We start from the raw sequence: 72089 nt of genomic DNA, 5'->3' as shown, positions 1-72089 counted from the left end.
TGATGTGGTGGCACACGGCCGGATTGACTGATTCCGCAAAGCAAGGGCTATTATTGATTTTCCAAAATAATGTTGAATCACTCAATTAGCTTGCTTTGGTTAAGTCCTCCCAAGCCTGCTTTTGGAGTTGGAGCCTGCGCTGTTTCAAATTCTCTTTATAAAGACGTTGGCATGAGAACACTCTATCTTTCTCCCTCAGCACCTGTTTCATGGCTGCTTTTAGCCTCCTTAAGGCCTGCGAACACTTGTGATCAAACCATGAGGGGGAAGCCGGGACACGCCCTGCTACCTGTGTGGTTAAAAGGCCAGAAGCTATCTGGGCTATGGAAGAGAACGAGCTTAATATTTCCTCGCTCGGTGTGTGAAGACCCACACATACGCCTATCTCTTTCTAGCATGAAGAAAAAAGGCTATGGTTAATGTCTATGCTCACCCATCGAAGACGTCTACCCTGATCAATGGGGGTTAAAGATGCCTGAAACTTTCGGTGACCTGTTGGATAGTGGCCCAGCCCAGTCAGCACAAGTGTCAGTGGATTGTGATTGCTAAAAGCACTGTGATCTGTGATAAATGAACCGGGAACCACTCCCAAAGGTGCTGTCACGAATATAAAGTCTATGATAGTTGCAGAACCACTTCCTTTAAACGTTGGGGGCAATAGAGAAGTAGGCCCCGGGTACCAGTGGTCTAGGGTGTATACCAGGTTATGAGAAAGTAAAAGATTGTTTAACACCTTCCCTTCTGTGGTGTGTTCCATGTGGAGGTTGTCTAAAAGCTGGCAAGGCTGAGCAGTCGACTGACTCTTCACAAATGATGGGCACAAATGACAATTAAAATCACCCACTTAAATAAGATTCATGTGCTCACAACCCTCCTCCTTAATGGAGTCTAGGGTACGATTTAAAGCATTGAGATTGGAAGACCTGCCCTCCCCCTCTTGGCATTATACAAATTGATTATAGCAAGTGTAGGTGCTCTCCCCATATGCAATTCTATACCATGGAATACCTGAGAATCCCACTTTAAAATCTTTAAATCTTTGCATAATTTTAAATCCACAAATATAATGAGGTCCCCACTAGCTCATCCCATGATTGAGTTTGACGATGGGCAGAAGATAGTCTTATACCAGTCCATAAAAAATTATTCTTAGTCTCCCAGGTTTCCTGTAAGCATATGACTTTATATGACCTAACATACACTCGCCATCTGTCCTCTGTAAACTTGGAAGACAGACCTGCCACCTTCCAGTAGATAAGACTGAATTCTGTACCAGGAATGTGGTTGATGTTACCAAGAGGGGGTGATGGAGAAAGAGGCGTGTGAGGCCTCACCTGGGGCCTGTGGTTAATCACGGGAAGCACATAAGTGAGTGGGGCTGATAAAATCTTATTTGGACTCGATATTGATAGGGGGCAAGCTTCCTCTACACTCTGTCTCAAAGAGCCATGTTGTTGGAGTGAATAGATGTGTGTCTCCTCAACCTCCTGAAGTCAATCCAACTCATTCAGATTTGCAAGGGGGACATAAGAGTTTGAAAGTGGCAACAGCTGCCCCATGCCTTCTTCATTAAGCCTACCCCTTGTGGGCGGTCCCTCCCCTGGGTTGCCTAGTGGAGATCTGTAGAAAAAGCCCAGCGGGAGAAGTTTAATGCATGAGTTTGGTGGAAATGATTTGGATACTCCAGAGAGAAATTTCTGTGCTAACTCTGGGTATCGTACCGAGATAATGATGCAGTCTCCCCGAAAGGATTTCCTTGATGGGTCTATCCATACCACCCTCCACGCCATCAAGATATCATTATGATCCCTGACAGAATACCCAGAGTGCAGGGCCAACCAACGGGAGGCTTAATTAATCAGTTGGAACGTAGATTCCTCTGTATAAGCTAGTAGGCCAGGTACCCATGACAGGACCACAGAGTAGGGCGCACATGCTAGGAGAAGATCAATCACTGGGAGCTGAAAATCCTTGGATAGTTGCACCCCTGAATAAGGGCAGCCTGCAGGGCCTAGGGCCAAGTTAGATCGAACAGCGCTGGGTGCACCGTCTCCCACAGTGCAAGATCCACCAGTCCCTAGCACTGTATGCTAGACCATAACTCCCTTGGGCTTTAGGGGAGCATTAGCGTGCGGAGCACCACTGCTACTCAGGGGATTAGCGAGGGGCATGGTATCAGCTAATGATGGGCACTCTGGCAGTTGATGAGGTGGATGTTTGACCACTGAGGTCAAAAGAATATCCATTTTGCTAGCCAAATCCATGGAAGCTAGCTCCAGTGTATCCAATCTATTCAGAAGCGGATATAAAAGGTCCGTAAGAGTCACTGTGATATTATGTAGAGACGGTGCCAGGTGGGTCAACAATTCCCCCGCGAACATCCCAGTTGCAGCATTCGCCTATCCCTGATGTGTGGTCACAGGAGCTTCCATGGTCTTCTTTGCCTTCCGTTTCCGTTTAGGAACAGGGGAGGTTGCTGGGTCGGTGGGTGGAGTGGGCGGGGGAAGGGAAGGCTCAAGCCTCAGGGCTGAATGCTTGGAAAGGGATGACTCAGCAGGTGCTAAATTTGAGGACAATAGAGTTGGAGCTGGGGAAGGGGTGTGCAGGACCTGGGCCTTGGGGATCGTTGGCAAAGTCAGTGAAAGACGTAGGGCCAGATGTAGGTATCCAAATACCGGTCAGTAATGGCCGAAAATACCGATTTTCGGCTGTTACCGACCGGTATTTGGATACTGAGATGTAGGAGCATAAGAAAATGCAGATTCTGCAATTTTACCGAATCGGTATTTTACCGAATCGGTAATTTTACCGACCGGTAAATTTACCGATTCGGTAAAATTACCGATTCGGTAAAATTACCGAATCTGCATTTTGATATGTAGGTAGCACGGTAAACAGTGCTACAGTGCTTTAAGGATTCGTTATTTACCACCAACTATTAGTTGGTGGAAAATAACGAATTCCTATGTAAATGCACATATGTGCATTTACACCTGTGCCATGTGGCACACATACATGCCCTTAGGGCATGTATGTGTGCCACTTGGCACACAAGCACTAATATGGGGTGCAACAGGGTGTCAAAGTGACACCCTGCCACACTTGACTATTCGGTAAATTTACCGAATCGGTAAATACCGATTCTGTAATTACCGAATCTTAACGATTCGGTAATTTTTACTGAATATTTACCTACATAGCATTTACCGATTTGTAAATACCGAATCGGTAAATTTCGGTATTTACGCATCGGTAAATACCATTTACCTACATCTAGCCCTTAGTCCCAAACATCCTATGTCTACTGAAAGCCGCCTCTCTGCCCGATCTATCTCCTTATTAATAGCACCCACAGCCTGTGCTAGAAATGTATCAATGGTATGGCACGGCTGTCCCATAGGGGTCACTGGCTGAGCTTTCCTTCTTCCCATAACGCTGAGTCAAACAGAGCCTGGTGACAAAGAGTCCAATTACCCAGTAGACCCAAGAGGGGCCGCGAAAGGGGATAACAATGGTTTGTTCCATTTTGCTCAAATTCCACACTGGTATCCAGGATAACAAGCCAAGCAAAAAGGGTACTCGTGAGTAGTCCTGTGTCCTGGAGTCCTGGAGCAACCCCTCCGATCGGCAGATGTTGGTGAAGGCTTTCACACAGACCAAGCTGTGACCAGGAGTTGCCGACCAAGAGAGTAAGCCCAGCCCAACCTCGACCAGACACTGACGGGCGCCGATGGGCCCACCCTTGGCCCTGGCTTTGCCCAAGTGCAGCCCGGGCATGCCTGCGCATGTCCCATGCTGTAGGGCCCGAGCGTACATTATACGTGCCTCCGGGTGCAGAGTGAAAGTGGCTACGGCCACAGGGACTGCTGGCACTTGATGTCCTAGCTGCCCCCTCCTTCTGTAAACATTGATGGGCTCCCACTCTGCGGGGCCAAGTGTAGAATATATGCGCCTCCGGGCGCAGAGTGGAAGCGACAATGGCTTCAGAGACTGCTGGGGCTTAGTGTCCTGGCTGCCTCCTCCCTCAAACAATGACGGGCTCCCCGTGTGGGAATAGTGTTTGCTCACTTCTTCAATGTATGCCATTTCATCTTATGTCCCCAACCAGTGTCCAATTCGTGTAATTGAAGTTCCTGTGCCTTTTTTTGCAGTTCCTGTCAGTTGTAATACCCCAAGAGTGGATAGAACCTCTCATTGACATTTTTCTAGAGTTTAATTGATCTTGTGACAACTTGCACGTTGTTTGAGACAAATGCTATTCCGGACATGGCTGGTTAGCGGTTATGTAAAATACATCTCACAGCTCCATGTATTCTGTCAAACATTGAGCATGTGTGAGGGGAGTTACTACGGTACAAGATCACTTTTTGTCAGTCTACCAGTGCTAACGCTGTCGCACAGGACTTTGTCAAGATTGTCAGCATTTGCGCTGGTAGACTGGTGACAACATTATGAGGGTCAGCATTTTGGACTGATCTAATCATGCTTTTGATTGGACTGAACATGTGTGGAGAGTGGGAGGCCAACAATTTTTTTTTTTTTAACTTGAGTATTCAGGATCGTATGCATGTCTTGCTGATTTGTCCTGCACTTCGCCCATTGCGGTTTGAATGGTTAAAACCAATATGTCTCCAACTAGGTATTTCTGATGTGAATATTTTTTTACAATTTTTATACTGTCCTCCAAATGAAATGTTTTGCTTCTACATTTTTTACTTTTTTAAAGGTTTTTTAGCTATTTATTAAGGAGTTTGCAGAGGTCTGACATTGTTTTCTCTTGTCTATTTCAATGGATGCAATTAGTTTTGTATGTGTGATTGAATTTTCTTTTTTTCTGTCTGTAATTTGTATTGTGAATTTTATGTGGCCCTTATCAAGAGCCAAAACATAATAAAATAAATTGATAGTGATACGGGAGGCCAACAATGGACAGGGCTTTTATAAGTCAACACCACTCAAGATGGCTGCCAAGACTAGCAAAGTCCAGTGGGAAGCATCAAAAACTCAAACGAGCAAAGCCGCTATCTATTGTCACTGCTGTCTATTTGAGCATAGGTTTTGGTTGTAGTGTTTTGGGTGGTGGACTGGGGTATAGTTTGCTTTGAGGTTCTATGAAGTCTCGCTCATTTAGGGTTTGACTGGTCTTCTCTATGGCTGTAGAGAGGGTTTGAGCCTTTAAAGGTGTCTGCCAACCAGGCCCGGCTCCAGGAATTTTTATTTGGGTGGGCCGAGGGGGCATTTGGGTGGGCCACTGCGGGCTAAATTTGTCGCATATATGTCTGGGCAGGCCTGCTTCAGGGCCCTCCTTTATCTCTTCTTAGTCTTACAAGGCCGAGTAAAACGCACTCTTTTCCAAATCTCTTTCTACATATTATCACTCTCAAAAAGTTTTTTTTCCATGTAAAGTTCCTTTGATGGGAAGAGGAGGTTTCTGAGGTGGGACTATCAGGAAAGTGACACATCTTGGGCTCCCTCTGTGCGAGCCTTCAGTGAGAATCCCTCTTCATTACTACCTCCACCTGACCCCGGACTCTGCAATGCACTCCCTATAGACTTGATTATCCACAACTCCTCTTCAGTGCACCTTATCTCAAAGCTAACCTTGGGCCCCAGCCCCATATCAGGCACCATTGGGCTCCACTTTCATTTTTCCCGATAAAAACATTAGTAAAATCACCTTCAAACTTAGAAACATTGAATATAGCAGAAAATATAATTAGTACGCACTTTAAAGTATGTCCACGGTAGCCCTTATGACCCAACTTGTAAATAAACAAAAACAGGAAGGCCATGACAGGGTCGGATTTAGCGCTGATGCAAAAGTCTTTTTTGGTGCCACACCAATAACCTCTTTCTCCGTAAATACCTTTACTATCACCTTCTAACATTGCTCGTCTTCCCTCCATAGCCCCCCCTTTTGACCTCCTCCTCGGATTCCCTCACTTTTACACGCCAGAAGTGCCCCTCATCTCCCCATAGCCCCTCCCCCTCATGACCTTCTCCTCGGATTCCCTCACTGCTACCCTCCACCAGTGCCCCTCATCTCTCTCAAGTACCTCCCCCAATGACCTCCTTCCTGGATTCCCTCACTGCTACCGTCCACCAGTGCCCCTCATCTCTCCAAAGCACCCCCCCCCACCCTTTGACCTCCTCCTTGGACTCCCTCACTGCCACCCTCCACTAGTGCCCCTCATCTCTCTGTAGTTTTTAGTTATTTATTTTTCCCCTCCACCCTATGACCTCTTCCTCTGATTCCCTCACTGCCACCCTCCCCCAGCACCTATCATCTCTCTGTAGTTACCCCCACCCCGTGACCTCCCCCTCACACTCCCTCACTGCCACCCTCCACCCGTGCCCCTCATCTCCCTATAGCCCCCCATTGAACTCCTCCTCGGATTCCCTCACTGCCACCCTTCACCAGTGCCCCTCATCTCTCCGTAGCTCCACCCCCACCGGTGACCTCCTTCCCGGATTCCCTCACTGCCACCCTCCACTAGTGCCCCTCATCTCTCTGTAGTTTTTATTTATTTATTTTTCCCCTCCACCCTATGACCTCTTCCTCTGATTCCCTCACTGCCACCCTCCCCCAGCACCCCTCATCTCTCTGTAGTTACCCCCACCCCGTGACCTCCCCCTCACACTCCCTCACTGCCACCCTCCACCCGTGCCCCTCATCTCCCTATAGCCCCCCATTGAACTCCTCCTCGGATTCCCTCACTGCCACCCTTCACCAGTGCCCCTCATCTCTTCGTAGCTCCACCCCCACCGGTGACCTCCTCCTCGAATTCCCTCACTGCCACCCTCCACAGCGCCCCTCATTTCTCTGAAGCCCGCCCACCCTTTGACCTCCTCCTCAGACTCCCTCACTACCACCCTCCACAAGTGCCCCTCATCTCTCCCTAGCTCCCCCTCCATCCCATGACCTCTTCCACCCCACCAGCGTTATCTGGGCATTCTGTATTGTCTTATTGTTGTCCTGCATCTGCCACGATAATGATAAAAACTGTTTAAATGAAACACACGAAGTATGTGCCCTGCTGGGCCTATGCTGATAAAAAAAAATAGTAACCCATTCTCCTACCTACTACTCCATTAGTCAAACTTTGTGTCACAGCCTCATGGGATAAGCAGCTGCAGGGGTCAGTAAATGTGACTAGGAATAAACAAACTTATTTTCTCCTGAGCTGCATAGAAAAAGAAATATCCACGCAGCAGAACAGGAGGCAAAGATTATCTTTGTCAAAGAAAGGATTTGTTGCCTTTCGCCATGTGGAGATGAAGGGGTGAAAAAATAAACAAAGCCTTCTTAACATGTAAATGGTCTCTGAAAGACCAGTGAAGTACTCAGGTGCGGCTGCGATAATCTCAAAAACTGTGTGTGTGCATGGCCAATGAAGCTGTCTCTGCCCGGATACACACACACAGACAGCCCTTTGAAGATTACTGCAGCCGCACCCGAGTATTTCACAGGTCTTTAAAAGACAATTTACATGTTAAGAAGGCTTTGTTTATTTTTTTACCCGCTCATCTCCATATGGCGCCTGCCTTCAAGCCCTCACTGCGAGGGCCAAGGAATCTGTTTGGGTGGGCCAGGCTCATGTTGGGTGGGCCTGGACCACCTGGCCCACTCGGCCTACCCGCTGGAACCGGGCCTGCTGCCAACCATTGTTAAGGCTAGATATCATGGAAATACTTGTTCAGCCTCCACACTTACCACTCACAATCTTCCCTCTTCAATTCTCTCACCATCCCGCACCAGGACACAGGTAAATTAAACCCACTGTTTTCAGGAGGACATTTCTACATGTGCTTTGCGCCATCAAAAAAGGCTGTGTTGAGCTCTTTTTCTGTTCCAAACGATATTGCACAAAAATACAGAATGTGCCAAAAAACGCAATACAAAAATCAGAATTAAATTCTTGGAAGCGGTACATGGCAGACCTTGGGGGCAGGGATGTAGAGGAGAATATGAAGGCCCAGCATTAGGTCCAGGAATCCAGCAGAGTAAACTTTTCCTATCTCCATCACTGCTCACACAAATACATCTGTTACCTCTTGTAATCAGTGCATCTGTCACACACCCAGTGCACGAATCCAGGGATCACAGATTAATTTTCTCCTTTCTTGATGCCTTTATTCACGCCCACGCTAGGAGGTACAATCCCCAGTTTATTGCCGAATGCATATTATAGCAAGTGGATGACAGAGGGCGAACCGTGAAACAAAGCCACGCAAGGCAGCTCATTCTTAGAACATTTGAACAAATGAAAAAACAGAAATGCCGCGATATCCCACGGGTCGTTAATGAAATCTTTAGCCTCCCCCGCAAGTCATGATTCCAGGAATATTCTATTGTGCGTCTGCCGGGAAATAACTCTTGAAGCATATTTCATTGAAATTGGAAGTTGACTATTCTGTTATTCTCACCTGGGGTCTCTTTAGCTGTGCGGTGGAAATCATGAGGAAAGCACATGCGAGCTGCAAAAATGCCGTGAGGCACGAGGCCTCTCAGAAGGCGGGAACTGTCACGTGACACGTGCTCCAAGAAGTCTGCACGAGGAGGTTGGTATCTGCATGGTCCATCTGTACGAACGCGTAATTTGTGTTGGTGGGTGGCACTCATTTTTGAGGATCGGACCTTGTTTTCCATCGTCAGAATTTGACCCAGAGCAAAAGAGAGAAAGGGGGAAAAGTTGGAGGGGGAGGATGAGAGGAAAACAGTGGCAAAGGGAGAAAGTAGGATTGAAAGGCAGAGAACGTGTTCAAAGTGAGATAAACAGAGGAAGAGCTGTAGACCTAATGTGAGTATTGAAAGTGCTAATTTAAAACAGTTCGAGATCACAAAGCATTTTTGACAGGCACTGTTTCAAATCTTTCATGGTGAGTTAAGGCAGTGTTTGACCCAAACAGCGTTTACCACCATCCTACTAAAGCAGGTTTCTGGAGGTGGAAATGTGTGACAATTTTGTTTGGGACATACATGTTTTGTGGTGTTTTAGTTGTGGTGGTGATGTGCTTCGTTGTTAATTGTGCCTCTGCACTTTTGTGCTGATTTATTACAATGTGATTCTGTTTTGCACTGTAGTGTGTTCTATTTTGACAGGTTGTTTGGTGCCTTATGTTTTAGTTGTGTTCATATGCTATTTTGTATATGTTATTCCAATTCTGTTCTGTTGTTTACTTTCGATATGTGAACAGATGCTCCAGGGGCGGCTCGTAGAGGGAGTGGTGCAGCGGGCGGGTCGGGGAGGGGCTGGGTGGGGGGGTAGAGGAGTCGGACATACCATAGCATGGAGTAAGGTAAGTAAAAAACAAATTGGTCTCGCATTTGTGAGAGTTAGAGGTATTGGCGTACATGAGAATGTCTTTTACTCCTGTGTTTTGGATTGGAGCGGATGTATGTGGAGTAGATTTATGTGCCTTGGAATTGTTAGTTGTGGCATGGTGTGTGGTGGAATTGTGTGGAGTGAATTTGTGTAGTGAAATTATGTGGCAAGGTGGTACTAAGGAGGGACTAGCAAGCCTGATAACGAATCATAAGCCAGCATTTACAAAGGACAATGACATAAGCCAATATGGTCGGAGAGTGGGCAGGGCTTCAAGTACATACTCGAATACAGCATGCCTCACAGTGCTGCCAAGGATCGTTCAAAAAAAGACATTGAAAAATAAACATGAAATGTAAACTGTCAAACACTGAGCTAGTCATTTATGAATTTTCGTTTAAAAGTGCCAAACATGAAAATGAGGCTAAGTAGGTAAAATGTGAGAAAGTAGGGCAAAGATGTATATAACATGGGACCGATAAAAAAAAATGCACCTAATGATTCACCATGATGTTAGCTATTATGTTTGGCTTATATAAAATGTTTGTGCTGTTTCTCAAAAGTAACTAAAATCGAAATTGGAGTAAATCGCTTTTGCAATCCTAAATCTGGATCAGACATGTTTGAAAAAAATGCAGTACAGAAGACTCAATGGAAAACACAGGAGTTGTTGACAACCTAGCATTTCCTTTGAGCAAAAAGATGCACTATAAATATCATTAAAATGCCAAGGGATCAATTAACAAAAATATATGAGTATAGGTTATTCTCTTCAAGGTATTAATTTTTGGGAATTCATGATAAGCATGCCAATATGCAAGCATTTCCAAGCACATCTGTTTTCCTCAACGCTATCCCTCAGAATTTTCGCTGACGGATATCCCTCAAGTTTATTTTCATTAAATAAAAGCATTGGTAAGATGTAGACCGAGCACAGAGAACCTTGCACAGGGACAAGACAATGATATTGAATTAACCCCAGTCTCTTTGCCAATCCCTACTCCAGTCCACCTCTCCGAGAACCGAGAATATTGCCTGCTGTTGGAAGTTGTCACCGTGGCAAGAACACGCGCCAGAAACGTTCTCCATCCTACACCCGAATCAGGGGTGTGTGCCACTCCAGTCCTTTAAGAGTTACCGGGAAGTGATATACATCATCACCTGATGACGGCCCCTTCTTGCAATTACACCTCTATGCTATCAAGTGACTAGTCGTAGAGGGCATGGACAAATATAGCAGGAATTATGGAATGACAACCATCGTGTACTACGGTTTACTCCATATTCTTAAACTGAAAGCAAAACTCTTGTCTATAACAACCTAGCGTAAAAATTTACTAAAATGCGTTCGATGATTCACAGCATAAACACTATGAAGATACTCCAAACTAAAATAAAAATGATTACAAATATTAAAATGTACAATAAATAAATTTTGAAATGCTACCTATTTTCTCAAATGAATTATATATTTTTCTCTTTGTAATTTTAAAATGTAATTTATTTCTTGTCTGTATTTTGGAACTCTGCATTAACAGACATGGAAATCACTGATGCGAAGGTCACATGTTCAAACAGTGCTCTCATAATAAAAAGAGAACAAAGAGGGTGCTGCCTCTTTGACCCAGTGCAAGCATCCAATAAAGGCCGCTATCGCACGTGAGATCAGCTCTTCGTCCTTGAGGGAAATGGCATGAGGGCACGGAGGCTGACACTGGTTTTCGGCCTCTAAAGAGTGTCGCCACACTTGCCCTCTTGTGTTTTGTAACATGTAATTAATGCCAGAAGTCTCTCTTTATACATTCCGCGACTAGCATTTTTGGCAACTTCCAGAGCTCGAGCCTGAATGGCAATAAAGCTTGTCGATGGCTTCAAGGCTTAAAATAATGAATTCTGTTCATGGTTTTCTCACAAATGCGATTGCAGAGTTTTACATTTCAATCTACACCGTCCGGGAACAGTCTCTTCCCTTCTCTGCAGTGGAGAAGGGGACATAATGGAACGGTCGCGTTTTAAGTGCAAACTATTGCTTTTAAAAACAAGCGCAGCAGGCTTGCGGGAGCAGGGGGAGGCACGCGCGGCAGCAGGGGGGAGGAGGGGGGCTGAGAGATTAACTCGCGGGAGCGATAATTGCTGCCATATGGTGGTGCTCACTCCCACAAGTGAATCTCCTGACGTGCACACGTTGCCATTGAAGGCAACGCGTGCTTGGCTGAAAAGCCAAAGCGATCCCAAAAGGTCTTTTTGCCTTTGTAGCGCATGCGCGCTGCATAGGCGAGATCTAATGAATAAAACGACTTATCTTGCGCTCGCTGCATCGCCGAGTTGGCGATGCAGCAAGCGCACAATAAATAGTTTAATTTATTTATTTACTTACCTTGCTCCATGCCGTTGTAAGTCAGACTCCACTACCTCCCCACCCTGCCCCTCCCCCATATGCCATTAACGCACCTCTCATTGCCACACTTTGAGCAGACTAGTGTCTTAAATATTGGAAGATTTGGAGCAGCAGTAGTTTACTATATTAGCCAGTGGAAAATGCTGGTTAGCCACTGGGACTTTAAAGGAAAATGTTACTTTTGGCTGGAAATGTAACATTTTTTGGCATCTTTAAGGTAATAACAGCAAAGTGAAATATACCAGATATGTACAAAAGATCATCCTTATCACTGGTGGCCTCTGGTGCAGCAATTTTTTTTGGCTCCCTCCAATGGCCTCCTATTCCACAGATTCCACCATTACCACCCTCCAGCGGAGCCCCTCCTCTCTTCGTAGCCCCTCTCGCACATGCATGTCATTTCTTTTAACGCTCTACTCATACCAATGTAGTGTGTCAAAGCACTTTACATCACATACATTGTACAGACACAATGAATCATACGCAGTGCTTACATTGTACAACTGCCAGGACCCTCATCAGGAGGCCACTTTAACTTGCACCTCCCACTGCTACAGGTGTGGCAGTTTTGATCATTCCAGGCCCCCAAATCAATAGGAATGGCTTCAGAAGCAGATTATAGTTATTTTTAATTTATATTGAATTAATAAACAACTGTTGTTCTTCTCTTCTCTAAATTAGGCGAACAGTGTCACCATGTGGCAGATTGTCGTAAGTGCCACTTATGACAATTAAGTGCCGGTGCTGAGCCCCGGAAACCACCTGCTCAAATTAAGCACTGTGTGGAAATAAGTGTATATGAAATGTTATAAATGACAATGAGGACTACAAGTTGTAGTAGTCATATCATTCATACTGGTAGGCATTATATGTTAAGAGTGCTTGAGCTGGAGAAGTGCAGGATATTAAAAAGTAACGCAGTGGTTGTGGCTGACTTTACTAATAATAATGTATTTCTACTCAAACAAACCTTTTTTAGCAGTTTTAGTTTAATGAAAGACTGGGGAAGATCATAAGGTTCTAATGTATGACTTGCAATATGCATGGCCTCTTTGATGCCAGTTCATAGCTCACAACTACATACAATATAATTCTGTTATCTGCATGTTACATGCCTTGCAGCAGGCACATTAACACTGTACAGTACTTTATGATGAAGCAAAACTGACTAGAGAAAACTTAATCTCTTTCCAGCATTTACATTACAGAGTTATCGTGACATTTTTATTATTGTTTGAAAATATCTGAGCATACAAAGATCTCTGAAGCAGGTACTTTATAAGCCCCAAAATGCATATCAAATTGTAGCCTCAGCCCCCCACCCCTCATGCTGGCCATGTACACACAAGTATTCTTGGCACTTTACACCTAAAAAGTCTTCTTTTATAATACATGGTTAAGATGTTTGCACTGAGCTCTGCTTTACTTATCACCAAGGGCATATACTGACACCAGTAACAAAACAAATTCCTGGCCGGCCCACGAACAGTACAGTGATGAAGGAAAAGGCATGACTTGCATTCACAACCAAGTCTTCTTGAGATTTGTCAAACCTAGCATTCAGCAGCACTATCACCAGGATCTTAAGAGACAAATTTAAACCCAAGAAAACCCTAAGTATGTTAGTAAGGTTTGGTGGCTGTAAAACTAGGGGCCTAATTCAGAAAGGCAAACTTACTATTGTGTGTAAAGTTACACTTTTCTTTGGTGTTCACAAACTATACATTTAATTTAACTAATAGTAATCTGATGAATGAAGAGAGGCTGCTGTTGGGGCGGAGAACTCCACACATAAAAAGATAGGACAGGACTCCTGGTTATAGGACTCCTGGTGTACAGGGGTTGCGGATGTGGCATAATGGTCAGAGTTGCAGACTTGAGAATTGGCGAAATTAATGTGTCCTTGTGCTCATGTAAAGCATGACAATACCTTTGGGTCATGTCTACACTATATAAACTGGAAAATAAATTGCCAAGTAACTGGTCATAGGGCACAGGTAATATTTCTGTTTGTATGGAAGAAGGTAGCCACATTCCATGCAGCCCTGAAGCAGCGGGAAGGCATGTTCTTCCAAGAAGGAAACAAACTGACAATAACTCAATAGGGCAATCACCAGAGATGCCAACAGCATTACATGCTTTGGGTCTGGTCTGGTCTCCGGCTAGTACAGGGATGGTCCTTAGAAAGTATTCACATTTTGCTGTATTAGCTTCCCTTAAGGAAAGCATTTTTCTACAGCTGCATTGTGCAGGACACCTATGTTTCGGGTACATCTATCTCCCATTTGTGAACAATTACTAACTAAGACCTCAATGATTTAAAGGTCAAATGAAGAACAAATCAACAACAACACAAAAGAATAGAAAACACAACCAGTGAGAAATACTTACTTACAAAATGCATGTATTTTCTTTATCGGGAATACATGAAGATATCTATGTACAGTAGAATTAAGGTTGCTCCAAGTAGTTGGAACATTGTGAGAAAAAGGGCTTGTGCAGAGTTACCATGTGAAGTATGAAGTGACTGTACAGATAAAATGCAAAGAAATGAACTGCTGGAGCAGCCTGCAAGCTGTGTGCCCCCAAAAAGAATGATCAAATCCCCAACACATTGGTCTTCTAGAAATATCCTAAAAGTCCAAGAGAGATTAATGCTTTAGTGCAGACAACAGATATGTTCAACGTTTCAACTCTGGAATAAGTGACAGCTTGAAATCATCATAAAGGGTGTTCATCCTGATGTAGGGGACGAATATACCGCTTTTTTAAGCATCTTTTTTCCCTGCAGGGAATTACAACGCAGTTGTTAAAACGACTGTGTTGTAACCACGCGTACCATTACCCCGCTAGTTGTAACAGCGACTTGCTCTGGGGGGGCGCTGGATGTTGGAATAGTATAAACAACTCTGTCATTGTAACAACTGCATTGTAATTCCCTGCGGGGAAATGTTTTCGTGGTTAACAATGTTTACCATAGGGGAGGGCAAATCTGTGTAGTAAGGACACAGAGTGCTAACATGTAATTTAGCTGATGTGTTTTCATGGAGCCGCTTGGGCTTCATGCATAAACTCACCTTGAGTTGCATGTGCATGAGGGTCCATTCACAGAGGCCAGAGAGATGGCAGGCCTGCTCGCCTTTGAAGGGTTCTAAACAAAATTAATTGAACAAATCAATGAAGGACCCTTAGCATTGCTATGACAATGAGGTGAGTAGTTTGATAAGTATTCACCAGATTCAATACATGAAAATCCTAGACATGAAAAGGAGTCATTCAACACAGTAAATGATACCGAATGGGCTGTGTAAATGATGAAGGAAAGGGCAATGGTCAGTGTCCATACTGGCATGTAAATGGAATACTCAATATACGATAAGATACTTTATTTACAAATGAAAAACTTCATCCCAGTAAGGGCTGTTTTTCTTTCAAAATGGTGAAAATAATGAGCTGTGGAAAAAAAAGCCAACATTGAGGCTAGTTTCAATTCCAAGCTCAAAACATGCGAGAAATGCAGGCAGGCAAACTGTGCCTTTACTCACTGCTCGCCAAGCCGTTTTGAAGCTTTAACTGTGAGGTACCAGACTCCAGGCAGCAGCAGGTAGATAAAGAATTAGGGAATTAGCTCACACTGCGTAAGGTGCACATCTGTAAGCCTCACACAGCAGGTCTCTCAGTGCCCGTTTGAGCCCAGCAAGAACATTTTCTGAATTATCAACAAAAGAATTAGGCCGCAAGTTAACTATATCAAGCTGGCAACTGCAGCTGCATTAATTGAAGAAACTTAGTGACTCAAAAATGTTGAGCTGTCAAAAGGAAAATCAAGCAGCATCTACGTAAAACATGTATGCCCAGCCTATGTAAAACCCAGACAGAAATGGCTAAAACCAGTGTGTTTACTGCTTGGAACCAGGGATCATTCCTCTGCACTTAGAATACTTAAGGCTGACACTAGTACAACCTTAGTGTGTGGGGTGGCCAAATTTCTGAGCTGGGCTTGGCTGATTAGATCAAAGGCTACTAGATGACTTTAGTATTAGTTGGAATTTTATTTTAAATAACTCACAAAGCTGCTAATGTTTAATATGCTTTTAAACCTATTTATTGAAATATGATTGGTTTTATTGTAATGTACTTTTTTAAAAATGTAATGTATATGAATTGTGGTTTTATATTTCTAAGTGCTTTTATGATATTCTGCATATCATAATAAAGCTTTGATGATGGTTAAACATGTAGACGTGCATTGGTCAAATGTATCCATGGTGTAAAATGCCCGGCAGGCATTAGAACAGTGTCTTCAATGGATACTGTATGGCATACATAGACAGACTGTCTTGCATTTATTTGGGTCATAATAAAATGTATACAACCATGTTCACATAGGGATTCCGTTGAAGAATAAAATATTTAAATGTACATGTTGGCATACCTCTCGGGGTGGAGTAAAAGAAATCTTCACATTCATCAGATATGCTCTCATGAGCGACTTACCTAGCAATTATACCATTCTTGTAGTTAAGACAGCGAAAAGAGGTGGTTTGTTTAAACATTTTAGGACAACAAGTACAATCAATTAGAATGATAGTATGACATACATGGATAAATGAAACAAATGAATTTTTAAACAAGTGTGAAATTAAACAGGCTCCATGCTTTACATAAATGATTAAAAGAGTGGTTAGACACAAAAGTTTACATTGTGAACTGGGGCATACTTAAACCTGCACAATTTATCTTGGGCGCAGAGCTAAAACTTCTATATAAAACACTACAGGTGGTGCAATAAGGCCCTTAGGACCACAACAATGGAATTATATGCAGTAAGTTAACCGAGGACCTTGTTCATCAAATGATTTGTATCAACAGAAACCTCAGCCGTTACTTAGTGTGGCTACCTCAGCCTGTTAGTCACAGTGCCTAATGGATGCAGTTACACTGGTGCATGTTGATGGCATTTGAGATGTCTCCATCCCTTGGGTTGAGCATGACCTTTTCAATTACAAACCATCTTAGGCTTTCCCCATGGTCGTTGAGTGTTGTGAAGTGCTCGACCAAAGGGGTCCCCTGGACTTTGCATCGAATCCTGCTGCAGCTTTCTCAATTTCACTTTTTGCTTTGTCTGACCTATGTAACAGCTGATATTGCCCAGAAATGGTGGCAAGTTCCAGTGGGATCCAAGGTCTGTGTTGATGGGTGATTTCAGGAGGGCACTGACTACATGATCTCTTACACTTTTGCTTTTTTGAAGGTGTACTTGGGTTTCTCTTTTGGGTCCAGGTCATTTACGACCAATTCCCAGTGCTTATTGATGAAATATTTGATAGCATTGCTCCTAGTGCAGAAAGTCATGACACGTATAATTTTTTGCTGCGAAGCATCAGTTTTTTGGGGGGTTCCAAGAGTGTTTTGCAAGGGCAATACCGCGCTATCTATAGTGCCTGAGTAGCCCCTTAGAGTAAACCAACTCCTGTAGTCCAGGACATCTGCAGGACATCTGATTCCTTAAAATAATGCTCCCTGTGCCAACAATTCCTCCATATTCTCAGTAATTGCCCATAGAGGAGATTATGCCCTAAATTTCTGGGTTGGCGACTTGAGTATCTCAATAGAGCATTGTGTTTGGTCTCTTTTCTATAAAGTGTGGTGTATAGTTTTTTTCATCTACTCTAATAGGGAGATCTAAGAAATTGATCTCCTTTTTGCTGTGCAAAAGTGAACATTTTATATAATCTGACCTCTCGTGAGCCACTCATGGAAACGCTCAAGCTCAAGTACGCTCCCTTGTCCAGGTAGGCAAAACATCATCACTGTACCTCTTTCAAAGGGTAATATTGGAAGAGAATGGATTGCTGTCTATATAAAGGTGTGTTACTTCATATTTGTCCATATAGAGAACGGACAGATCAGGAGCAAAGTCTGCGCCCATTGCCACACCTTTGGTTTTAAAATAGTTGTACCCTTGGAACACGGACAAATTCTTTGTCATGGCTATCTTCCGTAATTTAATTATGAACTCCGTAGGAACTAGCATGGTTTGTGCTCTATGGTCCAGGACCTGTCTAATCATTTCAAGGGCCGGATGCGGTGGGATATTCATATTGAGCGAGGTAGCAGCAATAGTCACAAGTAATTGTTCTAATCGGAAAAAGGGATAATCCTCAATCAATTTAATGACCTCCATTGGGTCTCTGATGTATGATCATGTGGACTGGACGCATGGTTTCAGGAATAGGTCAAGTAGAGACCCACACCCAGTGATTATGGGGCACCTGCAGGATTTCTCAAGTCTTTATGTATCTTGGCTAAGGTGTAAATAGTTGGCATCCTAGGGTATTGTTTATTTAGAAAGTCATATTCCTGTTTAACCAAGATAATCTTCCAACATTCGCTCAATAGCAAGTCTTCATATGAGATCTTCTACCTCACTGGGTTCCCACTTATTTTGAGGTAGTGTTCATATACACCCAGTTGGGATAGGATTTCTCCCTTATAGTCAGTTAGGTTCTGCTCAACAATGGCTCCTCTCTTGTCTGCAGCCTTGATCACAATCTTGTTGCTCTGCTTAAGTTTTTCGAGGGAGTTACACTCATCCTTACTGATGTTGTAACTTATGTATTCCTTCTTTGAAGTCAGATTTGTGACATTGCGGAGGACTACTTGCTCAAATGCCAAGATTTTGTGTGGCATAAGGTGTGCAGATGGTGTAAAGGCTGATGGTGTTCTATGGCCTGCATCGGTTTGTACGTTAGTGACTGGACTTTTGTTAATATAAAGCCAGAGCCTCACATTCCTAAAGAACTAATGAAGTTCAGTCTTTATGTTGAAAGGATTGGAAGATGTTTTTGGGACAATAGGTAGGTCTCGGAACAGTATTTGTACCTCACCAGGGGTCAGGGTATAATCTCAGAAATTAATCACAGGATTACTTTTGATGGTGGGGTCGAGTGTGCCTACACTATCTACCACCTGTATTGTTGCATCTCATCTCCATGTCCCCATGACACTCCTGTGGGAAGAACTGCACTGCTTTGTGGCCCCTGTTCCTTCCCTGTTCCAACCTAGGTCTTATCCTCTACTCTTTTCCAATTCTGTTCCTGTTCCAGTCTGCGGTGGGACACCTATATTCCGCCCACTAAAAAAACACGGAGCGAATTCCCTAATCCTTCATTTACCCGCTGCCGGCTGGAGTCTGGTCACTCACAGTTGAAGATCAAACCTGCTCAGCGAGCAATGAGTAAAGACACAGTTTTCTTGCCACGTTTTTTCACATGTTTTAATCTTGGAATTGTAACTAACCTCACCTTTGGCTTCTTTTCTACAGTTCACTATTTTCTCCATTTTGAAAGAAAAACATTCCTCACTGGGTACGTTTTTCATCCATAGATAAAGTATTTTACCTGAAATTAGGTGTTCCATTTACATTCCAGTATGAACACTGACCATTTCCCTTTTCTTAATTATTTCCACAGCTCACATAGTATTATTTACTGTGTTGAATAGCTCCTTTTCATGTCTAGGATTTTCATTTATTGAATCTGGTAAGTACTTATTTAGCTACTCACCTCATTATTAGCTCAATATTAAGGGACTTTCTTTGATTGGTTCAATTAATTTAGTTTAGAACCCATCAAAAACTAGCAGGCCTGCCGACTCTTTGCCCTCCATTGGAATTCTTTGGAAGTTCAATTTACGTGCAACTCAAGGTGAGTTTGTGTGTGAAAACCAAGCAGCTCCATGCACACATACAAGCTAAACTACATGTAATCACTCCATGTTCTTACTACGCAGGTTACCCCAAAAGTACAGTCTAACAAAGACCCTTTAAGATGGTTTCAAGCTTCCACTAATTCCTATTATTATTATTATTATTAAAACAGTTTTGTATAGCGCGTGGTTACCCTAGAGCATCCCAGCGCTTCACCAAACAGAGTAACAGATTAAAAGAGAGAGAAGCACAGCGGTTTAACAAAAGAGAAAAGTTTTCAGTTGTTTACGAAAACGCAGAAGGCATGGCTCCGAACGTAAACCTAGGGGAAGTGAGTTCCAAAGGGTTGCAACCCTTACGGAGAATCTCCTCCCTCCTGAGCGGGCCTTTTTGACCCTGGGGATCATGAGTAAGTGTTGTTGGTCTGAGCGTAGTGTTCTACTTGCCTTATATGGGGTCACCAGCTTTTGAAGGGCAGGAGGGCCTTTGCCTTGCAAGAGTTTATGTGCAAGGCAGAGAGACTTAAATTTCACCCTTTCTCGCCCTGGCAGCCAATGCAGCGCCCTCAATGCGGGTTTGGCCGATCGTGACATAGGGATGTTGTGGAGCATTCGTGCCGCCGCATTCTGCACTTGCTGAAGTTTGTTCAGAGTGATCTCGGGGGCACCCAGATAGATTGCATTACTGAAATCTAGTCTAGATATAATCAGGCCCTGGATCAGGAGCTTCCGGGATACAAATGGAAGCAGAGGCAGCACTTTACGCACCGATCGGAGAAGGCCGAAACAGACACCAGCCAGTTTGGTAGCCTGGGTCCTGAAGGAGATCTTGCTCCAACCAAATGCCCAGGCTCTTGATCTCAGCCTTGGGTTTGGGGGGGATCTCAGGCAGCTAGGCCAGGCAGACCGGGGGAGTAAGGGACTTTTCATCCCCATCAGCATTATCTCGGTTTTTGAGCCGTTCAGCTTTAGTGCTGATTCCCCCATCCAGGTGTGGACTTTGGATAGGCAGGAATGTAGCACCTGGGGATTTTCCGTGGCCTGGGAGAGGGCAAACACCAGCTGGGTGTCATCGGCATAGCTCACGATTTTGATGTTAAATGGAGCCACCACATCCTCCAAGGGGACCATGTACACATTGAATAATGTGGGGCTCAGGGAGGAGCCCTGGGGCACTCCACAGTGGAGGTGGGTGGATGCCGATCGTGCGCCCCCTTCCCAGACCTGAAAAGTCCGTTCGCTAAGAAATGACCTGAGCCATTTCAGCGCTGTCCCCCTCACTCCGGCACCTGACAGTCGCTGAAGTAACACTCGATGGTTAACAGTGTCGAACGCTGCACTGAGGTCCAGGAGGATCACTGCCACTGATCCTCCTGAGTCCAAAATGCAACGTGCCTCTTCCGCGACTGCCAGCAAGGCGGTGTCAGTGCCTTGACCCGGACGGAAGCCTGTTTGGGAGCTTCTCAGCACACCGTTGGACTCAAGGAAGTTGTATAGCTGGAAATTAACCAATTTTTCCGCGATTTTACTGAGTCCCGGAAGTAGCGAGATGGGCCTGTAGTTCGCCATGTCAAGGGGGTCTAGGCTAGGTTTTTTTAGGAGGGCTTTTACTATTGTACCCTTCCAATTGGGTGGGACCACACCGGCACCTAGCGAGGCATTGATTACCTCCGTGATAGGTTCCACAATGGAAGGGGCAACCAGTTTGAGAATCCTCATGGGGACTACGTCCCGGGGGGAACCACTCTTAACGGACACTAAGACTTTAAGAGCTTCGTCCTCAGTGACTGGTCCAAAAGACTCCAGGGTCTTCAGAGGTCTTCCCTCATCCACGAAGGGCTCGGCTCCTATGTCAATTTGGGGCAGGGTAATCAAAAATATTTCAATTTTAGTGTGGAAGTATTCTGCTAGATCGTTGCATTTTACTTCCAGATTTTCCGTGGAGGCAGGTGGCGTAGGAACCCTCAAGAGCTCCTTCACCACTAGAAATGTTTCTCTGGAGGAGTTGGAGGCATTGCTGATTCTCTCCTCCAAGAATTCGGTTTTGGCGCACCGGATGGTGAGCTTGTAATTCCTTATCGCCACTCGGTATTCAATCTTACAGGCTACTTCCCAGTTCTTCCTCCAGGCACGTTCTAGTTTTTTACAGGCCCTCCGCATAGCCCTCAGCTCTGGCGTGTACCACGGAGCGGAGCACGATCTTTTCTCCCTCCTTCCTGCCGATCTTAAGGGGAGGACGGCGTCGAGTGTGTTAGTTAGACATCCATCTGCAGATATCTGCTTCCGCCAGTACTGGGTCCTTCGCTAGTGAAGGGCGTGAGGCCTCCAGACTGCGTGACAGGTTTTCCACAGACAGCCTGGCCCAGGGTCTTTCAGGCGCACAGACACTGATTGAGGGGGTACTCTCCGGGACGGTTTGCCAGGCAAAGGGGACTATAAAATGGTCCGTCCATGGAAGAGGGATCGGGGAGGCTGCTTTCATAGTGGTAATGTTAGTAAAAATAGGATCCAATAAGTGACCCTTATTATGGGTAGCCTCCAGGTTTATAAGGTTAACCTCACAGGTTTTCAAGTCACATTGAAGGGCTGTCGCCGACCGGTCTTCCTGGTCGTCGAAATGAAGATTAAAGTCTCCCAAGGCAATGAAGTTTGTCACAGAGGCTGCAAGAACCATTACCGTCTCCATGAAAGAGCCGATGAAGTTACCATTACTTCCTGGGGGACGAATGACTAGTAACCCAGACATCGCCACAGTAGGTGAGATTTGGAGGGAGAACTTACAGCTCTCACAGTCCTCCACCTCACCCTTTTGGGCTCTGCATACCAACGAGTTCTTATACAGAATAGCAACACCTCCCCCTCGATCCACCGGTCCGTCCTGGGTATGGATTAAAAAAACAGGAGGAAGGGCATTCACTATATCCGCTTCTGAGCCTTGCATGAGCCATGTTTCTGTTAAAAACAGAATGTCTAACTCGTGTTCCTGAATAAGGAGGCTGACTTCCAATGAATGTCTCGGAAGAGACCTACAATTCAGAAGGGCTGAGCGTAGAGTGTATTTAGTCAGTCCTTGATTAGGGGGGATACATAGTGCACAGTAAGTAAATGGTTCGGTGCCCTTCTGCACTAATGTACAGTGTGAAGATGTTAAGGGGCGAAGCCGAAATAGTTCAGCACGCGAATAAGTGGTTGCAGAACTTACTGGATTAGGCAGAGTGGCTGGCCCTAGGCCCGTCTGGGCTCGGACGGGCGCAGACGGGCATGACTCTGGCACAACTCCGGCGCAGGTCCGGCGCGTCCGCTGTACGCGTCCGCTGCGCGGAGTCATAGCCGTCCTTTATGAGCGCTGCTAGAGCGCGTCACTCACCAGCCCACACCCAATATGGCCGCCAAAGTCGGCAGAACCAGCCCTCGGCGTCTGTACTCGGCCGAGAGCTGTCCGGGGGCAGAGGGAGGGGGGAGAGGTACACAGAGCGAAGGGTAACACAAAGGAAGTCTCTACACGCTTTTTAGATCAAACGTGAGAAATGTGAGCAATTGTAAAGCAATAAAACGCTAAAAAGCGCAAAGTACAGAGGAGAGACCTCCCGGCTTCCGCCTCAGGAGGGAAAGTTAGCTGCTGTTTGTAAACGCGAGCACTGGCTCTCAGGACCCTTTATGAGCGCTGCTAGAGCACGTCACTCACCAGCCCACACCCAATATGGCCGCCAAAGTCGGCAGAACCAGCCCTCGGTATCTGTACTCGGCCGAGAGCTGTCCGGGGGCAGAGGGAGGGGGGGAGAGGTACACAGAGTGAAGGGTAACACAAAGGAAGTCTCTACACGCTTTTTAGATCAAACGTGAGAAATGCGAGCAATTTAAAAGCAATAAAACGCTAAAAAGCGCAAAGTACAGAGGAGAGACCTCCCGGCTTCCGCCTCAGGAGGGAAAGTTAGCTGCTGTTTGTAAACGCGAGCACTGGCTCTCAGGACCCTTTATGAGCGCTGCTAGAGCGCGTCACTCACCAGCCCACACCCAATATGGCCACCAAAGTCGGCAGAACCAGCCCTCGGCGTCTGTACTCGGCCGAAATGTTGATAATATCTATTGTCTGTACTAAAGCAATAATCCTCCTTGGACTTTTAAAATATTTCTAGAAGCCCTGTGTGCTGAGGATTTGGTAATTCATTTTTTGAGCAGACAGCTTCCAGGCTGCTATAGCACTGCATTTTACTGTTTTTTATCTGTGCAGTCATTTCGTACTTCACATGGTCACTCTGCACTAGCACTTTATCACCCTGTTCCCACTACCTGTACAGTCACTTCCTACTTCATGTGGTAACTCTGCACAATCCCTTTTTCTCACAATGTTCCAACTGCTTGGAGCAACCTTAATTCTCCTTTACATGGATATCTTCATGTACTCCAGATAAAAAAGTTCATGCATTTTGTAAGCAAGTATTTCTCAATGGTTGTGTTTTCTGTTCTTTTGTGTTGTTGATTTGTTATTCATTTGACCTTTAATTCATTGTGGTCTTTATATGGTAATTGTTCACCGACATGTTTTTTGTTGTTTATTCTAAGTGCTACTCAGATCCTGAGGTTCACTATGTAACCCCATTTGAAAGTAATGACATCCAACTCCCAAACATTTTACAGAGAAACACAATCTCCTTTTTACGGGTCAAGGCACTATGTGCAAGGATGCAAGAGAGACTTTCTGATCGGAAACACATGACATATTGTTAAAGAGCTTTAAACTTCCCAGTCTGACCCGCCTTGTATATCCACACATTATTTGGATGTTTGCATCTATGGAGAAGAATTATTTGAATATTTCATGAGTTTATCAGGTGTACTACATTTTGTTACATCATTTATTCCTCTCCCACCTCCCCAAATTAAATGTTTTGTGAAGAGTTGGACGCAACAACAGCTCTTGTTTTCTCCGTGCAAAATGGGGCTGGAATTTAAATATTTTCCAGGAGCACTGAAAGGTCATTTGTGTTCACCTTAGAGGTTGGATCAAAACTTAGAACATTGTCCTGTCACCTGCAAGAAGCAACATGTCAGCAAAGACAGGGATCAAAGGCACTTTCTTCTATCACCTGCAACAAGAATATGTGCCCTGTATACATCTTCCATATTTTTCAACCAGCACAGCAAGATGAGTTGTAGCCCTAGCAAAAGCTCTGATTGGCTAAGTCATGTCTGAAGTGGACATACACCTGAGCATGTATTATTCAATATGTATCATCACCATGGATTCTTAGACACTGTGCATATTCTCTGATTATAATGGTTCTTGATTGACACCAAGGAAGTTGAACTTTGATTTTATTGGTTTCCTTTAAATTCACTTCAGTATTGCAAGTTTGGAGAGGATGGTTGACATTTCACTGATTTCTGCTTTATCTGAATAGTGAATTTTTGTGTAGCATTACAGAAATGAGACTTGGACCCATCCTGGACTGTCTGTAGGGCTGACAAAGAAATAATTCTGTTGTTTGGACATTTGAAGAAAGGAGGTAGACTACTCTACATTCTGAGAGCATCCACTGCCTCATTGCAAGATCCTTTAAGGCTCAGCTATCCTGAGCCCTGTCATGAGGATTATTTGCATGTGATGAGGAGTATACCTAAGAACATATTCTGCGGCTCGTGCATAGCCTGACACAAGGTCAATATCACCGCAAAGCATTCCTGTAATAGAAATCTACCAGTCTGAGGCAAGAAGCAGTTTCCCAACATGATTAGCTGATCATATACTTCTGGAGGATACACTGAATCAGCCTATGCTTGGTAGTAAAATATGACCCAATAACCTGACTTTAGACATATCAGCTGAAGCTTCCTATCAGTTTAACAAACACCTTTCAGCCCTTGGTCTTGTGCATCCCAGCTCCTGTTGAGCTGAGTACTGCTCATTTTCTACTGCCTAGGAGCAAGCGTGGAGGAACCTTCTGAGTCTATGCTTTCCTACCAAGATGCTGCTGCTGAGTTTGCTTGTATGCAAGCCCCATTTCAGGTCCTAGGACCTCAGAGATGCAAACCCAGCATTCATCAGAGCCCCAAGCAGGTTGCCCCCAAAATGTCGGTTGCAAGTGTAGTTAAACTTAGTGGTTATTTTGACTGTGAGGACACACCTTTTACCATTTTATTCTCAATTTGACCCTGTTGTTGTTGTGGTGGTCTAGCACACATTTGATTTACTAGATAGCTGATTCAAGAGAGGCATTTGTGGCTTAAGAGGAGACCTTAGTTTCTATGTGCTTCCAATAATTTCTATGGGTCAGAAAGTGGTCTGCCCTGCTTTCATAATTGAGGTTGGTCCAATCTAAAGGAGCAGGTAATAACACAGATCTTTTAGGGCCTCCAGTTAGTAGGGTATCCCCATTGGGTTGATTCTTCTTACAGGTTATATACTTGACTCCATGGACACAGTAAACACGCTTTCAATACTTTCTTAAACTGGCCCATAAACTTTCAGGTTACCAGGTGTCATGTATTTCCAAGAGATTCATTGTGTTTTTTCCCTTATGTTAGCCTTAACTCCCGTAACAGCCAGAATTTGCTTTGCACATGTTACAAAAGAACACACTTTTTCTGTGCTACACATTTATTTTTCAAATAGGCTGCACACATTTTCGTATTTCATTCTTCTTTGAACATTTCATACAAGGTCGAAAAACACTATGCTCTGTTTTCTCTGTGGTCAATATTATAGAGAGATCCAGCTGCAGTTTTGAACAAGCAATTCTTACCATATAAGCTGGGACTTGTCATTTTGAAAACAGAGAGGACACATTCTCGTGAACCAATGGTCCAGACGAGAAGTGAGAACTGCTGCCTGAGATTCAGAACAACTACCTATGTGTGCTAGGTATGGAGTCCCCCACTAATCCCAGAGATCTATAAAACCGGTAGCTGGGTACGCTTGCTTCTTTTTCAATTTAGAGCAGGTACCCTGAACTATTCTCTCTGTTTCCCACAAGGTTTCCAGCACAATTTGAGTTCACGAGTTTGCCCATGCAACAATGTATCTAAGAAAACCAGGATTCGTTTTACTTTTTTTCTGTGGGCACTACCAATAATTTACGTGAATGTATTTAGTACCTTTTTTCAGGCTCAGAAATTATCATAAATGCAGACAAATTTTTAAGTGTCTGTAAGACTTAATTAACAAGGGAACCTGTTGTTGCATAAGTTTGTTTCTTAAGGCAGCTGTACGTTCCAGAAGCACCATGCACTTTGACTGACATCTTGTACTTTTTTTGACTATTTATGTATGCCACGCTTTTATTTAAGCTGTATATGATACATGTTGGTCGCCGTTGATATTTATTTTATTCTTCTTTGCGTGTATTTTAAATTGCAGTTATGGCCGGTTTCCTTGCTGAATAAAGATGCTTTGATTGATTGTTTGATTGGTTAATACAACACTGTATTTTTATAGTGAGAATAGACTTAGACAGATCTGTCTTTCAATTTGACAGGATTTTTATTGTGTACAGTCTATTGATTATGATAATCAGATTTTTGACGTGTAGATGACTTTTAATTGTAACAGTTATTACAGATAGAGCACAATAGTTTCAATAAATATTATAATCACTCTTTGTGTCACTCTTCAGTTTATTGTGGATACATATGAATAAGAGAACGAAAAGTGATGGTCTGCTACTGTGATCCCTGAGAGGATCTAGGGCCAGGTGTATGACCAGCAAAATTGCAACTCATTTGCGAGTCGCAATTTGCAAGGTGCAATTTGCCATGTACAACAGTGTGTTTAACACTGTTTGAATTCCCAATGGGGTCGCAAATTGCGAGGCTCATTTATATTAACGAGCCTCTAGCAATTTGTGAGCCCATTGGCAATGATAGGCCGTCCCAGGTATGATGGCCTGCTGGGCTCAACAGATCACCACGTCTGGGACTGCTTTTAAATAAAGCAGTTTAAAAAAAAAAAATACTTCCTTAAAGGAAAACGGGATGCATTTTTAAAAAAATGAAACGTTTCATTTTATTTTTTAAGGGCATTTAGTGGTCCCTGGGACCACACCCTATCCTCAAAAAATATTTTTAGAGACAGTCACAAAGTGGAAGCTGTCGACTAGGGACCCCTTCCAAATTGCGACTGCATTTCCACCCTCTTGAAGAGGGTGGTAATTGCCAAGTGTTTTGCGACCACAATTGCGGTCACAAAACATTTGTACATTTATTTGCGGACGCAATTAGGAAGGGAATGCCCTATCCTAATTGCAACTCGCAATTCCTAAATATCGAGCCGCAAATAAATTGTGAATCACTATTTAGGGATTGTACATGGCCCTGGGTCATTTTGCATGCGCAAATGGGTCGCAAACCCGTTTACACATGCAATTTAGGGACGCTGATCATTTATTGTTCATGATCATTATATGTATGCAAGAATGGTTAACTTATCAAGCATTTCTGTAAATGCATTGTTATGGTATTATGTTGTTTGCATTCAGAACTATGTCAATAGTTGCAATTATTTAGTGACCAAGCAGTAGCTAAATAGCTGCCAGAAAGCAGCTTATTGATATGGAGCCCAGTCCAGTCATTCATAAGTTCTTAAGGTGATTTGCACTATCTCCTGCAGCATGTAGGAAGCAGCATCATTCTGCTCCAGACTGAGCGTCAGGAACCCAGGCTCTCGCGGTCTCTCTCTGTCTCTATTCCTCTTTCTCTATCTCTCTCTCTCTCACTCTCACACGCACACAGTAACCTATTGATTTTATCAGTCTTCGGTCGAGGTCCAAATCTTTAGCCTGGACCACTATTGAGGTCAATGCAGTGGTCCTGGTGCAAGGGATATAGAATGTTAAAGCATTTTGAAGATGCTGTTGATCCGTGAGCTAGTGCGGTGGATCTTCCCGTGGCCACCACTCCTTGGTTCTCAAGCTTGAGGGGTCATCTTTGGCCTCAAAAGTTATTCTCTGACTGGGGGCAAGTGAAGTTCAAGGCTGGACAAGTTGCCACTTGTCTATCGGTCTCCAGTTACATCAATCTATGCAGTTCCTTTTAGTTGGTGAAAGCTTTCTTGCAGGGCAGCCAAACTGAACTCTGATAGTCTTTACAGCTCCTGCGAATTCGAGGGTATATTGTGTGGCATCCAGTGGCACTGAGGTAGTGGCATATGTAGGTAGTGGCATATGTAGGTAGCTAAATACCGGTCGGTAACAGGCAAAATTCAGTAAATTTCCTGTTACCGACCGGTATTTAGGCATTTGAGATGTTGGAAGCCAAAAGTAAGGATTCAGTAATTATGAATCGGTAAATACCGATTCATCATTACCGAATTACAAATTACCGAATCGGAATTACCGATTCCCTATTTACCGAATCGGTAAATAAGAAACGGTAAAAACGAGAAAAGAGATGTAGGAAAATTCGGTAATGCCGAATTTCATGAAATTCGGTATTTAAGAGTCTGTAATTAACACTGACAGAAAGCAGATGGTAATCAGCCACAGTGAATATAAGCAATCCCAAAATGCAACAGTGTGATCACTATGGTGGCTTTCTATGTGATTGCAAGGCGGCTACGTCTACAGGCAGCAGGAGTGAGGATCTGGAGATGGGAGGAGCGCATTTACAGACAGCGCATCACACTCTCCTAACAGACTGAGGCTGAGATCCATGAAAGGTACAGGCTACACCCCCACACCATCCTGGACTTGATAAGGGACCTGCACCCACTCGTGGAGCACCCAACACCAAGGGTGCCCGCCATACCACCACATGTGCAGGTGCTCTGTAGCCTACATCTACTTGCATCTGGCAGTTACCAGGGGGTGATAGCTGCGGTAGGCGGGGTGTCTCAGAGTTGCCTGTCCCGTTTCTTCAGAAAGTTCCTGGATGCCATGATGCAGAGAATGCATCACTACATTAGCTTCCCAAACACACAGGTGGAACTGCTGAAAACCAAGAAAGACTTTTACCAGCTGGCACAGTTCCCGCATGTCATAGGGTGTATTGATGGCACACACATTCCAATCTGCCCACCTGCAGCCACTGAGTATATCTACAGAAACAGAAAGTCCACCCACTCCATAAATGTGCAGGTAATCTGCGATGCTGGCAACATAATCACCGACATTGTGGCCAAATTTCCTGGCAGCACCCACGACTCATACATCTTCCAGAACAGTGGGGTCTACACACGCCTGGCTGTGGGAGAATTTGGGGAAGGATACCTGCTAGGTAAATCACTATGACACAACGTGATAGATACTGCAGCTGAATGTGTTTTGGTGTATGTAACTAATGGCACTCTCTTTCCCACCTAGGCGATAGTGCACATGCTGTGCGGTCCTTTGTCCTCACTCCCTACCTAAACCCATCAACCCCGAGTGAGAGACGTTACAATCTGGCACACAAATCAACACACAATGCTGTGGAGCGCACCTTTGGACTATTGAGAAGGAGGTTCCGCTGCCTCCACAAAAGCGGAGGCGCACGTCAGTACACACTCATCATCTGCTGCTAAATCATTGCAACCTGTCCTATGCTGCACAACCTTGCCACAAAGAAAGGTACAGAAGTTGAATTAAATTATTTTGAGGACAATGATTATGAACTTGCACAGCCAGAGCCCAACACAGTAGGAGTTGCGCCAGCAACGGATGGCGAGACTATGACAGGCAGAAATCACACGCAACTATTTACTAGTAAATAAGGAGACACAGCCTGTAGATGACGTAGTTTTAATATCTGGGCACTACGCCACAACGGAAACGGCCAAACTTGCAAGTTCAATTTGAGACATCCCTTGAGGGAAATCATGGGTTACTCCACCCAATTCAGTTCTGAATGTGTGGGCTGCATCAGCGTCTGCGGCTACGCACAACAGTGCTTGATGCCATCAGCTGGCTGTCCTCACTGGCTGTCCTTACTGGCTGTGGATCCAGTGCCAGCCCCATGCCGTCTGCTGCTCCTCCGGGTGTTTGTTGGGGTGGGTAATGATGCTCTGACTGGCCGTCTCCTCTCTGTCCCCAACTTCCACATCACCAGTAGTGGCAGACTGTGTTGTCAGCAGCACTTCAAGTGCACTAGTTACCCTTACCAGCCCCCTTGAGACATCAGTGCTGCAGTGTGCCAGCCCCTACTGCATGGCCACGGTGCGCCTGCAGAGCAGAGATGTGGCAGTTGCTAGGCGGTTCACTGTCCTTGTGTGGCGTTCCAACTTCTGCCTCTCCCTGCGCCGTGTTAGCCTGTCTTCTTCCATCTTGCTGCACAGCAGCATCACTGAATGGGACATGTCCCGCATGCCCTCAGCCATCTCCTTCATTCCCTCAGTCATTGAGCTAATGCCCTTATCAATGTTGCTCATGTTGTCATTTAGGCGCTTCATTTGTCGCTGGACTGACTGAATTGCCTTGCCTTGTAAGCGCTGCACCTTTACCATGTTCGCCTCCAGCCCTCCGAAGACACCATGGCTCTCACCCTGTGGAGGTGGACTGCTCTCACGAGCCCTGCGGCGGCGTCTGGCACCCGTGTGTGCTCCTCTCAGCAGTGGACAGCAAACCAGCATTGCTGACATCCAGTGGCACAGTAGATGTCCCCCCCCCTCGAGTCTTCTGAGGAGAACTCAAACTCCAGCAGTCTGGCAGCTGCATGCCTCCTAGGTTGAACCACTGCAGGTGGTGTTGCTGCTGGTGAGGCTGGCTGTGGTGGTGAAGCTGGATGTGGTGGTGAGGCTGGCTGTGGTTGTGAGGCTGGCTGTGGTTGTGAGGTTGGCTGTGGTGGGGAGGCTGGCTGTGGTGGTGTGGTGTGCCCTGCACTCACACTGGCCTTCTCAGTGATGTCCTTCCGTGCTGCCCTCTCTCCCTTGTCCTGAGCTGTCCTGCGTGATGTCTCGCCTGTGGACAGAAATTGTTCATTAGCTCAGTGTTCATGCTGCCCTGCATTGCAATAATAAAATTACATTTCTACTACACTATCTCATTGTCCTCCGCCTGCTTTTCGCTGATGTGTCTCACATGACTTGTTGTTCAGTGCAATTCCTGACATGTTAAGGGTTTCACTGACTACATCTCCCATAATGCATTGCTGGTCTGAACAAAAACCTGTACTGGAGTGGGATTCACATAGCCCAATTGGGGATTTGGGATAGGGGAAGGGGGTGCACAATGCTGTGCATGCTTCTTACCTTGTTTGGAAGCAGCTCTGGCAGAGCTGTCTGCATCCCCAATTCCACAGACACTTTCCAGCTCTATCGTGGACTCCACGAGCTGCTCAAGTTCAGTCAAGGCAGGTGCCCTGTTCCTTCCTCCTCCTGTCTGGCTGGCTTGTTTTTTTAGATCAGCCATATTCTTCTTGGTGATGATTCTGATATCATACAACCGCTTCTTGAGCACATCAATGTCCCAGGGGGTCACTCCAATGGCATTCACCTGAGACTGGATTCCAAGCCAGATTTTCCTTTTTTCTGACTTTATAACTTGCAGGGACTGCGTTCCAAAAAGTTTGCGTGCTGCTTCACTACCTCCTCCACAAGGACCTGCTGTTCCTTTGGACTGAATGTAAGTTTCCTTTTCCTTTCCCCTCCTTCTCTTTCTGTGTCCTGGCTGGCCATTGTGAAAGATTTGCAGTAAAAGTTCAGGCAGTGACTCTGTTTCTCTGCTCTGCACTCACAGCCTCTCCAGAAGTTTCTGATTGTGTGCACCTGCCTGGGTGTGGCCACTTCCTGGCTGGAAAGGGTGGTGGTTGCACAGGATTGGCTGATTCCTCAATTGCTGTTCTTTTGAATTTCCAATTCGGTATTTACCAATTCGGTATTTACCGATTTGGTAATATTTACCAATTCAGTATTTACCGATTCGGAAAAAACGATCAGTATTGTTGAATCGGTAAATATTTACCAAATTTTTCCGATTCGGTAATATCTATCGAATTATTACGTACATAGGAAATACCGATCCTAAATACCAATTTGATCAAATTCGGTATTTAGGAATCGGTATTCCGAATGTACCTACATTTGGCCCTGAGTCTTCTTTGTGCTGGATTCTCAAGCATGCAGGCGTCTCAGCATTTATGGTCCTATGTGGCTGTAACTAGGCCTGGGCAGAGCTCGTGGAGTTCTGTTCCACTGAAATTCTTCGAAGCACTCCAAAAATTCTGTGTGACTGTGGAATTACGCAAACATGCGGAGCTGCTCAACTCGCCTGTTTGTGCTATGTTTTTGATGTTCGGTAACGTGACGCATGTTCTCGCAATCAAAATCAAATGCAAAAAGCAGCATGGGGAGATAATCTGCTCGAGGATGCAGTTTGTATTTGTATTTGTATGCGGAATTTATAAAGCGCGAACTGTCGCTCCGAAAGGAGCATCCTGGCGCTCATGCAGTGTACAATACAATATTAAAGCCTAGATCGCAGCCATTACAAAACTGTCTGACAGACTGTAAATCCAAGTTTTTAATTGTTTCCTAAAGGCATTCTCCTGAGTCAGAAGTCTGATCGTTTTGGGCATGGCATTCCATGCCTTAGAGGCAAGTACAGTGAGTGTCTTACCACCCTTGGTTTTGTAATTAAATCTGGGGATGTTCATTAGATTGCCACCTGACGACCTCCGGCATCTTGAAGGGTTATAACTTACAAAACGTCTCGCCAGATATTTTGGGCCTATCTTGTTAAAGGCTCTGAAGGAGGTGAGCAAGATCTTGTAGAGGATTCACTTATGAAGTGGTAGCCAATGCAAGGTCTTAAGTGCACTTGAAGCCGAAGATATTCTGGGTAGTTTGAGCACCATCTCGCAGCTGCTTCTTGGACACTTTGAAGTTTTTTTAACGTGGATTTTTTTTACCCCGGCCATCAGGCCATTGCAATAATCCAAACGCGATAATATCAATGCTACTGACACCGTTTTTCTGGACTCAGTGGGAAGGAATTCAAAAAACTTTTTTTAGAGATTTAATAATGCTGAAACAGCTTCCTGCTGTGTTCCTTACGTGCTGGTCGAAGGAGAGAGCGGCGTCAAATAGGACCCCTAGGTTTCTTGCGGTTTCAACTGATTGGGGTGGGGCAGGTGAGTCCTCAGGCCAGCAGTCCTTGGGACAGAATTGAACATTTTATCCAGTTGCAGTCACTGGCTCTCTCTCACGCTCGCTGTTTTCAGAAAAAGGTGCCGGATGTCACAGGCAAGGCCTGAAGCTGCACTAGTGGACGGCAAGTCATCATTATCAAACTATTTATTTCAGTAAAATATAATAAAAGAGAGAAAAATTCAGGGTAAACATACATTTCAATTTAGAAAGGAACAAGCCTGTATTTGTTTAAAACAGCGGGCAATAAGATGCCTAAGTACAACAATTATCATATAATTCATAGCTTTCAAGGCATCAACGAACTAAGAATTACTGTGCAAAATGGCAGTGTCCCTTGTCTAAAGTGGAAATGCATAAGTTAACATTTTTGCAGTCGTCAGACCATAAAATTACATTTGTGGACATTACACAGCAAAATTAAAATAGTTATTTAAAAATGTCAGTGTTCACACTAAAAACATACAAGAAAGAGAAATTAGATGTGTTGTTAATCAAGGATAAAAAGAGACTATTTACATTTTAGAGTTATTGACCATTATGACAATCGGACGGGTCATCACGTCTACATCTCTCAGGGGTAGATCGAGAGGGTTACCAGTGCCCTCCTTCTAATAGCCCAAGAGTGGCCCAGAAATTTTGCAGTTGCGCACACAAATAAGGGTCTTCGATCTGATTTCAGTATGCGCAGGGCTACTCTAGAGTCTCGGGTTCCAAGTTGTCTGCAAACTGGGGTTAACCATTTGCCCCTAGGTTTTGCATTTGCTGTGCAATCAAAGAGATCATGGCCCATTGATTTGTGCGGGCAGGGGAAGAAGGGACAGCCCTTTGGCTGGGCTTTGTTGGTCGGCCAAAGTTTGTAAATTCATTAATTGGCAGACTACCATACCACAATTGAATCTAGAGCTTCCTGTCAGCCGGCACCTTGATTATATCAAGGTACCTTTCTAAGGAGCAGCTGACTTTAAAGTCTCTAAATGTTTCAGTTAGTCTGCCCTAGTTGCTATTGGAGTGTGCATTTTGGTCAAGCCATTCCCAGTATAGTAGTTTGATCTGTCTGCTGGTATGGGTTGGTGGACAAATAATAATATGTCCTGGTAGGCCAATGCTGGACATGAAGCTTTTAACATATTTGATCCAGCCTATTTCATTCGTAGTGTCTAGGGCACAGACATCATTAAAAGCTGCGGCATAGGGTGTCAATTTAGGGGTGGTGACCGTCAGCTGCCAAAAAAGCAGGGGGACGCTTCACTAGGTTACTACTAGGCTTAATGCCTATATCGAGCTTTAATGTGCAGAAAGGAGTGCTCTGCAGGAGGGAGACCAGATTTTAGAGGAACTTGTGCTGCGAGACTGTGAGGTCACTTACTCTTGCCGTGCACCACAAGCGAGCCCCATAAATGGCACTGTTCACAGTCTTGCTGCTACAAAGTTTCAGTGCTTGTGCTATTGTCTTGGTGTGAGAGAGACAATGTTCCTTCCTCAGAGCCCCGGTTACCTGGGAGAATTTGATGTAGGCCTTATTGAGATGGTGATTCCAGGCCATACCCTCTGACAGTTTGATTCCCAGGTAATCAAAGAAACTTGCTCTCTTTAGGGGAATTTTGTCTAAGAGCAGATTTCCCTTGAAAGACTTATGGGGATTAAGGAGCATTTGCTTGGTTTTAAAGGGGTTTATTTCAAGGCCCCTCCAATCGCAGAAGAGCTTGAATTGATTTAATAATTTTTGGAAGCCCATTGGAGTGTTCGAGAAAAGACGGGTATCGTCAGTGAATAGGAGAGTGGCAATTGTTTGGTTTGCTAAAGAGGGAGCGTCCGCTGAGATGGCAGATAAAAGTTTGACAACTTGGTTGATGTAATGTGATAATCAAAAAATTGACCCAGTCCTCAAGGCAACACAGAAATATGTGGAACTGTAAACAGCTCTAGATTGTCAAATGAGCATTCTAATTATATCTCTAATTATAGAAATTATAACTCTGTTTCAGTCTATTGCCAAAACTAAAAATAAGCCCATCTCTGATAAACAGAAACCCGACCAACACAGTACAAACATCCACTAGAGGGACAACATTTAGAAAAAGGTGTGAATAGCTAGATGACACCTCACGGGCACACCACCAATGGGACCCCTGGTTGGTACTCACCAGGTTGGCCCTGTTCTCATCATCGGTGTCAAATAGCTTAACGTAAACGTGTCCGAAAACCCAAAGTAAAGAAGAAGACAGTGAATGGTGCAGTGTACACACAACATATATGTGACACGGACTAACAACGTTCAACATATAACACACACAATACTGCGCAACAAGATGCAACTCTCTCTTTATTTATATTTTCTTGTTGCATTGCAGTAAACATGTAATATAAAAGGGGGAGTTATGAATACTACCTATCGTCTCATACTCAGCCCGCAGCCGACATGTTTCATTGCCTTAGGTATTGTATCAGGCAATTTCTTCAGGGCAAACGTAAATTTAAGGTGCCACTGCCAGCAATACTGTGCTTTAAAATGCTGAAAATCAAAAAAATAGAACACATATATATGTATATATGTAGACATCTGCCGGTAGCATTAGTGCATATTTAACTCTACATTGCACCCAGTAATAGACAAAAATGCTCGTTACCTAGAGGCATCTTTAGCTTTCATACCATTACCAATCTGGCTCTGTGAAACTCTTAGACCCACTTCCAGTCGGTAAGTGTGGTCTTGCCTCCCTTCTATGTTCGCCTGGACAGGAGAAATGAAGGGAAGACGCCATACGGGCGCGCATTAAAAACAGATTTTCTAGTCTCACCGTCTCAACGTTATGTTGTCCTGCATCTGCGTGCTTACTAGTGGAGGAACTTCAAACGGCGTCTTCTCAGCACCGGAGCGCCGGGGCTAAGACGCGTAGTGTATTTATCTGTATTTCTGCATTGTATGGCTCTGATTGGGCCGTACTGTCACGTGAGTAGCAAGACCCTGATTGGACTTGCAGATCATGTGACCGTCCCAACTAGCAAACACCCGATGTTATACTTCGTTTATACACTAGCAATCTATTATATTTTTGTGCGGTAGGGCAATCATAAGGACAGAACAATACGTTCTCCGCGAGGCATGTAGGGGATCGGAGAACATTGCCGATCCTCAAGCACAAAAGCCACATGATAGGTCTCAGGAACCACGGGGGCCATCTTGGAACGGTGTAGCTTCACGAAGCTATAGCTGGCTACAGGGGAGAACACACCTCAGTCTGCTAATTATCACCCACCTCGCTTAATTCCTAAGTTCCAATGAGAACCTAGTGTATTAAAGCCCAGGCATTTAGGTGGAGGGATGTTTTCAGTATTTACAGTTTAAAAGATGAGGGCCAACCACACTGGGTGTCTGATATAATAATCAAAGGTACCCAGTGGCAGATAGAATCAGGAAAATGAATAATTCCTATATTTACAGTGTGATATGTATGTCATCGGATTTTAGATTGTTGAGCCAAAGAACAACTATATCATCGTAGCTTGTTCCATTCCAGTAATTCGTTAAGTCCTTGCTGTTCGCTAGATTCCTGGAAAATCCAGCGCGCTTCTTTAGTTGCCAACCGCTTTTCCATAGACTGTGCCTCGCCCATCACTCTTTCCAGTACTACCCATGTAAAGGCGTGTTTGTTACGATGACAGTGTTGCACTAACTTTGTCGTTAGCTTGCCCTGTCGTATCGTGCTCAAATATTCTTGAATACGAAGCTTGATTTTACGCGACGTAAGGCCGATGTATTCAAGGCCGCACTCACAGCTCAATCTGTAGACTACATTCGTAGTATTGCAGTTGCTAAAATGATTTAACGTCCAGGTTTTTCCGGATTTTAGCTGGATGGTATTGCATTTACTCGTGATGTGGCACACGGAACAATTTCCACAGGGATAGTGGCAGTTAGGCACCGTCGAGGCTTCTGGCAGTTTTTTCTCTATCATCCTGGTGTGGACCAGTTTGTCCTGAACCAGCCCCGAGTACCAGCAGAGTGAGATTTAATCAGCCCTCATCAGTAAACACCGATCTAAACACCCTGCTGAGGAATTTTTTAGAACAGGGCCAAGCGTCCAACAAAGGCCCGGGATTCCAACAACAGCAAGGAAGAGGAAGAGGACGGGGAAATCGACCTCCACAACAACAACAATGGCAAACCTCCTCACCACGAATGACGCGGAGCAGAGGAAAGAAACCACTATGATGAGTATCGTGGTAAATCTATCTGACCACCATCTGACTACCGAAGAAGAGGAGGTGTTAAATAAAGGGTTAGGCTTTGTACCTACACCGAACCACGATGCCTTCAAATGCCGGACCGAGTTCCACGAAACAATGCGCCGCATCAAACTTAAGAAATTCTTTTGTAAACAACCAACAGAAGAAAGCAGAGGTTTTAATTCCAACTTAAGAAAACCCTCCACTTTCTGCCCTCCAACTGCTACGCTCGGCCCAGAAACCGCAGTGTTTGAAGCCAAAGTATTGGAAGAAATCAAAGACATAGAAAATAAGAACCAATCTATGGGTTTCAGAAATATGACGAAAGAAAATTGGAACTCCATTAAATCTTTGCAGAACAACGATAAAATAACCATCAAGAACGCGGACAAGGGCGGTGCCATTGTGATTTTAAACACGTCCGATTACGAAGCAGAAGTTCGAAGACTCTTAAACGTCAGAACTAACTACCAACCTCTCGTTAGAGATCCAACACCAGAACTGAAAGAGATCATTACAAAACTCGTTGCCAATGCAAAAGAAAAGAAATGGATAAGTACAAAAGAGGCGGAGTTCCTCGTTAACACCAACCCGAGGACTCCTGCCTTTTATGTCCTCCCAAAAATACATAAGCCTGCCAGGCCTGGCCTATCGTGTCGGGTATTCAGTCAATTCTAGAACCCCTGTCCCAATTCGCAGACTACTACCTACGCGAATCCGTAATAACTCAACCTTCCTATGTCAAGGACACTGCGGACATTTTAAATGTCCTGGACTCAATGTCCTACAACCCTGCTACAGAGTATATCGTGACCATAGACATCGAGTCGCTATACTCGTGCATTCCCCAGGAAGCGGCCCTAGTAGCAACAGCTAAAGCACTCAGTAAGCAAGAATGGTTTTATGATGCGCCACAGAGTTTTATTCTACAATGTGTAGAGTTAGCCCTGACACGAAATTTCTTTGGCTATAAAAACGAGCTCTTCCTCCAAGTGACGGGGACGTCAATGGGAGCTACAATGGCACCGAGTGTGGCGTGCATTTATGTGGGGCAGTTTGAGGAGCACGTCATCGATCCAGATCATAACCCTTTCAAAGAACATCTACGTCTGTGGAGACGTTATATCGATGACGTGCTCCTCATTTGGTCAGGAGAAGAAAATCGTCTCCTCCAGTTTCTTAACTGGTTAAATACGCAAGACAGGAGTCTGCGTTTTACTTGGAACTACCACCGGACGAATGCAGTGTACCTGGACTTGGATATTGAGGCCTCAGAAGGAAAATTTGTGACTAGAGTACACCAAAAACCGACAGACAGAAATTCCCTTCTGGCTTACCAATCCTACCACCCTCGAGCCCTCAGGGACAATCTCCCGGTGGGTCAATTCATGAGGTACAGGAGGAATTGCTCGACGACTGAGGCTTATAGGGAACAAGCCAAAGACCTAAGTAATAGGTTACAAGCCCGGGACTATCCACGCAAAATAATCCGTCAAGCTAACAAAAGGGCGTTAAACACACCAAGGACAGCACTCTTAGAGTCAAACAAAAAAAAAATCTGAATGTCTACCAGTGGTCATGACTTTCGATCCGCTGGCCACAAAAATCCGACAAGCCATCAGAAAACATTGGCCGCTCCTTAGCACGCAGGACCATAAGATGCCACCTCCCCGTTTTGCTTTTCGAAGGGCCCCCAATCTAAAGGACAAACTGGTCCACACCAGGATGATAGAGAAAAAACTGCCAGAAGCCTCGACGGTGCCTAACGGCCACTATCCCTGTGGAAATTGTTCCGTGTGCCACATCACGAGTAAATGCAATACCATCCAGCTAAAATCCGGAAAAACCTGGACGTTAAATGTTATGTTATGTTATGTTATGTTATTTATTATTTAGTATAGCGCAACGGTTACTCAAAAAGAGAATCCCGGCGCTTTAGGTAAGGTGAAGCTGGTTTCAGAATAACACAACACAGATAAAAACAGTTTAAAAGTCCACAAAAGAAACAGGACTACTGGCAAACCTATTGAGAGAACAGCCAGGTTTTGAGGCCTTTCCTAAATTCAAGAAGACTGGTCGCCCCCCGCAAGGGGAGCGGTAAAGAATTCCACATCTGTGGGGCCAGAAGACTGAAGGAGCGGCCACCTAGGCGAGCCCTCTTCACACGCGGAACAGCCGCGAGAAGTAAAGATTCCGATCTCAACGCGCGAGTAGGGTGGTAGAAAGTGAGTCTCTTTCGAAGATGTTTGGCACCCACCGCATGGAGAGCTTTATAGGCCAGAGTCAGCGCCTTAAAGGCAATCCGTTTGCGGATGGGTAGCCAGTGTAGTTTCACCAACAACCCAGAGGCGCTGGTACGTCTACTTAGGCCAAAAATGGCCCTGGCCGCCGCGTTCTGTGCCACTTGAAGCCTCTGCAGCAAATACTCTGGTAGGCCCAGGTACAGACTGTTGGCATAATCCAGCCTGGAGCCTATCAGGGCCTGCACCGTCAGCCTCCTGTGATCCTCGGACAGGAGAGGCAGAAACTTCCGCAACATTTTTAGCAAGCCAAAACAAGTGCCAGTTACCCCCAGAATCTGGGCTTTCATCGTCAGCCCCTTGTCCATCTTGACCCCCAGGTTTTTAGCCATGGGAGAGGAGCCGGACGGAGGGAACATGTCGATGGGCCACCAGGCCTGCCAACTAGGCTCCGAATCGCACCCGAAGAAGAGAACCTCCGATTTATCGGAATTGCACTTGAGGCTGTGCAGTTGGAACCATGCAAACACAGCCCCAAGGCAATTCTGGATACTCTCCCCGTCAAAGTCAGCCCCCCTCTCACATGAGAAGAGGAGCTGAGTGTCGTCGGCATACGACACGATCCGGGCACCAAAAGACTCCGCCACCGCCGCCAAAGGGGTCATATAGATATTAAAAAGGGTCGGGCTCAAAATAGAGCCCTGAGGGACCCCGACTCCCAAAGGCGGCATTACAGCGGTGTCCGATGATGTCCAGATCGTTTGCCGGCGGCCGGCCAGGAAGGAAGAAAACCATTTGAGCACCGTCCCCCGCAGGCCAATCTCAAAGAGTCTTGCGAGCAGGCCCTCATGGGGGACGGTGTCAAAGGCCGCCGACAGGTCCAACAACACCAGCATGACTTTGCCCCCGGAATCCAGCACCCCTTTGATGGTTTCCGAAACCTCAAGGAGCGCGGTCTCGGTGCTGCGGTTTGAGCGGAAGCCTGACTGGGAGTCGTGCAAGATCTCATGAGACTCCAAAAAGTTGGTGAGCACCGACTGAACGTGCTTTTCCAAGATTTTTACAAAAGCCGGCAGCAGCGAAATAGGCCTGTAATTAACAGGGGCTTTCGGATCAAGTCCCGGCTTTTTAAGCAACGGGATCACCATTGCCTGCTTCCAGGATAGCGGCACCTCTCCCGAGCTCAACGAAAGGTTGAGAAGAGGGTGAGCCAGCGGGTTAACCACCTCCGCCAATTTACCCAGAAGCTTAGCTGGGCAAGGGTCAAGCGGAGACCCAGATTTTAAATTGCCCATGAGCGCAGGGGAGGCGGAGGCTGGCAGAGATGGAAACTCAGCCAATATGGCGCCCTGCATGACTGGGGGGGGCATACCCTCTGGCCCCGGCAACGTAACCGGTCCACTCGAAGGAAAGGAGTCCTGGATGAGTTTGATCTTGCCTGTGAAAAAGCACGCCAGATCTGCTGCCCAGGATTCTACAGGGCCCACTTCCAAAGCGGTGGTCCGGGGTGAGATGAATTCGCGAACGATCGTAAAAATCTCCTTACTGGAGTTCGAAGCTGCTTCGATTCTCCCCGCGAAGTAGGCTTTCTTTTCGAGGCGGATGTCGCGGTGGTAAGCTTTAACCGCCGCCTTGTAGGCAGACCTGTCCTTGCTGTCGTAATGTGCCCGCCAGGCCCTTTCGGCTACCTTGCACTGCTGCCGCGTAGCCCACAGAGCCGAGGTAAACCAAGGGGCAGAAACCCGCTTAGATGTCGGGCGGGGGGGCAGAGCAGGGGCCAGGTCATTCAGCCTCTCCGTCAGCCACTTTTGCAGGGCCTCCAGGTCGCTTTCTAGCTCGCCCGACCGAGGGCAAGGGTGAGTCACAGCAGCCTGGGCTAGCATCTCAGGGGTCACCCTGCTAAATGCTCTACAGGCACGTCCACTCTGCTGTGGGACAGGGTTCAACGCCCTAACCTTGCCACTGATTACAAATTTGGCAAGCCAATGATCCGACCACAGGACCGGGAGAATCTCTTTCACTACCAGCGGAGAAGTCGAGAAAACCTGATCTAGGGTGTGCCCCTTCTCATGGGTCGGACCCTGTAGGTATGGGGTCAGTCCCAGCGGCGTCATAGCCTCCAAGAGCTTAATAGCGGCGGGGTCCGATGGATCATCCATCCGGATGTTAAAGTCCCCAGCCACTAAACAATGTTCTGCTCTCAGGGCTAGACCCGCCATCACCAAATCAAGGTCAGCAAAGAACGTCCCAAGCGGACCGGGGGGGCGGTAAACTAGCAGTCCCTTCACTGATTGGTGCGGCGCTAGCGCGATAGAAAAAGCCAGCGATTCAGAGCCGCGGATGTCCTCAGTGGGCAAGATGGTACAAGATGTGCCCTTCTTTACCATCAGTGCAACCCCGCCACCCCTGCCCTTTGCTCTGTCCTTCCTGAAGATGTCATAATCGGGCGGAATGGCCATGGCCACATCAGGATTAGACGCTTCGCCCCACCAAGTCTCCGTCAACATAAGGCAGAGTGGTCTCTCAGTCTCAAGGAGTTCAAAAATGTGTTGCGCATGGCAGCTAGCCGACCTAGTGTTTAACAGCATACAGGCGTACTCCGCACCAGCGATGTCAATAGGCGGAGTAGATGACAAAACCCGGGTAGGATGCCAGCCACAACCCGGACAACGCAACTTACCCTTATGGCGGGCCGGAAAGACAGTGCGGCAGCAGCTCTCCCTGACATGCAAGGAGCGCAGCTCCATGGAGGAGTACCGCATCGAGAAGGCGCCCCGAGAACTCCGTCTCGGTAGCCAGGGCCCCACCCGCCGCCAAAACGCCTCCGGAACGCGGACGGGCGCAGACGGGCAGGACTCTGGCTTGACTCCGGCGCGAGTCAGGCGCTACCGCTGCGCGTCACCGCTGCGCGGGTCAGGTGAGCTTTAAATAGGAGCTCACCTGAACTCCTGCAGAGCGCTAGAACGCTCAGGCAAGTGGCACGTGATGGAGAAGTCCCCCCCCAAGATGGCGACCGGCGCCACAAGCAGGCTACCAGAAGGTGAAGTAATCCATCCAAAACGCGGTGGGGGCACAAATATAGTGCAAGTATAGGGCCAGAGCACAATGGAAGTTAAAAACAAGGTAAGACAAAATAATTCTAACCAAAATGCAAAAACGGGAAATTTTTAAAATAATGCTAGCGCAGCGCGCTGTGATACCAGCAGCCACAATGCAGCCAAAGGCACCTTACCAAAGGTAAATCATTTTAGCAACTGCAATACTACGAATGTAGTCTACAGATTGAGCTGTGAGTGCGGCCTTGAATACATCGGCCTTACGTCGCGTAAAATCAAGCTTCGTATTCAAGAACATTTGAGCACGATACGACAGGGCAAGCTAACGACAAAGTTAGTGCAACACTGTCATCGTAACAAACACGCCTTTACATGGGTAGTACTGGAAAGAGTGATGGGCGAGGCACAGTCTATGGAAAAGCGGTTGGCAACTAAAGAAGCGCGCTGGATTTTCCAGGAATCTAGCGAACAGCAAGGACTTAACGAATTACTGGAATGGAACAAGCTACGATGATATAGTTGTTCCTTGGCTCAACAATCTAAAATCCGATGACATACATATCACACTGTAAATATAGGAATTATTCATTTTCCTGATTCTATCTGCCACTGGGTACCTTTGATTATTATATCAGACACCCAGTGTGGTTGGCCCTCATCTTTTAAACTGTAAATACTGAAAACATCCCTCCACCTAAATGCCTGGGCTTTAATACACTAGGTTCTCATTGGAACTTAGGAATTAAGCGAGGTGGGTGATAATTAGCAGACTGAGGTGTGTTCTCCCCTGTAGCCAGCTATAGCTTCGTGAAGCTACACCGTTCCAAGATGGCCCCCGTGGTTCCTGAGACCTATCATGTGGCTTTTGTGCTTGAGGATCGGCAATGTTCTCCGATCCCCTACATGCCTCGTGGAGAACGTATTGTTCTGTCCTTATGATTGCCCTACCGCACAAAAATATAATAGATTGCTAGTGTATAAACGAAGTATAACATCGGGTGTTTGCTAGTTGGGACGGTCACATGATCTGCAAGTCCAATCAGGGTCTTGCTACTCACGTGACAGTACGGCCCAATCAGAGCCATACAATGCAGAAATACAGATAAATACACTACGCGTCTTAGCCCCGGCGCTCCGGTGCTGAGAAGACGCCGTTTGAAGTTCCTCCACTAGTAAGCACGCAGATGCAGGACAACATAACGTTGAGACGGTGAGACTAGAAAATCTGTTTTTAATGCGCACCCGTATGGCGTCTTCCCTTCATTTCTCCTGTCCAGGCGAACATAGAAGGGAGGCAAGACCACACTTACCGACTGGAAGTGGGTCTAAGAGTTTCACAGAGCCAGATTGGTAATGGTATGAAAGCTAAAGATGCCTCTAGGTAACGAGCATTTTTGTCTATTACTGGGTGCAATGTAGAGTTAAATATGCAGTAATGCTGCCGGCAGATGTCTACATATATACATATATATGTGTTCTATTTTTTTGATTTTCAGCATTTTAAAGCACAGTATTGCTGGCAGTGGCACCTTAAATTTACGTTTGCCCTGAAGAAATTGCCTGATACAATACCTAAGGCAATGAAACATGTCGGCTGCGGGCTGAGTATGAGACGATAGGTAGTATTCATAACTCCCCCTTTTATATTACATGTTTACTGCAATGCAACAAGAAAATATAAATAAAGAGAGAGTTGCATCTTGTTGCGCAGTATTGTGTGTGTTATATGTTGAACGTTGTTAGTCCGTGTCACATATATGTTGTGTGTACACTGCACCATTCACTGTCTTCTTCTTTACTTTGGGTTTTCGGACACGTTTACGTTAAGCTATTTGACACCGATGATGAGAACAGGGCCAACCTGGTGAGTACCAACCAGGGGTCCCATTGGTGGTGCGCCCGTGAGGTGTCATCTAGCTATTCACACCTTTTTCTAAATGTTGTCCCTCTAGTGGATGTTTGTACTGTGTTGGTCGGGTTTCTGTTTATCAGAGATGGGCTTATTTTTAGTTTTGGCAATAGACTGAAACAGAGTTATAATTTCTATAATTAGAGATATAATTAGAATGCTCATTTGACAATCTAGAGCTGTTTACAGTTCCACATATTTCTGTGTTGCCTTGAGGACTGGGTCAATTTTTTGATTATTGCTTGTCTGAGTGGAGGGCGATCTAGTCCTTTATGTCCCTCTTGACTCCTATTGTTTGAATATATTGATGTAATGTGATACCAAGGTTGGTGCCAGAACACAACCCTATCGAATCCCCCACGTTTTTTTGACTGGATCGGTGACTTGTCACTAGCTACCCCATCTTACCCTGGCAAAGTTCTCTTCGTGTAGCCTAATTAAAAGTCCCAGGATTCCCAGGGACAATCCATTTCCCTAAGCACCGATCATAGTTTGTCCCAGGGAACAAGGTCAAACGCTGATTTTAAGTCTATGAACGCTATGTATAGACTCCCATTGCCCGGCAAAACCACCTTCCAGTACTGCATAAGGAGGCGGAAGACCTGATCGATTGTGCCAGTCTTCCATCAAAAACCCAGTTGAAGGGGGGAGAGGATATCATTCTCATCTATCCAGTCCTGGACCTTAGCTAAAAGCGAGCAGCAAAAGACTTTTTGGACACAATCGATCAGCTTAATTGGTCGTTAGTCGGAGGGATTGATCCTATTGCCCTTTTTGAAGAAAGGAATCACTTCAGCCCCCTTCCATGATTCTGGGGTCCTCCCCCCACCAGCAATGTCATTAGATAGTTTAATTATGTAAGTTGCCCAGTTCCCCCTATCAGAGCGAAAAAGGACTCCTGGGATGCCTTCCGGACCAGGGGTTTTAGTGGGTAAACTTGCCCCCAGAGAGGCCAGGATTTCCTCTCTAGTGAACAACACGCCATATCATGATTGGAGTAAATCAAGCAATATTGGTTCCTTGTCTTGACTGCAGAAGATCGAATAAAGGGCACCAAAGTGTTCTTGCCACGAGTTAGCTGGAATGTTTTAGCCAGGGAGGATGACCATTCAGAGTTGCCCTTACCCACAAGTGCCCAAAACATCCTAGCATCCGTGTGCGAGATAGACTCCCCTAGCTCTTCCCATCTCCTTTCATCCCATTCTTTCCTTGCCTCCATTTGTGCCAGTTTGTATTTCCTCCTTAGTTCATGTGTCAATGGGATGTCCCTTTGTGTTATGGCTATGGACAGCCGCCTTCTAAGAGATCTACACTCCTTTGAAAACCAAGGGTTTGTTTTCACTGGTCTTTCCTGGTTTGGACTCCTATGTGAATTGACAATGAAGTTTCTAGCCAGATGTTCAAAGAAATTAGAATTTGGGGCACTACAGCTTACTGGTGTGATAAGCTCATTTGACTGGAATAGCAACACCCCCAAATGAATCTCAAGTTTGATTTCTAAAATATTGAGCATGTGTTCATCTGCCATAATAGTGGGCCATTTAAGTCGGCGTTTGTCTTTTGAGGGAGTCACCTCCTTAGTGGCAAAATTAACAGGGGCTGTCTTCACCATTTCACCCATTGTTGTTTGGCCATTAAAAGAGCTGTTGTGGTGGTTGCTAGCGTCGGTCTGTATTCTTAGGCCCTCTCACCTTGGAAACGACAGGCCATCTGAATGTCCTTGGGCATGATGGTGACCCTCTTGGCGTGGATGACACACAGGTTGGTGTGCTCGAAGAGCCCGGCAAGGTAGGCCTTGCTGGCCTCTTGCAGGGCCATGACTGGCAAGTCATGTGAGTGGCCGACAAGTCTTGCTGGCATTCAAGTATAGTCGGCAAATCTCTCCGGCGCTCGCAAACGCTCGGCAAGACTCGCCCTGCTTACCAGTGCATGCAAAAACCCAGCTCAAGCACTCAAATCAAAAATAAAATCGGCTACAATGCAGAATGGGGAATTTATTGTGAACTTTACATTCTCTGCAGAACACCGGGTTCCTGAATTTCACAAATTTTGCAAGCAGAGCAGAATTGTGCAACCAGGCCTAGCTATAACAGGGAGTCAGTCAACTGACTCTTGGAGTCACTCATTGTGTCTGGTAATCGTAGGGAACTTTCTCATGAGTGGGGCATAGTAGGCACAGTTCTTTCTTTGCCAGTTCTCAGGTATAGCAGGTGCAGTCCAGTCTTAGTTGCTGCCTATCTTTGCTGGTGTTGTGAGGTTCAACAGGGCCCGTGTACACGTCTCCATTTTGACTACACATTTAAGCTTCAAATCTTTTTCTAAGGGTGACTTTTACGTGCCTTGCACTTATACAATCTTATACTCAGAAAGTATTCTGTATGCAACACATTTCTTAGTAAGTATTTTATCATGTCAGCAGTATATCCAGTCCAAGGCTAGGAACATTTGAATGCAATGCCCTTGCATTTGTTAGTCTGGCTGAAGACTGCTCTGAGTCTCAAGGCAAATTATTGAAAAAGTGCTGCACCTTTGACACAGTGCTATTGGAACAGTGCTTTTAATATATAAACCACCTCTGTGCCAAATAGGACAGAGCAGCACTTCTGCTGGAATGCTGTGCACTGTGACTGATACACAGCCTTGCTGACTCTAGCCTTCATCCTTCAAAGGATGATTGCCTGCTCTGCTTCTGATCTGCTTCCTGAAACATCATACACAGGTATAGGGGGTTGCGTTGTCCCAAGAGACCTGGCAGAGGGTACTCCCACTGTGCTCTTGCTGGTGCAGGTAGTATTAGGTAGGAGTATATTTATAATCATATAACCACACAACAATGTTATAATGGTTAAACTGTTTATCTTTTTCACCATTCTTGTAATGCTAGTTATAATGCTTTGTTCCATCCTATTAATAATTGCAGCTCATGCTTTTTACAGACGAATACAATTGTTTCAAGAACTGTATGAAAAGCCAATGTGTATCCATCTTGTGTCTCCCTTGGGCATGCTCAGGTAACAATGAAAGGGTATATATTTCACAATTTCCTTGGAGAATTAGAATGGTCATGTTTGAGGTTAAGTTTAAGTTTAGGAGTTCAGATGGGGCACTATGAGTTTTCTATGAATTTGGCCAAGACACTCTGATCATAGTTATGGACTCAGTCCCCATATTCTGCAGTTATGTTATCTGGATACACAGTCCTAATTAATAAAAAAGGAACCGTATGACACTGGGTCCAGGGAGCAGCAGGGCAGTCAATTTACTCCTCTTGCCAGACATTAGTGATCTGAGGTCTTGGTGCCAAGGTTGCCACTTTTATGCCTGCTACAAGCCTATAAGGTGGTGGTGAATAATTAGCCCATGGGCGACTAGGCTCCCTACCACATGATGCCTACATCCTGTGCAGTATGGAATCGTTCTGCCCACTCCCACCATATTGAGACACTTCTCTTGGTGTGTGAAGCTCCAATTCCCAACCCAGAAGAGTGGCTACCTGGGGGCTACACTCCCCTTGGAAAACAATGCCTTTTTCCTCTCTGCTGGTAATGACCAGCCTGTCTGTCTAAACAAAAGAGCTGCTCCTTCCTAGTGTGACTACCATTTGCCCATCATAAGCAGCCTGCTCTTTGAAGCTCACTGCATGGCCTCACACCCACTCTGTCCATCCTGCTAGGAGGAGGCTACACCTCTTCCCTCAGCAGGTTCTTTGTTCCTCTTGCCGAGAGTCATTTTTAACTCTTCCCTGGAGGGCAGCCCCTTCCCTTGGAAAATCGCTTTGACAGTGGCTTTTTCCTCCCACCCAAGATGCATCCTCTCTGCCTAAACAAAAGAGCTGCCCCTTTTTAGTGTACCATTTGCCCTTCAGAGGTAGCTTCCCCTGTGAAACTCAGGGCTAACATCGACTCTAACCATCCTGCAAGGAGGAGGTTTAACTAATTCCCTCAACAGGTCCTTTATTCCTCTCCTTGAGAGACATCCTCACCTTTCCCCAGGAGGACAGCAGGCTGTCTCAAGGACAGCAGCTGCATGCAACGGAAAATTGCCACTGGAAACATTGGGCAACAAAGTGGCAACTTTCTAAAGTTGCCATTTGTAAAATAGTATGGTAAATTTGACTTGGGAAACAAGCCAGGTTTAATGCAATGATTGTTTTGATACCTAATTTGGTTCACTGATAGAATATCGATGCCCAAAATACCCCCATACACAAATATTGATTCATAAATATCGATGTCAAAAATATCTACATACTATATTTATAATGGTATGTATAGAAATATTGATTCATAAATATCGATGTTAAACATTTAGATGTACAATATATCGATTTTTTTATATATGTACAAAATAATGTTGAATATATTAAATAATAAAATGAACTTAACAAAAATTATTTGGATGTATTATACATTTTAACAAATATAAACAATACATTAAATTTAAAAAAATTAAACATCCATATATAAAATGTAATATATATATATTTACTTTAAAACAATGAATAAACTATTAATTTTAATTTATTTTGAAATATTATAAATATATACAAAATTACAATAAATATATTACCTACTGGCGGTCGCCAGTAGGTAGTTATACTTAGCACCTAGTTTCCATAGGAAACCCATTTTTTGTGTTCCCAATAACTTTGGCGCCGGTTGACGAATCTTCGGGAAATATTCAAAACTTATGGCCCGCTCCATTCAGCTCCAATGCTGAAAGTTTCAGGGTGATTCACCAAGCGGGGGCCGAGAAAAAAGGGGGGTCCCAAAACGTATTTTCTCTATGTTATTTCCCATAGGAAACTTTAGACACGACTCCAGCCTGAACTGCTGAATGGAATTGCACCAAATTTGAGAAAAAGGTAAGTTCAGAAAGAGCCCTTTTTCAAATGATGTAAATCCATTCAGTAGTTGCTGGGAAAATAAAAAAATGGAGGTAAAAAAATGCATTCCCGTAGGAAACATTAGACACAGCTACAGCTCGAACTGCTGAACGGAATTACACCAAATTTGGCAAAAAGGTACTGCTTGGTTCAGAAAGCGCCCTTTTTTTTAAAATGGTGGAAATCCGTTCAGTAGTTGCTGAGAAAAGCAAACATAAAAGTTTCGATTTTTAGAAGCACGGAGAATCCGCGCACCCTCTCAATCACAAGCTTTATGCTAACTGGCTGTCAACATTCCAAACCAGGAAGTGTTGGCAGCCATCTTGTGCCTCGGTAACTGAGGCACAAGAAAACACAAAAACAAACACAAAAACAAGAAAAGGGGGCCGGGTAGAAACACCCTGACCCACTAGGCCTGCTCAGGGGGTCCCACAAGGACCCCCATGGACCAAAAAATGCTTTTTCTTTTTAAAAATCAGTCAAATTTGCTCTGGGTGGGCGATTCCGGGCGAAAATAAAAAAAAAACAAAGCAAAGGCTCCTGTGCTTTGTTTATTTAGGCCCTCGGGTGAGCCAGGTCCCGGGCATGCAGAAATAAAATTGCGGGGGCCCAGGGGGACCCCCGCAGCCCCGGGATCCACCACCAGGTCTTTGATAAAATATTTGCGGGGGCTCACGGCCACTCCGAATCCCCGGGGACCACCATCTCCGAGGCTTTCATGAATTTTTAGCGGGGGTGCACACTGCCCCCCCCCGTAGCCCCAGAGACCGCCACCTCCGCGGGGCACTAATATTTAAATTTGGGGGTTCGTAACAGACCCGAGCCCAGGGGACCACCACCGTCCCGGGGCTGTTCAGATGTTGGGAGGGAGGCCGCGCGGCCCATCTCCTGGAGCCTGTGATGGCCCTGGGGACTGCCACCCCCCAGGGCCGGCTCCTGCAGCACCTGGGACACTGTAGTTTGCTATGAAAGGGCGGTAGCCATGCGGCTCCCGCCCTGTCATAGCAAACTGGAGCTTGGATTTTGGAAGAGAGAGCAGGGAAACCTGCTCTCTCTTCCAAAATTCAAACCACATTGCTTTTCCACATGGGGAGCTGCATGTCAGCAGCTCCCCATGTGGAAAAGAAAGCCCGGCTCCCGAAGGATGCGCATAGCTGGCAGGGACTGTGGGAGCATTGGGGCTCCCCCCATGGTCTCCAACAAGAGGCCAGACCCTGGGGGATGGGGTCCCCGGGGTAAGGAGTGGCCCAGGAGGGGGGCCACACAGCCCCCTTCCCGAATAATAATAAATAAAAAAATCACGCAAAGGCCGGCCCCGGGGGATGGGGTCCCTGGGGCCCAGAATTGGCCACAGGAGGGGGGCCCACGAGGCCCCATTCCCGTTAATATATATATATATATATTTTTTTTTTTAATGGGGATCAGGCCCTGGGGGATGGTGTCCCCAGGGCCCAAAAACAGTAAAAACAAGGGGGCCACACAGCCCCCCACTTCCCTCAAAAATATTTAAAAAACAACACACGATTGTGCCGGAGGCCCCGCCCCTTCCAGCAACACTCTGCAAACGCACCCTGTGGCACGTTTTAAGTTGGGGCATTAATTCCCTTTCAATACTGGGGGTCCCTGGGGGCCAACCAGCCCACCAGGTACCTCCAGTAAGAGCCACAGGGCTGCATTGCAGAGTGGTGGTCCAGGCCATACCCCTTTTTACACCTCTCTGCAACGCAGCTCTGTGGCACTTACTGGAGGTACCTGGGTGGACTAGTTGGACCCCAGGGACCCTCAGGATTGAAGGGGACTTTATCCCCCAACTTAAAACGTGCCAATGGGCGCATTTGCACAGTGGTACAGAGAACGGACGGGCCTGAGGTGACGTGTTCAAACACACCCTGTTGTGCGTTTTAGGTTGGGGAATTAATCCCTCTTCAATCCTGAGGGTCACAGGGGGCCAGCTAGCCCACCAGGTACATCCAGTAAGTGCCACTCGCCTGCGTTGCAGAGAGGTGGCCCAGGCCTCGCCCCTTTTTACACCTCTCTACAGTGCAGCTCTTTGGTGCTTACTGGAGGTACCTGGTGGCCTAGTTGGACCCGAGGGACCCTGAAGATTCAAGGGGACTTAATCCCCCAACTTAAAATGCACCACAGGGCTTGTTTACACAGTGGTAAAGGGAGGGGGCAGGCCTGAGGTGACATGTGTGCAAACACGCCCGTGGTGCATTTTAAGTTGGGTAATTAATTCCCCTTCAATCTTGAGGGCCCCTGGGGGCCAACTAGCCCTCCAGGTACCTCCAGTAAGCGCCAGAGACCTGCGTTTTTACAACTCTCTACAACAGAGCTCTCTGGCGCTTACTGGAGGTACCTGATGGGCTTGTTGGACCCCAGGGACCCTCAGGATTCAAAGGATTTAATCCCCCAACTGAAAACATGCCACGGAGTGTTTACACAGTGGTGAAGGGAAGGGGCGGTGCCTGAGGTGACGTGTGCAAACACGCCCTGTGGAGCATTTTAAGTTGGGGAATTAATTCCCCTTCAATCCTGAGGGTCCCTGGGGGCCAACTAGCACACCAGGTACCTCGAGTAAGCACCACAAGTCTGCGTTGCAGAGAAGTGGCCCACGCCACGCCCCTTTTTACACCTCTTTGTAACGCAGCTCTGTGGCAATTACTGGACATACCTGGAGGGCTAGTTGGACCCCAGGGACCCTCAGGATTCAAGGGGAGTTAATTCCCCAACTTACAACGCGTCAGGGGGCATGTTTGCAGAGTGGTGGAGAAAGGGGGCATGGCCTTTATCTACCTCGCACCAATCCCCCTGAGTGGAGCTTACTGGAGGTAAAAGGTAGGCTAGTTGGCCCCTAAAGGACCCCCAGCAGTGAAGGGGACTTCAACCCCCATCCAAAAACGTGCCAGGTAGTGCGTTTGTAGAGTGGTGGGCAAAGTGGGCATGGCCTGGTACGAGTACTTACCAATGCTGCTGTGTGGGACTGACTGTAGGTAATAGTTTGGGAAGTTGGCCCCCAAGGATCTCCTTGGGGGCCACATGTGTGAATATGTGTGTGAGTAACTCTATGGATGAGTGGCGGTGTGTAAGTGTATGTATAGGTGTATGAGTACATATGATGAGTGAGTGCATGTCGGAGTGACTGTATTAGACTTTTGGTTAACAAGTAGATGTGTGTGTAGATCTTGGAATTAGTGAATGGGTATGTTGTAACTGGTATTGGTGTGTCCATTGTTTTTAAAATGGTATTTTGTATTTTAGAGTGTGTGTATCAAAGGTTAGATTAGGGTGAGAGGAGGTCTGCCACTATATGACAAGGATGATGTCATCATTGATTTCATCACTGATGTCATTTGAGATGTCATCAGTGATGTCATGAGTGATGTCACTGACCATGTCATGAGTGATGTAATATGTGATATCATAAGCAGTGCATTGCGGGGGGGTGAGGTATAGTTAGCTGAACTAACTATAACGGGGGAATTTCTATGGTTTTGTACTAGTGAAATGTCCAACTAACTATAACACCACTGAAACCTATGTTCTTTTCAGTGAATTTCTAAGGTTTTTTTTAAATGCTAATTTCTAACTGCAACGTGACTGAAACCTGTTTTTTTTCAGTGAATATATATATATATATATATATTACCTACTGGCGGTCGCCAGTAGGTATATATAGTTAGGATTTTTTCTCTATGGGTTTTTTGAAAATTCTATGTCTAATAACTTTGGCGTTTGTGGACGGAATCGGCTGAAATTTTCAGGAAAATGGCACATTTTGTTTCTGAGCAGCCCTTGAAAATTTGGGGGGGGTTCGTCCAGTGGGGGCCGAGAAAAAAGGGGGGTCCCAAAACGTGTTTTTAACATTGAGTTTTCCATAGGGCGGTTGGCCTCACTTTTAGCCCGAACGGCTGAATGGATTTGCACGAAACTTGGCAAAATTGTAGGGACTGGTAGCCCGATGTGCCTTTTGTAGGTCTCAATATATGTGCTCCAGTGGATTTTGAGAAATTAACGATTAAAAAAAGATATATATCTGTAACAGCGGACCGGGCAGCGCACTGGTTCGCGGACTTTTCGCGCAACGGAGCTTTGTGAAGCGAAGCTGATTGGTTCTCCGGCGTCTGTCAACATTCCAAACAGTCCGTAGCGGCCGCCATCTTGTCTCTCGGTAGGATCGAGAGACAAGAGGAGGTCAAAACAAAGGGGGAAATAACTATAAGGGGGCATAGTAGATCCTCGCTGACCCCCTAGGTTTGATGTGGAGGTTTTAAAAGGGCCCCGCGGGGCAAAAAAAAAACAAAATAATAATAATCGAACGGCTGAATGGATTTGCACGAAACTTGGCAAAATATTAGGGACTGGTAGCCCGATGTGCCTTTGCTAGGTCTCAATATATGTGCTCCAGTGGATTTTGAGAAATTAACATTGAAAAAAAGATATATATCTGTAACAGCGCTCCGCTTCGCGTACTTTTCGCGTTACGGAGCTTTGCGAAGCTGATTGGTTCTCCGGCGTCTGTCAACATTCCAAACAGTCCGTAGCGGCCGCCATCTTGTCCCTCGGTAGGATTGAGAGACAAGAGGAGGCCAAAGCGAAGGGGGAAATGACCATAAGGGGGCATAGTAGATCCTTCCTGACCTCTTAGGTTTGATGTACCATTTTGCCAAGTTTGGTGTAATTCCGTTCAGCCATTCAGGCTGTAGACGTATGTAAATGTCCTATGGAAAATTGCATGGGGAAAACACATTTGAAAGTGTTGAAATTTAGAACCAATTAAAATGTTACTTTGGTTTTGTATTTGTGTGTGATGAAAGTTAATTGGTTATGTATATATGTCAAATGAGAGGAAACCACAGCCATTTTGTGATACTACTGTCTGAGGTACATTTGTGAGGAATTTTTGGTGGTGAATTTCTGGTGTTTGATTTACACAGTACTAACACTTCTGCTACTTTTAAAAAGGTGAGTTGTTAATTTGTAAGGGGAACTATGTTGTACACTTGAAGATAATTTGAAAAATGTTTTCTGTTATTTATTTGCAGTCCTTCTGTTATACTAAATACTTGATGAAGTTAGTTTTATATTATGTATTACTAAAAACGATAAATGAAAGTGATTATTTTTTTCTGCAATTTACAGCAAGCAATTTCAAAATAAAATGGCTCACAATGAAGAGACCGTGGCAATTTCTTTTGAATTGTCCACTACATTGATTGAAATTGAGAGCACCAATAATGAAATATTGTCACAAGGAGGACATGACTTGTATGATTCCATTAGATTGATTGAAATGGACAGCACCAAGAATGAAATATTGTCACAAGGAGATGACTTGAATGATTCCACTACATTGATTGAAATTGAGAGCACCAATAATGAAATATTGTTACAAGGAGGAGATGGCTTGTATGATTCCATTAGATTGATTGAAATGGACAGCACCAATAATGAAATATTGTCACAAGGAGGAGATGACTTGAATGATTCCACTACATTGATTGAAATTGAGAGCACCAATAATGAAATATTGTCACGAGGAGATGACTTGAATGATTCCACTACATTGATTGAAATGGACAGCACCAATAATGAAATATTGTCAGAAGGAGGAGATGACTTGAATGATTTTTTTGATCAATCTCTTGATGGCGAATTTATCGAGTGTTTGGAGACCATAGAGTTACAAGAATCATCATTGCAGACTTTTAATGAGGAGATTCCAGATGAGATGATTGAAGAGGAAATTACTGATGAGGACATGTTACTAGTTGTTTCAAATTTAGAAAATTCTGAAGAATAAATTTATATTTAGAAATCAAAAATTGTTTGAGACATTATTTATTTTTATTTTTAATTTATGAGGTTGTAGCGAAGTGATTGTAGTATAAAATGAGACTTATAGTATAGAGTGCAACATTTTTATGTTACATGGTAAGTTTACTCATATTTACTTCCCTTCTGCCACTATATTATCTCCAATGTGTATTTGACATGTCTTCTTCATCTCCGGCCTCCTTTCTCTCACTGTGTGTCTCCGATGCATCTTATCGCTGGTATTTTGTGTAATTACAGAAGAGAGTAAAATAAAATAGTTCGGAACGTGAAAAGGGGGCAAAGTAGAGTACTCCTCACCCCCTAGGCCTTTTTAGGCGGTCCCAAAAGGATCAGTTTCTGCTTTCCTGAGAGATTATGGTATGAGTTCCATATACCACAATAACTTGCATTACAACATGCAAGATATCTATCTCCTATTACCAACTTTTGGAGATATTCGCGCTAAGCGCGAATATCTCCAAAAAGTAACACCTGCCCTGAGCAGTTCTTAGCCATGTTATCCAATGGGAGGTGGATAACATGGCTAAGAGTATTAGCTCGGTAATGCATGAATATCGCTGAGTTTTTAGCGATATTCATGCATTGCGGCCGTTTATTATCGCATTTGCGATAAACCTTGATAATAGTAAGGTTTATCTTCGATAATTTCTGACGATGCTTAGTGGTAAAAAATTGGTTGGTAAGCATCGTTAGCGATAAATATCGCTTAACTTTGGTAATATGCCCCAACGTCTGTTAACGTTCGATTCGAAGGAAATGAGGAAGTGTTGAAAAACATTGTCTGCGCCATCTTGCCTTTTTTGAAATGCCACACTTTTGTCGTGCACGGCAGCCATTTTAGATGTCTTGACCAGACCCACTCTCTGCACGCTGTCGATTCGTAGCATGGCTCCTCACCCTCGTAAGCATCTCCCCCAGGCACTGGTCACCACCGCTCTCTGTCTTATGCATGGGCAATAAACCTCCCCCCATCTGCGCTGTTCTTCCCTGAGAATCACACCCTGTGCCCGCCCGACACCTCCCTTTCGCCCTATTCACTACCGCACCCTCTGACACTCCTCTTCCTCTGTGTCCGAATGTCCAGGCCGGTCCTAGGCTATCAGCTAGCCCTGCAGATGTAGTTTATGGCCCCAGCTGTAAAGAATCACCCCTCTTCAAAGGAGTTATAGTAGATCAAGGCCCACACCCGATGTGATCCGTCACAGCACACGCGTTCCTACTATCTGAAAACCATCCTGTATTGTGATTGGGGAGGGGACCGAGCCTGAAGCGGAAGATTCCAGGAATGACTCTTTGTACATCAAAGTTTTTACAATTATGTGTCACATTAAAAATATATAGCACTCCAACAAAGTAGTAGGAATATAAAACTTTAATAACATATAAATATATACAACAAAACAAAAACAGTAAAAACATTTAAACAACGAAGAGACCGTGGCAATTTCTTTTTAATTATCCAATAGATTTATTGAAATTGACAGCACCAATAATGAAATATTCTTGTCAGTAGCGGTCTGTTGTGCGAATAGTTCCAAGGCAGCAGAACGCGCTGAAATCTAGATGGCACGAAAGTGATGTCTAGTAAGTTGCCGCCCAGCAAAAAACGGCGTGGGGCGCCGCGGGGGTGAGTGAGTCCAGTAGGCACCACAGCTATTCTTACCGGCATTGCAGAATTACTGCTGGGGACAATGCCTGTGCTGTAGCAGGGTCACAGCAGAAACAAAAAGGATTCTGTTGAAGATGTTGTTGGTTTCAATTTGAAAACAGTTCTGGTGTCAACTGCTATGCTAATGTAGTGGTTAATGTTTTGTTTTCTCTAGAAAATGTAAAAGAGGGGGAGGCAGTCCAAAGTTCCGTTAAAAGGGCAAAGGAAAGGATCGGTGGTTTGAACTATCAGTCAAAAAGGGGAGGGGGTGCAATAATTTTTCCTACCGGGTCACACTGTGCTTTCACCGGAAGTGAGGTCTGCAGGATTGTAGTAATTCAAAGTGAGGCTGGCGCCAGCATGGGAGCGCCGACGTCCCGCGGATACAGTTTCGTCACTCCACGGGCGATCATGGCAGTCATTCCCCATCGGGGGTCGGAGACTCCCGCGGCTCCTCTAGAATCTTCAAGGTCGTGGAGGACTACGGTGGTGGAGTCAACCAGTGACCGGGCCATTTCTTTATGTTGGGCCCGCTCTTGCCAGGTCGACAGCCATTTTGAGAGTTCGGCAGCTACCGGCGATCGCGGGGTCACATGAGCGGACGGGCTCCACCCTGCCGGGCGAGACGTTGCAGCATGGCCACAGTGGAAGAACCGTTATCTAGGTCGTTCCGAAACTGTGCAGCACTGTAGTTGTTAGGATGCCACCGCCTGGAGCGCTGAGGGTGCAGCTGGGAAGCCTCCACCTGGGGAGGCGGGAGAGGCCTGTTCGCACCGTCTCTCCCTCCCAGTGCACCCCACGGCGTCTCGCTTGAGATTTGTTATGGCCGGACCAGGCGATGAGGACGAGGGGGGGGTCGGAGGCATGTGCAAGACATCCCCCTCCAGTGTTGTCGCAGCCATTATAAAAGAAAGAAGTGTCCCGTCCGTCTTCGGGCCGGGCTTCCGGTGGATGTCGGCCGGACGCCCCTGGCTCTGGCCCCATGAACGGGTTTCTTGGTTTATCGGCTGCAGCCGGATCCCGTCGGCCTCGGCCCCCCGACCGTTGGTGGTCGGACCGGAAGAGCATGTGGCGGGACTACCTGCAACTCTCAAGGGCCACCGCGGCCGGACTGGGAGAGAGAGGGGAGGGTCGAGGAGACATTCCCCCCCCCTGCAACTGTTCAGCGTTGTAAAGGCAATCCCCTGGCCGGGTCCCGCTGGTCTCGGCCTCTCCTCCGGCTACACCCTACGTTAGGATCTCCTGGCCGAGGCGTGGCAGCAGGACCTGCCTTATATGGGCTGCTCCCGGCTGGGCGTAGCCGGAACCCTGCCCCACCTTGGAAGTTTCCAGAGTGGGGGTGGATGTTCTACTGACTTGCATTTTCCCTAGTCTATCGATTTTTTTGGCGTGGCAGGCGGTGGGACAGCGAGGGGTGATTTGGTTTCTCTTACTGTTTTTCTGGTCTCTCACCACTGGCATATTTTAACGTTTTCTTGTTTCTAGGACATTAATAGGTTTTATCATTACGTTATGTTATCGTTTCTTTGTTCGTTGTTTAATAAAAGTTCATGTTCATCAGTGGCCTACTGATTTTCGTTTTCCTATTTTTTTCTTTCCAGGTTGTTTCATGGTAAAGTTTCTGTTAACAGGATACAGTGATCACTTCGTTATTATTGCATATGTCCTTTTCACTAGGGGTGCTCTCTGGTCGGGCCAGATGACGTATCTCTAGTAAATGGTCCGGGTGAAAAAGGTGCATCAATCAGTGGGGAGTAGATAGGCATGACAGATTACAACGGGGGAGAACGGTCCGCATTACGTACCCTTTCACTACTTGCAAAGATTTTCCTACGTTTATTTGCAAACAGGGAATACCTCCAAAAAGAACTAATTCCCAAACAGTCAATGTTCGGACAATCAATCAATCAATGAGGAATGAAATAGGTACGACGTGTTAAAGGCTTGCGTTACCTACCCTTCACTATCTGCAAAGGGAGATAGAATATTCCTATTCTTCCTCGTTTGCAGGTAGAGAAGATCGTTAAGAGAATTAACTTCGAACAATTCAATGCTCGATTGAAACAATCAACAAGGGGTACTGTGAACACAAATGAACGCCGCTTATATACATACGCATTGCTATTTTCAACAGGTTGTTCCTAATGTTTCTATTTTAGCGAGGTCAAAAGAGATCCCATTAGTGGCCTACTGATTTTGCTCGATTCCTTTTGTTTTTTTACACGATTTTTCGCTATCTGCAAAGACTAAACAGAGTATTGCGACTCTGTGCTTGTTTGTAAATAGAGAATGAACCAAAGAGAACAATCAATCAAATGGAGAGAGAAGCAGGCACGACGGATTACAAAGGGGGAAAGGGCTGCGTTAACTACCCTTCACTATCTGCAAAGAGAGAGTACTCCTAATAGAAATGAGGGGTGGGGGGCAGCAATCAAAGCAGATCAGTGTGCATAAACACGAAAAAAAAAATTCTTACCACGTACTTGACATTCGACAGCTTATGATATTTGCTATTAAAAAACCATTGAAATTCACTGAAAAAACCATAGGTTATAGACCATATATAGTTAGGAATTAGCATTTACAAAACCTTGAAAATTCACTGAAAAAACCATAGGTTATAGACCATATATAGTTAGGAATTAGCATTTAAAAAACCTTATTTTACTCACACAAAACCATTGAAATTCCATATATAGTTAGTTGCACTAACTATATATTGCGCACCCGCAATCCACTGCTGATGATGTCACATATTACATCATTCATGACATGGTCAGTGACATCACTGATGACATCACTGATGACATCTCAAATGACATCACTGATGACATCTCATTTGACATCAATGACCACATCACTGATGATATCATTCATGTGACAATACAATGCATCTCCTCACATTTTAATATAACCTCTGTTTCACCCAGTGTTAAAAACAGAGTATAATTTTTGAAACCATTGACACACCAATACTAGTTACTACATACGTACTCACTGATTCCTACGTCTACACACACATTCACTCATTCACCCATACAATCATTCATACATACAATCACTCATGTTTACAACACAATCATATGCACTCATACACCTATACAGACACTCACACTCTGCCACTCATCCATGGAGTTACTCACACACCTAGTCAGTCCTGTAAAGAATCAATCACACTTCCATTTTCTACTCTATACAGTTAAACATAGAGCACCTTACGTTTTCAACCATATACTAACACATACTTACTCTCTTATACAATCATTGATACAAGTACACATTGATCTGTACAGAGTCACACACCTCCCATCCAGCCACACACACACTCAGTCTCCCATGCAAATACTTGGGCAATCAATCAATAACCCATATAGTTACTCATATAGCTACTAATCAACACATGCAGCAGTTTACAGAACAACAGACATAATGATGCACAAATTAAGACAGTTTAGTCACTAACCCATGCACTCAGTGAGACACATTTAATCACTCACTCATACATTCAGTCATGCACCTACTAAATCCTTCGTCCAGACACTTATACATCCACTCATTCTTCAATATGTAAGACATATTTTAACTTTACAGAAACATAGTCACTGGATGTTGTCATCAGTGATGTCACTGACCATGTCATGAATGATGTAATATGTGACATCATCAGCAGTGGATTGCGGGTGCGCAATATATAGTTAGTGCAACTAACTATATATGGAATTTCAATGGTTTTGTGTGAGTAAAATAAGGTTTTTTAAATGCTAATTCCTAACTATATATGGTCTATAACCTATGGTTTTTTCAGTGAATATATATATATATATATATATATATATATATATATATATATATATATATATATATACGCTCCCTGTTCCCACTGAAGGTCAAGGCACTCGCGGGTGGGTGCGGTATGCGGTAGTTGTACCCGCAACAACACGACGCTCAGCTCCAGAGAATCCCCCTCCGAAGAACCGCACTCGTGAAACCAAAAGTTTTCGGTGCTCACACCAGCATCATTTATTTACAGAGCTAACAGACGCGTTTCAGCATCAAGCCTTCGTCAGTGTTAGTTGCGCTTTGCACGTTATGCTGGGTATTAATGCAGTCACATTTTTTTTACTGAACATAGTTGATGGACTGTATGTTACGCTAATGGACGCCATCTTTGAAAGTGCAAACACATCATTAAATTCATTTGTTTACATCGCGCTCGCTCAGCGTAAGCAAAATAAAATATCGCCGTGTATCGGCATAGCTCCCGCATCACAACATCGCGGGGAGGGTAAAGGAGTGCCAAGCCTCGCAACTCCTGTTCTCACTGTCACCAGTCCATCAAGCCATGTATTGGCACATCCTTTTGTCAGTTACATACAAATAAAGCGTTTTTTGTGCATATTACTATTTACATATTCTACAGCCAGAGCGATCATTTCTACACATTATTTCATATATTTCAATCTCCCATTCCCTCTCTAATTTCCAACCCCTACCTGCAGTCCCAGATCTCACCCTCCCCATCACTACGCTTACATACCTTATAATGATATACAATTATACCAATTGATTGGGTTGGATTATATGAATAAGTAGAATAGAGCCATGTGGAGGGCGGAGCCCTGTGAGATAGCATAAAAGGAAAGGAAGAAAAGAAGGAAAAAGAGAGAAAAGAAAAGAAAAGAATGCCTAGTGGAGCAAAACAAACCAAATCAGTCACAACAAATCATTTTCTGAATGGGTAGATCATTTCTGGGCACAGTCATCTTACTAATTCAGTGCATCTATCATAATCCTAGATATTACAAACCACCAGCGATTCTGGGTCCAGAAGACAGTTCTATTGATTTCGTAATCTCATCTATAGTTATTTTCCTAGATGGACAGCCAGTTCCTCCCCGCTATTCAATCACCGCGGTGCCTTGGTCATCAGGTCTATAATGTACCTGGATTCCAGGCGTCTCAGCTTCTTGAGTCTGTCCTCTCCTCTCACCTTTTCAGGCACAAAATCCAGGCCGAAGTATTGCAATTTACTTCTATCCCTTCCATGTATCTGATCAAAATGTCTTGCGACGGGATAGGGTGGGTCTGCTTTATCGATCGCCCTGAGGTGTTCCAGGACTCTGATCTTTAATTCGTGGATTGTGCTCCCTATATATTTCAGGCCGCACGGGCAGACCAGACAATATACAGCATAGTTAGTGCTGCATGTCATAAATTTTTTGATCGACTTGGAAATACCTGCGCCTGGAATCTCATACCTTCGGACCCTCTTACTCCCCATGCAGGCTTTGCATTTACCGCAAGGGTAAAAGCCCCCCATTTCTGCTATTTTACCTGTTTTGGGGGTAACTCTTTCTAAATGGCTTCTCACTAGTGAGTCAGCGATCTCGCCTTTTGGTAAGTAACTAAGGGTTTATCTGGAATATCATCCTTTAGTATGGGATCAGTCTTTAGAATATGCCAGTTTTTTTGCAATATTCTCTTAAGGTGGTTGGACTCACTAGTGTAAGGTGTCATCAGCCGAAATTTCCCCTCATTGCTGGATGGTTTTTTAGCAGGACTTGGCTTGAGTAAATCCTCCCTTCTAATCTTCCTCACTTTTTTCAGTGTTTTAGATAGAGACAAAGGATCATATCCTCTTTTACAAAATTTCTCCACCCAACCCTCCGCTGCCTGTTCAAAATCTTTTTCCCTGCTACTATTCCTTTTCACCCTCAACAGTTCCCCTTAAGGGATACTCTGTATCAAGTCTAATGGGGTGATTGCTGTCAGCTCTCAGGATGGAATTGCCTGCCGTAGGCTTGCGGTATAGTGAGGTGTGCAGCCTGTCTTGTTCCACAAACACCCTCAGGTCCAGATAGTCAGCTGTTGTTGGACTAACTGTTCCCGAGAAGTGCAGGTTACAATTGTTGTTGTTCAGGACGAAGAGGTCATCAATGTATCGGTACCACCTCACAACCCTGCCTGCCTCCTGTTCCCCGATCCGGAGCGCCATGGGCACCTGCTCCTCCCACCAGCCCACGAACAAGTTTGCGTAGCTGGGGGCAAAGCAGGTGCCCATCGCGGTCCCAGATACCTGTGTATACAGTTGGTCATCGAACAGGAAGATGTTACTTGTTAAACAGAATTCAATAAATTCCAGCAGCATGCAATTGTGTAATGCAAATCTGGCAGGTCTCTTATTCAGGAAATGCTCAACCGCTACTAGACCCAACTCGTGCCTTATGTTGGTATAGAGGCTTGTTATATCCAGTACCATTATCAAGTAGGAAGGGTCCCATACAATATCTGCTATTTTCTCCAGAAAGTCTTTAGTATCTCTTACATGTGATTTAAGCTGAGTCACTAAGGGAAACAAAAAGCTGTCTATGAACTTTGACATGTTCTCCGTTAGTCCATTAATTGATGACACAATTGGTCGTCCTGGTGGTTCCGTTGCGTTCTTATGTAATTTTGGCAAATGGTAGAACGTCGGTAAATGTTGGATAAAAACAAATTAAAAGACACAAGAAGAATGTTTAGTTCGATGCAACAAGGAAGAGAAGCTTGCCCAAGAGCCAATTAGACTAATAATGGATTTTTCAAAAGAAAACAATGAAATTGTGCAAATCCTAAGAAAAAAATGGAAGATCTTACATCTTGATGAAACTGTGAGCAAAATAGTGGGAAAACACCCAATTGTGACCTATCGGCGAGCGAAAAATTTGAAAGATCATTTGATTCACAGCCATTTTCAAGCAAAGAAAAAGGAAGAAACATGGTTAAAAACAAAAGATTTCCTAAAATGTCATGGATGTAAAGTCTGTCAAATAGCAAAACAGACAAAGGAAGTAAAAATGGCAAACGGCAAAATGTGGGAGATACGGCAAGTAATAACATGCAAAACTTCATATATTTTATCTGTGGTGGAATGTCCGTGTGTGCTGCTATATGTAGGCAGCATGATCTGGAACTGAAAAAATGAATAATGGAGCACGTGAGAGCCACAAAACACAAAGATAGATCAAATGCAATTGCCAAACACATGGAACAATATCACGACAGTGACTGGAAACTGCTAAAATTCTATGGCATTGAGACAATACCAAAGAAAATACGAGGTGGGGACAGGGAGAAACTCCTACGTCAGAAGGAATCCCGCCACATCCTGAAATTGCGAACCCTGAATCCACATGGCCTTAACCAATCGGAGGAGTTGTATATTAATTTATAAGTAAACACATATAAAATGAAAACAAGTTGTAAAATAAGAAAATAGAAGTGGGCAATATGAAATAGTACAAAGAATGCTAACATGGAGAACTGATCCAAAACCATCAAAATTAAATGATATCCCACTGAAGGGAAAAAGAGAGAAAAAAAGACTGGATCTTGAAAAGGGACAAAAACAAGCAGGCCCACTGGAGGGGTTAAGTGAAGGTGTATGGTTGAGTGACGATCTCAAAAAACTGGAACATACTGTCTCTTTAACATCTTTTAACATGTAATCAGTACTGATTTCTTTCCCACAGCTTTATTATGTATTATTTCACTAATTTGCACTTTATATATTGGTTATAAGTTTATGCTAAATAACACTGCACTTTTTTATATAAACTACAGCATCCATAATGCATCCTCAACGCTCTAACCACATGACAGGAAATGATGTAGTCATTTTTGAAATGTTTTAAACATCGTGAGAATGAGCGTGAGGTTGATCGTGAGCATGGTATCAGCGATACCGAAATGTGTAGATCTGCTTGCTGTTTGCCTAAAAGATGGAAATGTGGCAACAAAACCTGAATGCTGATAAAAGACTATTGGAGTGCGTCCCACTTTTTTCCTGCAAAGGGGATTGTGACGAAATACATATATATATATATTTATTACCTACTGGCGGTCACCAGGGGGTAGTTATAGTTAGGACCTAGCTACCATAGGAAATCCGCAACATTCTAATGGGAATAACTTTGGCGCCGGTTGAGGAATTTGCGTTTAATTTTCCAAAATTTAGGCCAGCTCCGCTCCGCTTCTTCCCTGAAAGTTTCAGGGGGGATTCGTGAAGTGAGGGCTGAGAAAAAAGGGGGGTCCCAAAACGTGTTTTCCCCATGTTAATTTCCACAGTTCGAATTGACAAGGCTACAGCCCGAACCGCTGAACGGAATTACAACAAACTTTGCAAAATTGTAGGGACTGGTTCACAGATGTGCCTTTACTATATTTGGTGAAAATTGCTCCAGTGGTTTTTTTGAAAATTAACTTCAAAAACACATATATATCTATAGGCGCGCTCCGAGCGCTCACCGGTACGCGTACCGGGTAGCGCACCCGGCGCGCTACGGGAGTGGGCGAGCGGAAAGCTAATTGACTCTCGGATGTCTGTGAACATTCTAAACAGTCCGGAGACTCCGCCATCTTGTGTCTCGGTAGAATCGAGACACAAGAGGTGAAAATAAAAAGGGGAAATGATTAAAAGGGGGCAGAGTAGACACCCCCTGACCCCCTAGGTTTTCTGAGGGGGGCCTAGAAGGACCCTGAAGGGCAAAAAAAGTTTCTTTTTTAAAATTTTCGCGGGGTAAGCGCTGGGTGCGTTTCCATGTGCGCTTCCCGGTACGCGCACCCTGAGCGCACCACGGGGAAAAACAGTGTAAACAATTATATTAAAAAATAATTTAGAGTGCTTAGAGGTAGGGTAGCTCTAAAAAGAGCTGTTGTGTTATGTGGGTGTTTTTTGTACCTACAAGTAGGTACCAATGCAGAGTCTCAAATTCAAGAGGAAGACTCTATTCCCCTCATCTGTAAAATATACACCATCTCTCCTATAGATGCCTTGCATGTTGTAACACAAGTTGTTGTGGTATATGGAACCCATACCATAGTCTCTGAGGAAAGCAGAAACATATTTATTCACATGTTTCCTTGCTTTCTCAATCTGTGGACAAAATTGGTTGGACCAGTTCCATTTTTGCCTTTGGCATATATTAGAAAATACCAAGGCAGTTTTTGGAAAAAGTGACATCAATTGCCCAAAGATGTCCTTTAAAGCATTTCCAGACCTACCCCAGTTAAAGTGCACAGGTCATTGCCACCACAGTGCACAAATATGAGATCAGGCTGTGGTAGATGCATAAAGGATTTTACCAATGGTATCAATTGGTGACTTCTCAATCCTCTCTGTCCACATTTGGTAAATCAAGGTTGTAAATACCTCTGTTACTTGCAAATTTTTCACTCCAGTAGACAAAGCTATGACCCGTAAACCGGACTTTTGGCATCTTGAAGGTAGATGTGCTTGTATTCAGATGAGTTGTGGAAATGAAATGGCTGTTTGAAAGTAGGAGTTATGAAAAAAAGTGGCTGAGATTCAGTGCACTTGAAAAACAAGAAATGATTGGTGGTTTCTTAAAATGCAGCACTGAAGATTAGGGTGCATGCTTTTGTTTTTTGAAACAAGTCATTTTAATGGTTGAGAAAAAGTCATTGAAAGAAACATTGCACATGATTAGCTAGTATATTGAGAGGTCAAACACCCTTGCTGGATTCTTTTGCAACATAGTATGATGAACTGTTCAACTGTGTGCTGAGTTAGGTGGGAGTTACCATGGTAACAGGGCGAATGAGCACTGGGGGGATAGGTGAATATTATGTGAGTTTCAAAGTGTTGAAATGTACAACCAATTAAAATGTGCAGTTTGATTTTGAATTTGTGTGGGAAGAATTTTGATTGGTTATGTACAAGAATATGGGTCTGAAATGAGAGGGAATCTGTGCCATTATTCTGAGGCGGCAGTGACAGAAGCATTATTCAGAGATTCTGCTTAAGAAAATCTGGTGTGTGTGACTGACACTGTTCTAAACATTCCAAAGCCTTTTTAAAGGTGAGTAATGATTCTTTTAATAAAGATAGACTGCTGTATGCACTATGGGGAAGATTAAGAAGCATATTGTGCTTCTTTATTCTTGCATTGTGTGTCATGTTTTTTTGTAATGCTGTTTAAAAAATTGAATGGTGCATATTGGAAATGTATTTTGGAAATGAGGTAGGTTTCTGCTTTGTTTTGTAGTAGTCATTTAAATGGGCTGTGCTCTGTGTTAAAAATGATTTACTATGGAAAATGTTTTCTGGTAAAATGTCTGGCTTTTAAATTTTGGTCAAGGATTACAATGAGTGTCTGTGTGAAATAAGGAACTATGTTTTCACATTTTTCAATAATGTCACCTGTGTCTGCTGACATTTCTCCTCTCTTAGCTTAAAAGGTACTCTGTGCCTGTGTCTCATGTCACTTTGCACGTGCATAATCTCTCTTTTTCTGTGTGTCATTTCTCTCTTTGTGTGTGTGTCATGACATGTGTCTCATTTGCCTAAGATCACACTGTGAGTCAAGCTCAATTTTAAATGGATCTGGGTGAATAATTTGCTTAGTTGATGTGTTTAAAAAAATGGAAATACATGTTTTCTTAAAGTCAGTTAGGCTTTAGCGTATGTACTAGTAGGGAATCTTAGGCAGCATGTCTGTTAGGCCTCTTACTTCACAAATAGGCTCTAAGCTGTGCAATCAAGATCCAGGGTGTGCCGTTGAAATGAAAAAGGAATGTTATGTCTTGCTTATATATATGTGGTCTGTTTTTGACTGTAGAGACAGTGAAATAGTATGAGCAGAGACACACATACTGCATGCAGAGACAGACATGGTAGATTACATGTAACATCATGGTCATGTGCCTAAGATCACACTGTGAGTCAAGCTCAATTTTAAATGGATCTGGGTGAATAATTTGCTTAGTTGATGTGTTTAAAAATATGGAAATACATGTTTTCTTAAAGTCAGTTAGGCTTTAGCATATGTACTAGTAGGGAATCTTAGGCAGCATGTATGTTAGGCCTCTTACTTCACAAATAGGCTCTAAGCTGTGCAATCAAGATCCAGTGTGTGCCCTTGAAATGTAAAAGGAATGTTATGTCTTCCTTATATATATGTGGTCTGTTTTTTGCCAGTAGACACAGTGAAATAGTATGAGCAGAGACACACATACTGCATGCAGAGACAGACATGGTAGATTACATGTAACATCCTGGTCATGTGCCTAAGATCACACTGTGAGTCAAGCTCGATTTTAAATGGATCTGGGTGAATAATTTGCTTAGTTGATGTGTTTAAAAATATGGAAATACATATATTCTTAAAGTCAGTTACCCTTTAGCATATGTACTAGTAGGGAATCTTAGGCAGCATGTATGCTAGGCCTCTTACCTCACAAATAGGCTCTAAGCTGTGTAATCAAGATCCAGGGTGTGCTGTTGAAATGTAAAAGGAAAGTTATGTCTTGCTTATATATATGTGGGCTGTTTTTTGACAGTAGAGACAGTGAAATAGTATGAGCAGAGACACACATACTGCATGCAGAGACAGACATGGTAGATTACATGTAACATGGATGGTAAAGGGGGAGGTCTGGCAATCATACTCAAAGATCAGTATCGCTGCCGCACTACTCCCGAATCAATCCCGGAGTGTGAGAGTCTAGCATTCAGTATAGACTTCTCTCCTAATAGCTTTTTTTCTGGCACTCTGGTCTATCGTCCTCCAGGTCCACCTAAACCATTTCACAGATCACTCCCTACCATTTTAGCCGAACAAATTACAGCCACCTCTAACTTTACACTACTAGGTGACCTCAACCTACACTTTGACACCACCTTAGATCATATTGCTATGGAACTGGTGGATGACCTAGCAGCATTACAACTAGATCAGCGGGTCACAGCCCCCACACACTCCAAAGGTCATCTATTGGACCCTGCTTTTAGCAATTGTACAGAACTAGAAGTTGGCCAACCGATCGCCCTCCCCTGGACCGACCATTCTCTTATCCCTTTCACTTGGTCCACCTGCAAATTTACACCTCCTATACCTCTAGTTAAGAACATGAGGAACTGGGCCAGATTACCCATCGAGTCCTGGATTCACAATCTAGAAGCTACCTGCCCGTATTACAACGCAGACCCTAGCATAGCACACCAGGAATACGAAGACTGGATTATACAATCTCTCAAAACCTCCCTTCCACTTCGCAGGATTACACCTAAAAGGGCACATAAATCGGCCCCCTGGTTCTCAGACACCCTCAGAGACAAAAAACGTCTCTGTAGGAAATTAGAGAGATCGTGGCGCCTGGATTACTTACCAGAAAAAAAGGTTCAATATAGAGAAGCAATTAAGGCCTACAAAGACGAGATAATAGTCGCTCAATCAGCCCACTTCGCCGATAAAATCATGGCAGCTAAATCTAAACCCAAGGAAATTTTCCACTTAGTGAAAAAATTAACCAAAGTGGCTAGCTCAACTGCACCTTCTGCTAAGACTCGAGCCCAATGCAACGATCTAGCAGAATTCTTTCATAAAAAAGTTACTCAGATCTACTCCACGTTCCCAACGGCTGTCACAGATCTAAGAGTACATGATCAGGTGCCACTGAGACAGGCTCCCCCCCCGGACCGGGTATTACTAGATCAATTCCCCCTTCTAGATCTTGAAGCTCTTGACTAGCTAGCCCACAAAGTAAAATCAGGATCGCCACGTGACCCATCTCCACCAGAAGCCATGATAAAGGCGAGCCAGGCTACCCTGCCTGTAATACTGAACCTATTAAACGCTTCCATCTCATCCTGCACCGTGCCCATTGCATGGAAGAAAGCCATGGTTCGGGCTCTGCTTAAGAAGCCAAATCTCGACCCAGAGGATCTTAGCAGCTACCGCCCAATCTCGCTTCTCCCTTGGGCTAGCAAAATCCTCGAGAAGCACATCAATGTTTATTTGATGAAGTTCCTCGAGAATAATTTGCTACTGGATGCCACGCAGACTGGTTTCAGACCCAGGCATGGAACCGAAACCGCCTTACTGGCGGTCACCGAAGAAACCCGAAGGATTTTGGATCAAGGAGGATCAGTGGCAGTGGTCCTCCTTGACCTAAGTGCTGCCTTTGATACGGTCAATCATGCCACCTTGTTGAACCGCCTATTTAACATCGGAGTAACAGGCAATGCACTCAGATGGCTCAAATCATTTCTGAGCAATAGATCGTTCCAAATCTTTGACGGGGATACGGTGTCTGCCAGCAGATCACTGAGCTGTGGGGTACCGCAGGGCTCCTCCTTAAGCCCTGTGCTATTTAACATTTACATGAAAACACTGGCTGAGGTCGTCCAGCCGTTTGGTATTAAGATCATTTCATACGCTGACGACACTCAGCTAGTGGTTTCCTTGGCGCAGGAAGGCAGCAGACCTCCTTCATCAGATCTTATGAAATGTCTTGAGGAAATCAAGGAATGGATGACAATGTCCTCCCTAAAGCTCAATGGGGATAAAACAGAGCTGATGCTCCTAGGACCAACATCTCCAGTACCATTCAATTCCCTCTGGCCCCATGCCAGGGCACTCCCCCAACACCTAAAGATAACATAAAGAGCTTAGGGGTATGGCTTGATAAGACCCTTTCCTTCAACACCCAGGCCATTAAACTGTCTGCGATCTGTTTTGGCCTCCTCAGAATGTTGAGGAAAGTCCTTCCGCTTCTACCTATGGAGGCCAAGCAGGTTGCAGTTCAGGGTTTGATCCAGTCCCGGTTGGACTTTAGTAATGTCCTCTACCTTGGTGCCCCGGAATTCACACTGCAAAAGCTCCAGGTAGTCCAGAACTGTGCAGCTCGCACCCTGTTGCAGCTGCCTCGCAGACAATCAGTCAAGTCCGGACTTAGCAAGCTACATTGGCTACCGGTTCGACAGAGAGTTGCCTCAAGGCAATGTGCATCTCTCATCAGGCTTTCTGGCAGTCGGGACCAGCAATTAGCCGCAACCTAATAGCTCACTTTCACCCGACCAGAAATCTCCGCTCCACCCAGGCTTTTCTAGCCTCAATACCCAAAGTAAAAAGAGCGAGAGCTGGTGGCAGGATGTTTGCACTAAACGCTGCCAAGTTGTGGAACTCTCTTCCTCTTCAACTTCGGTCCAATCCCAATCTGCTGTCATTCCGGAAACAATTAAAAACCTTCCTGTTCACTACCACTTGTTAATTTTTTTTGGCTGATCCCTTTTGAGTGTTCTGTTACTACTAGTCTACACTAGCGCTTGGACGCCCCTGGGCAGCGATCGCGCTCTATAAATTCACTTTTCATTTCATTTCATTTCATCCTGGTCATGTGCCTAAGATCACACTGTGAGTCAAGCTCGATTTTAAATGGATCTGGGTGAATAATTTGCTTAGTTGATGTGTTTAAAAATATGGAAATGCATGTTTTCCTAAAGTCAGTTAGGCTTTAGCATATGTACTAGTAGGGAATCTTAGGCAGCATGTATGTTAGGCCTCTTACTTCACAAATAGTCTCTAAGCTGTGCAATCAAGATCCAGGGTGAGCCGTTGAAATGACAAAGGAATGTTATGTCTTGCTTATATATATGTGGTCTGTTTTTTGACAGTAGACACAGTGAAATAGTATGAGCAGAGACACACATATTGCATGCAGAGATAGACATGGTAGATTACATGTAACATCCTGGTCATGTGCCTAAGATCACACTGTGTGTCAAGCTCAATTTTAAATGGATCTGTGTGAATAATTTGCTTAGTTGATGTGTTTAAAAATAGGGAAATACATGTTTTCCTAAAGTCAGTTAGGCTTTAGCATATGTACTAGTAGGGAATCTTAGGCAGCATGTCTGTTAGGCCTCTTACTTCACAAATAGGCTCTAAGCTGTGCAATCAAGATCCAGGGTGTGCCGTTGAAATGAAAAAGGAATGTTATGTCTTGCTTATATAT

Source organism: Lissotriton helveticus, chromosome 11 (genome assembly GCF_964261635.1).
Source record: "Lissotriton helveticus chromosome 11, aLisHel1.1, whole genome shotgun sequence".
Taxonomy (NCBI): domain Eukaryota; kingdom Metazoa; phylum Chordata; class Amphibia; order Caudata; family Salamandridae; genus Lissotriton; species Lissotriton helveticus.
The sequence above is the reverse complement of the archived record's forward strand: the minus strand, read 5'-3'. Positions refer to the sequence as shown.